Source organism: Herpailurus yagouaroundi, unplaced genomic scaffold, assembly GCF_014898765.1.
Source record: "Herpailurus yagouaroundi ecotype Mexico unplaced genomic scaffold, PumYag 181, whole genome shotgun sequence".
In the NCBI taxonomy this organism is placed as follows: domain Eukaryota; kingdom Metazoa; phylum Chordata; class Mammalia; order Carnivora; family Felidae; genus Herpailurus; species Herpailurus yagouaroundi.
This window is the reverse complement of record NW_024412412.1, coordinates 4,019,480-4,091,568: the sequence shown is the minus strand read 5'-3', so window position 1 is coordinate 4,091,568 and position 72,089 is coordinate 4,019,480. Positions and strand designations below refer to the sequence as shown.

The 72,089-nt window shown below is 40.8% G+C and overlaps 1 long non-coding RNA gene across 1 annotated transcript; it reads left to right on the top strand.

Moving 5' to 3' along the window:
• The first annotated feature begins 44,236 nt into the window (after nt 1–44,236).
• Nucleotides 44,237–68,574, top strand: LOC121039600 (uncharacterized). Its single transcript, XR_005794873.1, has 3 exons — nt 44,237–44,444; nt 66,081–66,087; nt 68,563–68,574. It is a non-coding gene; the product is annotated as an uncharacterized LOC121039600 (long non-coding RNA).
• The last annotated feature ends 3,515 nt before the right edge of the window (nt 68,575–72,089 follow it).

Sequence of the window (72,089 nt, the reverse complement as noted above, 5' to 3'; positions counted from 1 at the left end):
TTGAAACATCGGGAAAAATGAGAAGTAGACAAAATGATGCTCATTATATCCACGTTGTCTATAAGATAATATTTTGGTAGGTTTACTGTCAGTTCTCTTTTTCCATGTTTTCATATGCATGATTAGTGTAGATATAAGAAGAGCACCCCTGTTTATCAATGATAATAATACATAGCTACATAAAAGGGGGTGGGAGGAAACCTTGGGAGGTGATCAATATGTATTTGGCCTTGGTGGTGATAGTTTTGATGATAAATATATACTTATCCCCATACTCATTGAATTACATGCATTAAATATGCACATTTTTTATATGTCAATCATACCTCAATGAAGTAGTTTAAATATATATATCTATACACAAACATATATAATACATGTTATACATATACATAATAGGTACATATATAATATAGCTAAAACACATTGAAATTTAAAACATGTTTATTTAGTGGGAAATAAATGAGTTTTGATTCTTACAGAGCTTTATTTACTGCTGAGTAACAAACCAGCCATTCAGGAAATATCATGGGCTCTTATGGCCACAGAGCTATCATAAGCTAAGCTGAAAACCTCAATCTCACTTTTCTCCCAGACTGTGTCCTCATTCACCTTCACTGGGAGTTTACTAGGAAACCAGCCCAGAAGCTTGGAAAGGAAGGATTATCACGTGTCAAAAACAATTATGTTTGCCATTCATTAACCGATGAAGAAAACCACCCTGAGTGTAATCAATGTAACACTAGATCATAATTACCTATTTAAAGTAGTTTATGGTTTACCCAGGGTGCTCTCCTCCATCATTGCATTTGGTCCCCCCCAACGGTTGCGCACGTGAGCCATCAAGATTAGCAGATACAGGTTGCACTCCATGGATCCCGTGGTTCCCGTCCACATTGCCCTTGAGTTGGCATTGCTGTTTCTAGAGTCTCTGGAGGAGATGCGTTTCCAGTGGTTGTCAGAGCCCGAGAGAGCTGCCTCCCTTCCTAGGCGGGCTCCCTCCTGAAGGCAGGTGGCATCCGAGGACTGGGAAATGGTGGGTGTACAGAGGCCTCTACTTCTTGCCTCCTGTCAAGACAACTCTGAAGGGTTGATCTCAGCTCCGAAGGGCCAAGGCTCATGGGTCATCTCTGCCCTCAGCCTGACTCCACTTCCCTCACTCTTACAGATATGCTGCCAAGAGCTCATCTGGGTGACTGGCCTGCATTCCATCTACATCAGCTTCCCAGGGAAGCTGATCTCAGACATCATTTACAAAACCATGTCTTAAAGTTAACACCACTAAAGAGTTATACCCTCCCCCCCACCCCCCGCCATGGGAATCTCCCTCATCGCTGATGGTCTTGCTTTCTCATGACTTCCTTCTAGAAGCCCGCCCTGACCAGCACGGTCTCACCCGATGCCTTCCTTCTCAGAAATCCCTATTGGCTTAGGTATCTCCTAAAGCCCCTCGATGCCACCTGCTGTTCTCAAAAGTCTACATCTTTGCCCACTGTCTGAGGAGTTGAAGCAAGCTTAAATGAAAACTCATAATACAGGAAAATTATTTTCAAAAAAGATATAAATAGCATAATGGATCAGGGCCAGGGAAATATAAATAAGACTCAAAAGGCAAAGCTAAGTGGACAAAAGATATAAACTTCCAGCTATAAATACGTTCTGAGGATGTAAAATACGGCATGGCAAGTGTAGTTAACGATGCCGTATTGTATATTTGATCATTGCTAATGAGCAGATCTTAAAAATTCTCATTACAAGAGAAAAAGGCAAAGCAAAGGAAGGCTTACAAATACGTCTTTCATTAAGGAAGAAGAGATCAACAAAGGAGCCAGTCAGCTCGTATTATGGGGACCAAAAAAAAAAGCAAACAAAAAGCAAACATCTCCATTTCTCAGCTCCTCAGTGTTGACAAATATTTCCTTTGCTTGGTTGTGACATAAATTTCTCACCTGAGAGGCTACATAAGTAGCGCTAAGAGAGGGAAAGAAAAACATCCTCAAGAACATTTGTATAGTAAATCTTGTGCCAAGCTTCATATTGCTTTTTATTAAAAAATGTTGTGATGCGTTCTTAATAAAACCTCAAGAGAGACATGAAGTCAACTCCATGGAGACACTGTCAACTGGGTGGTCTATCAAACTTAGCCTCTGTGGAACAGTGTGGACTATAGATGGAATGGGTGCATACAATCTTCTGCCTTCTACCATATGCTTGGTTGTGATACTCCTCATGGCTTTGACCCTGAATAAGCTTTTTAAACTTCTTGTCCCTCGGGTGTCGTCTCCCATTCTTTGTGATAATCATACATGTTAAACAGTTTTCATGGCTTTGGAATGGTCTGAAAGGCTAAGTTAGTGCCTAGGTAATCCACAGGAGGAATATAACACACGAGAGTTATTATGATAAAGAATCATGGTTTTTGCTTTCACCTGTCATTCTGAAAAGACCCAGATGGTAGACAACTACAATAGTTTCTCAGAACCTGAATTTCAAAAGTTAAACTAATATTAATAAACAGTTCAGCCACCGGGCATCCGGGTGGCTCAGCTGGTTGAGCCTCTGACTTCTGCCAAGGTCATGATCTTAGGGTTTGTGAGCTTGAGCTCCACATCAGGCTCTGCATTGACAGCAAAGCCCAGTTGGGATTCTTTCTCCCTCTCTCTCTGCCCCTCCCCCACTTGTACTCTCTCTTCAAAATAAATAAACAAACATTAAAAAAAAAATCCAGCCATATGTATGGAAGAGACTGTTCACATCTGTTCTCACTACTGATGTAATTTGTGTTTGACTCTACTCTTTGCCCTACATGTCCCCCTTTCTTGTTTTAGTTTGTTATACAATATACCTTCACGCATATGGTGTATGAATAGGCCACTAGCAAAACATAAATATATTCTATATTTTCGCTTTCCTGGGCACCAGCTCATGTGTTTGAAGAGGTCTGTTGTTGTTGTTTAAATTCAGCCTTTTAAGCTGTTTCTGTACATAAGATGGTTCAGATGATCAAGTCTGCATTAAAGCTGAAAAGAGATATCTACCACTTCCTTAATGGCCATGTTCGGTCTGGTCCAAGCTCGGCCATTATCGAACAGGCATTGGTAATATAGACCTAAAAGGTCCAAGGTGATTCTCAGGAAGTGGCCACATTTCTTTGGCCTGTTTCCTCAAATTCTGAAAGAAATGTGAAGCCATAAAGTGAAAATAAGAAATAGACTCTCTAGCCTCTCCTGAGCTAACTCAAAATTGGAGGAAAACTCTTTGTGATGACGAGAGAAGTTGTGTATGCAAAAGGAAGTTTACAGCATCTGCTAAATCTCCAACGGTACTATATATGGCTCACCATAGTATACTGGAATGATAATAGGCATGAGTGGATAAGAGATAGTATTTACATGTATGTATATGCGGTTAGTTTTCTCCACAAATAATGTTTTAGATCTAGAAGACTAAAACTTCACAGTTACTCACTATTATTTGCCAGCTTGGCGTGGAAAGGCAAGAGCCTGTGGATACTTCTAAAAATATGGCTACTATGCCTGGATTGATGAGTTTGGGTTTCTTTGGAAATCTTCCGTCTTGGAAATTTTCTCAACTTTACACCATGAAGATATGGTTCTATATTTAGCTATTTTTTATATGACCCAATACCTAGTTATATTGTTCAAATATATCCTAGGTGCTATTTATATTAACAACTTTCAAGAACTGTGCTAGAAGTTATTAGATTATATAGTGAAGTTGAACTGATAGTTAAGGAAATCTGTATACTGTCCGTGTCAGTTAAGAAAAACTATTATGCTTTTTCTAAACATATGTAGGGGGCAGATTCTTAATTTACAATAAATGAGCGATTTAGCATTTGGATTTATTAATTCATCAATTAACTCAACAATAGTGATTGAATCCTCTTAAGTAGGAATAACAGTGATTGAATCCTCTTAAGTAGGAGGACTTTTTTTTTTTCTATCAAAAAGTTCAATGAGATTGATAACGTATGAGAACAGTGTTTTAGGTAATGTTGTGTAGAGTATACTGGAAAGGATAATGCTGAAGACTGCAGGGTCAATCATGAGTTAGCCACCCTGGTTCAGGTTGGCATGGCTTAACCTAAGATTGACTTAATCTTAGTGGTAAGAAGACATTAAGAATGGGAAGAACCAAATAGGTGCCAAAGACATTTTGAAGGAAGATCCAAATGAACATAATATATCATTTTAGATTTTTTAAAAAAGCAGAAAAAAGTCAAAATGGTGTGAAGTTTTACCTGCAGACAATCAGAAAAATAAAAATGCATTTGATAGACTTGGATGGGAGGTATTCGAGACTTTCAGAGATGTGAAAATACAAGTGAGAATAGAACATCCAGAGGCCCTATCCAATAGGAAATGAGGATAGATATATAAAACAGGGAGAAGGATAACATCAATTTGGATGTTAATCAAATAAACATAAGAGCTGAAGTCATCATAACCAAATGTTCTAGGAGAATGCGGGACCTTGGGAGTTGTCCCTGATTACAGCATAGGGAAAGAAATAATATCCACAAAGGAAAAGTCAACATGATAGAGTGTCATGTGACATAAAGAAGAAAGTGTTTAAAGGCACCTGGATGGCTCAGTCGGTTAAGCGTCTGACTTCGGCTCAGGTCATGATCTCGTGGTTTGTGAGTTTGAGCCCCATGTCAGGCTCTGGGCTGACAGCTCAGAGCCTGGAGGCTGCTTTGGATCCTCTGTCTCCCTCTCTCTGCCCTTCCCCCTCTCATGCTCTGTCTCTGTCTCTCAAAAAATAAATAGTTAAAAAATTAAAAAAAAAAAAGAAGAAAGTGTTTATAAATTGAAGGCAAGGCCACAAATATTATTCTGTAGGTGTATGAACAATGAGGACTGAAAGAATGGATGCTAATTCTGTGTGTGCATTTGCGTGACTACTTATCTGCATTTGTCCAGTTGAAATATGACACTAAAGGTGAATACATGGACAACTTGGGTGGGGTAGTGTTTTAGCAAGAACATAGATTTCAGGTTGAACCTTAATCAGTTTCTGCTTTGTCCGTTATGTGGACACTTCCATGTGGCGGTGTAATCTCCAGCCATTCTCTTCTCCGTGCTAAGCTTCCTTTCGTTTCCCTGAAAGATGGAATTCTGGACCCCGTGTGCCAGAATCTCAGCGATGAGCGATGTGCACAGCGATGCATTGGGTCATGATTTGGACTCCGTCAAAAATGGCCACTTTATCCCTACCCGCGGGCAAAATCTTTTAATGCCAAATAATGTTCATACTCCACATTTCTAAATATGGTTACCTAGATACATTTTTCTCCTCTCATGGCAAAGTTACCAGCCTTCAAAGAAAACCTGCAGCCTAACAGATTAATTTTACTCCCCTTGTGACTGAATGTATTCACCTGCTTTCTCTAATTAAAACAACAACAACAGCAACAACAAACAACACATTTTTTAAATTGAAAACATGTGAAGCATGCCTCATGTGCTAGGAGCTTCCTAGCATAGAAGAGGTAAAGAAATGTGATCGGTTGTTGAAACAGGAAATGCTAATAGAGTGACCAAGTACCGCAATGTGTTTGAAGATGTAGTGTGTGTGGGGTAGAATTTCCGCCCCAAACGGGAAGTTACTGTTGCACGTCAGCTACAGCTTAAAGGTGGAGTTAGCTGTGAGAGGAGCAAGAAGATCCACGGAGATTCTGGAAAGGCACAGGTGGTGGTGTGGCCTGGGAGGCGTGCTATGCGTGGAAGACAAGGAGAGTTTTCATGGTTAGGATGTAAGGTTCAGTGATGGCAAGTTGAGCGACAAAAGGCGTTCCAGACCGTAGAAAACGGGCCTCGTATGGCTGGCAAAAAGTGTGGGCTTGGAGGGAGTGGGGATGATGGGCCGAGCGCGTCTCTAAGTGTCAAGAGCAACATGGCCCTGGATGGGTTTTGCAAGCTACCTACAGGCTGCCTGGGGACGCGAGTGCTGTAGACTGGATGTCTGCACCCAGCAACGTTCCCTGGTTGGAATTTGATCTGCAAGGTGATAGTGTCAGAAGGTGGGGCCTTTGGAGGTGATGGGGTCATGAAGGTGGAACCTCATGATGGGATCCGTGTCCTCGGTGGTGTGTTTATTTCATGCCCCCTCACCCCTTCCTCCATGAGAGGACACAGCGAGAGGATGCCGCCCATGAACCAGGAAAGGGCCCACACAGGACTGGAATCTGCCAGTGCCTTGATCTTGGGCTTCCGGCCTCTGGAGCTATGAGAAGTCATTGTTTGTTCAGAAGCTGGTCAATCAGTGCTACTTGGTCACAGCAAAAGGAGCTAAGACATCAGAAAAACTAAAGATGAGGGGGAGAAGGGGTGAAAGAGAAAGACATACAAGAGTGTGTATATGTAGGGGCACCTGGGCAGCTCAGTTGCTTAAGAGTCAGACTTTGGCTCAGGCCAAAGAAGGCTGGAGGCTCAAGTCCCTTGTTGGGCTCTCTGTTGGCAGCATGGAAGCCACTTCGGATCCCCTGTCCCCCTCTCTCTGCCCCCCCACCCCTGCTCGTTCACACTCTGTCTCTCAAAAATAAATAAGAAACAAGAAAAGAGAGAGAGGGTATGTGTGTGTGTGTGTGTGTGTGTGTGTGTGTGTGTGTGTGAGAGAGAGAGAGAGAGAGAGAGAGAGAGACAGAGAGACAGAGAGGGAGGGAGAGAGACACCCTGCAGGAGCAGTGCAGTGAGAGCACAGGGAGGAAGCCTTGCTTCCTTGCTCACCCCTTCTACCCTTGCCCTCTTGATGCAAGTTAAAAGTCCTCAGAGTCCTCCATACTGAGGCCCCGGGCCTGGGCGCTACTCCTCTGTCCTTCCCCTGCTAGCTACATGGTCCTGGGCAAGTTCTTTTACCTCCTTAAGCTTCCACTTTGCTGATCCATGAAGTGAATACAAAAATGGCACCCATCTTTTATGGCTGTGTGAGGATTCAAAAAGGTAAAGTGGCTCTTACTGCCTCTCGTTACACATTGGATGGATATTAACTATCACTCCATCCCGAAACATCCGTCCCTGTATTTGGAGACAAATTTTCACTTTGGCTTCATTGCCCACTGGTGTTCCCTCTGCCATTTCAGCCCCAACGTGTGGCTCCGGGTGTCAGGAGAAGCGTCAGGCCCGGTGATCCACACGTATTCCCTCAAGCCGTGTTTCCAGGACGTCACCGCACCCACCCTTTCTCTGCACCCTGACACTCTCGTAGCTGGCCCGCAACACCTTGCTTTTATTTTTGCCAAGAGGAAATGCAAGAAACACGCGGCTCCTGGCTGTGTGGGTGAAACTTATCCCTGTGGACAGAAATGCTGTTTTGCCTTCAGAGTTGATCTTTCTCAGAGAAAATACAGGACAGAAATTTTTCCCTCTCTTTTGCTCTATTTCTTGTATCTAGAACTTCACACATGCATTTACACACGGTGTGCATCAGGACACAGGGTTTTTAACTTTGAGTTGTAAATTGGTATTCCCCTTGGAAGGTAGTCCAAGTTTACCTTCATTACCTTAGGTAGTACATAACGTTTTATGAAACGGTCAGTCACATGCTCAGCCAATGCCTGTGAACTTACAGAAGCTCAAAGCTTTTGTTTGGGCCTATGTTTCAAGAGAATACAAAAGGCCATGCAGAGAGATGCTTAAAGCAGAAGTAAGCGAGGTGAATGGCCATAAATGGAATTGTACAGTCAAGACAAATGCAGAGAATTTAATGGAGAAAAGAACATATGGGAGGACTGGTTATGGCAGAATAAATAGTACAAGGAGCTGAGCCCCTGAAGACACAAGTTTATTCCCTCACCTTGACAAATGGCCCAAAATGAGAATTTCTACGTTTGTTTTAAATAGTAAAATGTGCACATATACAGGTGCAGATTCACAGATTTTAATACATCTAGATGGTTTGTATAATTTACAGAGTAGCTATTTTTAAAAATCATTAAAATGAGGGACGCCTGGGTGGTTCAGCCAGTAAAGCATCTCTTAGCTTCAGCTCAGGTCACTATCTCACAGTTCGTGAGCTTGAGCCCCGCGTGGGGCTCTGCACTGACAGTGTGGGACCCGCTTGGGATTCTCTTTCTCTCCTGCTCTCTCTGTTCCTCCTCCACTCATGCTGTCTCTGTATCTCTCAAAATAAGTAAGTAAACTTAAAAAAATCATTAAAATGAAATATTTAAAGGGAAATGGTGGGCTCCAGAAATTAGTTAGTTGGAAATTACTACATTGGAATTATAAACCCGTAAGACTAATAAATTCTACGAACACATCACTTTTTCCTGTGTGTGAGGTTGTTGGCACGTTCCTGGATAAACAACCATGGTTTTAGAGGTCTAGAGAAAAATAAAACTTTAATTATCTAGGCTGCCATCCACAAGTTGGCACGATTCTTGGATTTCCTTTCCCAAAAGAGTTTTAAGCTTCTTTCCATGGCCCGGTGCTAAATGTGCTTCTAAACACCTTGTGAATGTATGAATCATTGACTCTATCAAGGACTATTTGGTAACTTTGCTGAGCAAATTTAAGAGGCTTTTATGTTTAATCCCAGATTTTATTGAATTTAAGTGTTGAACTAAGACCAACATTGGCATAATTCCATATTGAAATTTATAAAATGTTCCAGCACTTTCCCCCCAAAGACAGAAGATATTTAACCACTTACTTTATGTAATGGAAATGTTTGCAGATTTAAGATTCTCCCAATCCATACCCATCCATAGATTTTCCTTTCTACTCTGACCTATGGCGGGTGATAATATGCGGTGGTGAGTGTAGGACTAAAAGGAAGTTGAAAATGTGCACGCACAGGCACACACACACAGCTGTAGGGTCAGACCGGTGACCTGTGGCAAAGGCAAAATAATAATTAATGTCAGTAGCTTATTACTTAGCAGAACTGTGCTGAGCTGAAGAAACCGAATTATCCCCAGTGTCAGCAGGGGACATCTTCAGAGCAATAGGATCAGAACTTTCTCAAATATCTACCCAAAAGGGACAAATGCTTATGTATACATTCACATGGTGAAGATAAGATGTGGGCCTTAGTCTTTTCATAATTAAATAAAAATGAAATTCGAAGGGTTCCTGGATGGCTCCGTTGCTTAGGCATCAGACTCTTGATTTCAACTCAGGTCATGATCTCACAGACCATGGGGTCAAGCCCCACGTCAGGCTCCATGCTGACAGCACAGAGCCTGCTTGGGAGTCACTTTCTCTCTCCCTATCTCTCTGCCCCTCCCCCAGCTTGCATGCCCTCTGTCTCTCTCTCTCTCAAGACAAAAACATTTAAAAAAAATAAAATTAGATCACATAAACGATCCATTTATTCTTATTAACATTCTTTTGGCATACCTCCAATGCAGGAATGGAACACGCAACATACAGCTACACCACTGCATATTGAACCAAGCAGAACTTTAAATTCCTGACATATTGCAGCTAACAAATAATTGAGGGTGAAAACACCGTGATCTCCCCCACTGAACCCTCTTGGATTTCTGAGCTAAGAATACTGAGGTCTTTTCCTTGATAAAAACATCATCATTAGCAATAACAAAGGTAATCAGAAGTGACACTGAGATGAGGCCAGTCATTTGTCTCCATACTTTGATTCTTACTTGCATCATGACTCTTATATCGCAGCAGGAAATAGAACACTACTTCCTTGGTTGTAGATTCTCAAACGATGGGAATGAACAGAAAACCAGGGACATTCCTACTAAGTGGTTCCACCACACCTGGTATTTGCTGTCTCTGCGGCTAACTGTACTGGGGTGACGTGTTTCTGCTCCTCATGTTTAGGGATGTACCTAATGTGCTTGTCCATGCACATCCCTAAACTCACCTAGAGATTATTCATAAATTCTGGGAAGGCCACTTTGGTGTACTAATACAAAGAAAACAAATTTCCATCTAAGATGAGCTCTACATTCTTGTAGAAGGAGAGCTTTTTAAAATTGTTTTGTTGATTGCTTGAGTTATGTGTTTCTTGTTTCCATTAAAAAGAACGCAATTTGAGTATCTTGTCCATGTGCAGAGGTGACTCAGTAGAAGAGTACGGTGGTGATGATGTTGTCTAACTGCAGCTCCATTTCCCGGGTACCATGATGAAGGGCTTTCATCAATACTCTGTCACCAGAGGGGCAGAGGCACAGCTGAATCCCTTGTTTTAACTCACACTCCTACGTCAAGGTTGCAAGATGGATAACTTGACTCCGTGAAAAAAATATATCAGCAGAGCCAGGATAGGTCGTGGAGAGTAGAAAGCAGAGCATATGGTAGGTTCAGCAAGAAATGGCTTATTTGTCATTGATTATTCTTTTCTCAGAGCAACACCAACTATCCCGGTGTGTGTTATGACAGAATAAACCTGAGCACTCAATGAATGGAGACGTTTACAAATGATGCCCTGGGTGAGTTCGGATGCTCTTTATTAGCCTTTGTGTCAGTCTTTTAAACAGCACCGAATGTGCTTGGACCAGAGCACTTTGGTGTCTCCTTCATCAGAGACCAGGATGATGGTTGGTGGAAAAGCATTGTGTCACAACACACGCAAAATAAATAGTTGAGTGTGGTGTAAAAGAACGGTAATGAGGCTAACTTTGGAAGAAATATATTTAAAACAAACAAACAATTATTTAGATTATTTAGTAGATGACAAATAATCTAATCACCACCGTGGACTCATAAGTTAAAACGTATGTAAATATAGAGTGACTGTTTGGAATCCTAAGACCTATGTCCACGTAGGAGGGCATTCTCTCGCCTTCCTTGCATAATTTTTCTCCAATGTCCACAGCACCATCTAACATACTATGTATTTTTTCTGTTTCTCTTGGGAGCTGTCTCTCCCAGAGAGACTTTATCCTAGAACTTTCACTGGCACGTGAAAGGCGTTGAGTAAATATTCGTGAAATGAAGGGATGAATCGTGGCTTGTTTTCCATGGTTTCTAGCACGGGTCATGAAGAAGGCATGTCCTAATGGAACACTTGGTTAAGGTAGACATCATCTAAGAGGCAAGGATACAAAGACTTGGAGAAAGCACAACCCTTCAAGTTCCCTGGAGCCGCACCTGGAAGCACGTGCCACCCCAGAACTGGGCTCTGCCTTGCGTGATGAAGGCAGCTGTCACCCCAGACATAGTGGTGACCCGTTCTGAGGTGGGGCGTCAGCCTCGGCCACTTCTAAGTGCTGGCCTCTTGCTAGGTCCCTCCTTCAGAAGTCTCCATGGCTTCTTCCTCCCTCCCATCTGGAACTTCTTTTGAATCATCAGCTTCGGTGTGCTGAACTTCCCACACTACTTTTCTAATCTAAGACAGCTTTATTTGTTTTTATTTTTAATTTGTTTTTAGGGTATGTCACAGCCACATATCCCTTTTTTATTCAAAAAAAATTAAAAAGGGGCACCTGGGTGGCTCAGTTGGTTGAGGACCCACTTTAGCTCAGGTCATGATCTCACGGTCTGTGAGTTTGAGCCCCGCGTCAGGCTCTGTGCTGACAGCTCAGAGCCTGGAGCCTGCTTCGGATTCTGTGTCTCCCTCTCTCTCTTCCCCTCCCCCTCTCATGCTCTGTCTCTCTCTGTCTCAGAAATAAATAAACATTTAAAAAACAGGGGCGCCTGGGTGGCGCAGTCGGTTAAGCGTCCGACTTCAGCCAGGTCACGATCTCGCAGTCCGTGAGTTCGAGCCCCGCGTCAGGCTCTGGGTTGATGGCTCAGAGCCTGGAGCCTGTTTCCGATTCTGTGTCTCCCTCTCTCTCTGCCCCTCCCCCGTTCATGCTCTGTCTCTCTCTATCCCAAAAATAAATAAACGTTGAAAAACAAATTAAAAAATAAATAAATAAAAAACAGTAAAAAAAATTTTAAATTTTTACTTATTTTTCAGAGGCGGGGGCAGAGAGGGAGGGAGACACACAATCCAAAGCAGGCTCCAGGCTCCGAGCTGTCAGCATAGAGCCCAACGCGGGGCTCGAACTCACAAGCCGTGAGATCATGACCTGAGCTGAAGTCGGATGCTTAACCGGCTGAGCCACCTAGGGGCCCCTATATATCCCTTCTTCTTTATTATGTTTTCCTGTTAGATACCCATCCTTTCTGATAGACAGTCATCCTTGGATGATGTTGTTCCTTGATGAATTCTGTCAACTCGCAGAATGTGCTCAACAACAGTTCAATGAACTGCATGGAGTAAACTCTGAAAATGGCTCTGTGTTGCTCTGGTTGGATTTTAGAATTATTCAAGCAACTGTAATGGACAAATGGCTTTCGCTTTAAAATAGATCACATTACTTCATTGTCACGTGACCAAGTCTTCTACCTTCCTTGATAAGAAAATTAGGCCTTGTAAATGGTCTTGTCTCTGATGAAGAAGACACAGATCAGTCATTCTTGCAAGAGCCTGACATTGTGGTGAATAAGTCTTTTCTTGTCCGTAAGAGGAAATGCAGCCGTTGCCATAAAATGTGACTTGAAGATAATGAAAAACATCATCACTTACAAATATAACCCTTGAGTGCATTCCAGAGTCCCTGTAGCTTCTTACCTTAGTGAATTCTGCCTACAAAGCCGTCAGTGCCCAAGACTATAAACGTGACACTGGAGCATGGCAGTCATAGCTTTTAGATGATTCAGTTGAGAAGGTGTTTGGAGGATGGAATCCGGACAAAGAACTTTGGGTAAGAAGGTGCATACATTCAGAACTTGGACACAAAGAGGGTTAAGGTGAGGGTAGGACAAGGGGCTTGGGAGTCACTGGTTTCGGATGGGAAGGGGGGAAAAATAGAATTCTCTTAATAAAAATAACTATTTTTTTTACAATATCTTATAACCTGTCAATCTATTTTCCATACAGTGTATCCTGGTTCTTAGTCAAATATGCAAGACGGACAGTGGAGATGTCAGTGGTACTCATTATTGTTTGCATTTACATTTGAGGTGGTTGTTGGTCGAGGATGCTAGACTGACTCGGTCGTATAAAAGGAAGGGTCTGAACGTTGGTCTGGCTGGAAGCAGCTCTAAAGGCCCACATCCTCACTGAAGGAGATGTTTTTGTTTATTTTTTATGTAATTTATTTTGAGGGGGAGAGAGAAAGCATGAATGAGAGAGGGGCAGAGAGAGACGGAGAGAGAGAGAATCCCAAGCAGACTCCAAGCTGTCAGCTCAGAGACTGACGTGGGGCTTCATCTCAGGAATCATGAGATCATGACCTGAGTTGAAACCACGAGTCGGGCACTCAACTGACTGAGCCACCCAGGTGCCCCAGGAGAATTTTAATTGTCTCTGTACCTTCCTGAGCACTCATCTTGCCTCATATCTTAGTCTACATATGGTAGGAGTTCAGTAATTCATTTTTCTATACATTTAAGTGTGTCTGAGAATGTTAATTTCTTTGAAGTGCTGTAAAATAATATTAGTCCCCAGTAGCTAACAATTATAAACATATAAATTGTGTTTCCATTCTTCCTTCCTTTCTTTCTTCCTTCCTTTCTTTCTTCCTTTCTTTCTTCCTTCCTTCCTTCCTTCCTTCCTTCCTTCCTTCCTTCCTTCCTCCCTTCCTTTCTTTCTTTCCTTCCTTCTTTCCTTCTTTCTTTCTCTCTTTCTTTCTCTTTCTTTCTTTCTTTCTTTCTTTCTTTCTTTCTTTCTTATAGTCCCAGCATCTAAGTAATGCATACTTATTTAAATATTTATTTTATTTATTTTGAGACAGAGAGAGAGAGAGCACATGTGCACAGTGGGCATGGGGGAGAGGCATAGAGAGGGTGAGAGAGAATCTGAAGCCAGACTCTATGCTCTCGGTGCAGTGCTCGATGTGGGGCTCGAACTCATGAACTCTGAGATCATGACCTGAGCTGAGATCAAGAGTCAGACACTTAACCAACTGAGCTACCCACATACCCCATAAATGCATGCTTTATTTAAGTAAGTGAATAGATACTCAAATAAGCAAGTAAAAGCATGAATGCACTCTTAAATAACATGCAGACCATCAAGAAGGAATATATACCATAGGAGTAAATACTATCTAATAGCTTTTAAGAAATACTATAAATATTGACGCTGTGAATGCTATATGTTCATATTTAATATTTATGAAAGCTTTCATACTGCTTACTAATTCATTCATTTAAAAAAAAATTTAACATTTATTTGTTATTGACAGATGCAAAGAGACACAGAGAGACAGAGCATGAGCATGGGAGGGGCAGAGAGAGGGGGAGACACAGAATCTGAAACAGGCTCCAGGCTCTGAGCTGTCAACACAGAGCCCAATGCGGGCCAGACCTCACAAACCGCGAGATTATGACCTGAGCTAAAGTCAGAAGCTCAACTGACTGAGCCACCCAGGCGCCCCACTAATTCATTCTTAATAAAATTACATTGCCTTCCTACCTTTTACAAATAAAATGAGAATAAAATCCATTAGGCTACAATGGTGCTATTAAAGACTGAAGGAAAAAAGCATTTATTTTTCTTCTTAGACAAAAGAAAAAAGTTCTGTCTAGGAGCCTAAAATTGCTAACAAAATTAAATATCTGTGACATTTGTATGCTTATTAAATTAAAACTTCATTGATTAGACATTATCTATACAGTGAAATCTAATTTTTGGTATGGATTTTTTATGACTTTCTCAAGATCTTACTTACAAAAATATGTTGTTTACATGAAAGAGAAAGTTATTGGTAGATTAGCTCACTTTAATAATATTTTATTCTGGAAGTCTGATTTCTAACCCTACTCTTTAAATATACGATTTGAAATGGTTGAAGGACAACCAACCAAATTCAAACTTGAATTTGAAATTTTATAGACATTAAACCATTAAGTTTATATTCAATAAATTTGCTTCAACTTTCATGCCTAAGAATATTAAATTAAGAAAATGCCTTTTCCTAAAGATGTGCTGTACTCCTTTTTTTTTTTTTAATTCATGGGAGTTTATCAAAGAAGATATTCTACAAGATTTCAGTGAGCAGGCTTAGTTGGTTGAGCTTCTGACTTTGGCTCAGGTCATGATCTCATGGTTTGTGAGTTGGAGCCCCGGATCGGGCTCTGTGCTGACAGCTCAGAGCCTGGAGCCTGCTTCGGGTTCTGTGTCTCCCCCTCTCTCTTGCCCCTCCCTACACATGGCCGAGTAAAGTATTACATGAAATGACGTTTGTCAACGTTGTCTATTGGTTTTCCAAACAGGATAATACTATTGTTAGAAGTTCTCTTGTCAAAAGTAGAGTATTTTTGCGATTGCCAACTATGGGTGTTAATGTTTCTGTTCTCTTGCAAATCGTTGAGCTAGCCATTCTGAACACTGGTAGAAAATTTTTATATTATTCTCCTAAAAGAGTCTGTGCAAAGGAAATACAGCCCCTCGCTCCTAAAGAGCGTCTCTCGTGCTAGAGAGGAGGCACAGATCTGACATGCTGTGCTCGGTGCAGTTTGGACCTGAACTGTAACATCGGAGAAGTGACAGCCTGCGATACCCTGACTCAGGAGCGAGTTCTCTGTGAGTCAGTTGATAGGAGCAAACACATCCACAAAAACAAAGGGAGCAGTGGAAGAAGGAACATCGTAGCATAGAGGCGAACGGATAGCCCTCTGCGAATGGGGTGCTGGCTGGGCTCCCCTCAGTCGCCTCCCAGGGTGACCCTCAGGCACCCAGTCTGAAATACTAGCGTAGAAACCAAGGAAACTACCCTCACTGAGTGGCTTCTGTCTATCAGGCATTGAGTTGCCATGACTCATCCCTTTTTCACTGAAATGCCAAAAAAGCCCCATTGCAAACAAAGTGAGGCTTTCATGTTGCATGCAGGTGGATGTCTGCTCCAAAATCTCACTTCAGGACGTGTGTTTCCCAACATGTCTTACTGTGGGCTCTGTCTGTGGGCATGGCAGGAGGGTAAAGGCTGTGATTTATGAATTTCTGTCTTAATCCACCCTACTAGAGATAGAAAATGTGGGATGGCCGGAGAGAGGTTCACAGCTCTGTCACTTTTTCTTTGAGATAAGTGGTTATGTTACTTGAGGGCATCAGAGGCCACCTACTGTGTTTATCTATGTGTAACATGTAAACTTTCAAGGTCAGTGCCAAACATTCAGTGTCCAGAGAAAAATTCATTCATACATCACAAGGTGGTTAGATCAGAGGAAAGGGAAAGCTTCAACTCCTATTAACTAAGCTCACAAGTGATTAATGCATAAACCAGAAAGGAAATATATAAAATTCTAATAACATATGAGTGTCCCTGGGAAGGGGCCAATGATTAATCTTTGTAGTTGATCGTGATGGAGTCTGACAGGTGGGTTATGAGTTCCTGGTACTTCTGTCCAGAATGAGTCAGGTGGAAGAATTTTCTACTCTGTACCTTCTTCAGACACACCACACCACACACACACACATACATATTCTTGCCTTGGGGATACCATTTCCTGGTTTCATGGTGAGAATTTCCATTTCTGTGTTCTTATTTTTGGTTGCCTGCTCATTTCTCGTCTGGTTCATTGTCAGCATTAAATAGAAACATAGTGACCTGAGGATTTTCCATGACTGGAATTTGGGCCTTTGTCAAATTCTTCACATATATTTTAAAATACATTACTTCTAGAAGAATGTGATCTCTTCAGTTACAAGTTTGACTATTTCTCTTGGTGTATTTATTTTTCTTGGTATATTCTCAGGGAGTAATTACTTCTTCAGGTTTTAGAAGTGCATCTATTGACTCAGAATGGTGATAAGGTAATTAATGTAATAAAAGACTAAACAACCCCCCTCAGAAAATAGATGTAAATCTTTAAACATGGGGAAGTATGTGCTTGATTAAACGAATCTACCTCTCTCCTTTAGTTCTGGAGAATTCAATTTCTAGTATAACTTATACATTTTGTGATTTATTTTCAGACTTCCTTAAGTGGTTCTGAGAGATACATATCCTTTTTAAAAATAAACACCATATGGGTGCCTGGATGGCTCAGTCGCTTAAGCGTCCGGCTTCAGCTGAGGTCATGATCTCACAGTTTGTGAGTTCGAGCCCCGCGTTGGGCTTTGTGCTGACAACTCAGAGCCTGGAGCCTGCTTTGGATTCTGTGTCTCCCTCTCTCTCTGCCCCTCCCCTGCTCATGCTCTGTCTCTGTCTGTCTCAAAAATAAACAAAACATTAAGAAAAATTAAAAATAAACACCATTGAATTTATTTTTAATTGATAATTGAAATTTGCTATATAGAAATGTTTTACAGGAAAACGAGTGACTTACATAATTCAGCATTTGTGGGATGTCATTTAATGGATCTTATGTTTTTCTTTTTGCCATAGGCCCCACCTTCTAAAACTATTACTTTGGAGATTTGGTTTCAACATACAAATTGGGCAGGGGGGGGAAGGGGGGATAAACATTCAGACCCTGGAAGAATCCTCCATTGATTACAATAGAAGTGGGGACATACAGCTATGCTATTCAAAACTTCGTGTGTATGAGGATTACCTGTGGATTTTTAAGAAGCAGATAGAATCCTGTAGGTCTACCGTGGGGCCTGAGATTCCAAAATTCTAACAGGTTTCCAGTTGATGAATAAGGATGTGGAATCCCACTGAGTAGTGACAAAGTAGAAGATGTAATTTACTAAATGGATCTTATTTTCCTAAATAAACTAGTATATGTTCTTGTCATCATTCTTTTCCTTGAAAGTCCTATAATACAGTCCCTGAGACAAGTGTCAAGATCTAAACCTGGTTGGCTCAGTTGGTTACATGTCGGAGTCTTGATTTGGCTTTGGTCATGATCTCATGGTTCTTGAGAATGAGCGCCAAGTTGGGCTTTGCCCTCAGTCAGGAGCCTTCTTGGGATTCTCTCTCTCTGTCTCTCTGCCCCTCCCCTGCTTGTGCGTGCTCTCTCTCTCTCTCTCTCTCTCTTTCTCTCTCTCAAAATAAATCAACTTTAAATGCCTTCTTGTTCTTATTTAGAGGATGCATTCATCATACTACTTGTAAACCCTTCTACCACAATTTTTGTGTATCTTAATATGGAAATAAAAGATTAAGTACATTTTTCAACATTTCATCATGAAGAGTAACAAGGTTTTATCTCCCCATCATTATTATTTAAGGAGTCTTGTGGCGTGAACAACCATTTGTTTACAACCCATCAAAGTAGAATAGCCCAGTAATAGTATGGTCTGAGAGAGACGTTCCAAATTTTTGAGTTACAATAATGATGCTCATTATGATACAATTATTTAATGGAATCCAACAATGATTCTTATGTCTAAGCCTAATTAATGGGAGAATAGTGAATTGTGTGTATATCACTATGGTCTTTTGTTAGGAGATGCCTTTTGATTCTATACATGTCTAGTGAACTTGAAGAGGAATAATATAAAAAGAGAGGTACTGAGTTATTTTTGGAAAAAGAGTAAAATATGGATAGAGTTTGTGAGGAATGTAATATTTTTATTCTTTCAGTCTTAAACTGAAGGACATCAATGACAAACCTGTTTAAGCTGAATAATAGATTATTGGGTTCTACTAAATTAATGTCTGCATGTTTATTTATATTTAATTTTTATTATAGGAAATTCTAAGTGGAGGTGTGATTAATTCATACTAATAAGATTTTTATTATATTTTTTCAAGACTTCATATTTATTTATTTATTTTAATTTTTTCAAGTTAGTTAACATACAGTGTAGTCTTGGCCTCAGGTGCAGTGCCCAGTGATTTATCATTTACATATGGCATCCAGTGCTCATCACAAAATGTGCCCTCCTTAATGCCTGTCACCCAGTTAGCCCATGCCCCACCTACCCCTATCAACCCCCAGCTTGATCTCTGTATTTAAGAGTTTCTTATGGTTTGCCACCCTCTCTGTTTTTATCTTATTTTTCTTTCCCTTTCCCTATGTTTGTCTGTTGAGTTTCTCAAATTCCACATATGAGCGAAATCATAAGATATCTGTCTTTCTCCGACTGACTTATTTTGCTTAGCATATACCCTCCAGGAATACTATTCAGCAATGAAAAAGAATGAAATCTTGCCATTTGCAAAACTTTATACTTAAAATGCGGAGCTTTAGTTATTGTGAAAAGATTGAAAAAGCATGAAGTCTTTAGGTAGGAAGTTCAGTAAAGCTCATCTAGTGCAGTGACCCATCTTGTGGCCTCCAGGAGAGGACTCTACACCTGTCTTGAGCACGGAACCAAAAGAAGATGTATGGTTCTTGAAGAGGCCATAGATACATGTTCATGTTCACCATAGATACAGCTCCTGTACCTTTCATCATTTGGTGCTTTCTCTGCTATCTGAAACCACAATGGGGATGACTCAGAATCTATATATTTTTCAACCATGATAATATTGCACATATGTGGAAACAGAAAGTTTATTTCTGTCCTTTGCTGTCCTCCTTTTCTCTGACCACACCCCTCTGGGTCTGTATCCTGATTCCAATCATTGCTTCAGAAACAGGGTATCCAATATGTGGTGGGGAGGGTTGCTACTTTTCCATTCTAAATAGTATTTCTAACAATAAGGCCTTGCATTTGCATGAAAATAGCTTCTTGTGATTACTACATCCTAACATTAGTTCATATTGAGGTTTCTGTGCTTCGTTTTTAATTATACCAACTTATGCTCAAGTCAGATCTTTCCCATCTTGTACTTGCAAAATGGTGTAGTCGTTACCACGTCACTTTTTTCTTTGAGTGCATAGGTGTAAACTTGACTGCAGAAGTACTTACTTTTCTGTGAACTGTAGCTTACTGCGTTGACCTAATAAAAAAATTCAGGGGGGTTCAGACATTTCCTTCCAAAGAGATTCATAGTCCTTCCTTCCCTGCCATGTGTGAGAGAGATCTCTTTCTGGTATGGCCTAGGGTGGATGATGAATGAATATTTTAAATAAAAATGAGTCTTCCGCCCATGAATCATTATATCCAGCATTTCTATCTTCCACATCTCACCGAACTATCTTAAGGCATTATATCTTAGAGAACTCCAGGTACACATATCAATGTTCCTAGACCAGAGGCAGTAAAGAAGTCACAGCAGGGAAGAGATGACTGGGTGACAAGTGGACAGAAGATGGGGAGAGGTGATAAATCAGGAACCCAGTTAATATTTTCATATCTAAGTATATTATATATGTTGCTTGGTTCATTACATTTTATAAAGGGGGGGAGTCAAAATAGGTCTTAAGTCCCAACAGACCCACAGACACTAACACAATATAATGTTCAGACCATTTTCAAACCATTTATTTATCGAGTACATCATGCTTATATTTCAATAACACAACATATTAAATAATTTAAGACTAAAATTGCACTGCGATTTTCCCTCACATAAAATAAATCAGTAGCCTGTATTTTAGGATATGCAGTAAGATCCAAAGATCAACATTTCAATTATTGACAGGTTTCTTTCATTTTGATGCGTGAATTTCATAATTTTTTTCTCATGATAATATTTAAGAACAATAAAGTAGTATGAGACCTGTCACTCTAAGAACACCAATTAAATTCCTCCCTTAAGTTTTGGATAAAAAGGGAAAATGGCAGAGTTGATACATAATTTTCCAACACTCTGAAAGATAAATAGAATTAATTTCCACTTCTGAATATTTTAAATAGACTGGGGTGCTTTATTGTAAATGTACCAGAAAGTTGAATGATGGCAGTATTAAAAAAGTCAGCTACCTTCCCTCTGAACTTCAACTGTAGAATAACATGATCAATACCCTTTTGGTCCCAGTAGAGGAAATAATTGGTTAGTATTCTCAGAGGTGGATTTACCCCACCTACAGTACTGGGCAAGCCTCCAGCAGTCTGTTCACATGATCATCTGTTTTTCTAAAATGTGAGATATTAAGATATTAAAACTGCAAATGGTTAAGACCACCATCTTCTTTTTTAAAATTTTTTTTTAATGTTTATTTCTGAGACAGAGACAGAACATGAGTGGGGGAGGGGCAGAGAGAGAGGGAGACACGGCATCCAAAGCAGGCTCCCGACGCGGGGCTTGAACTCACAAACGGTGAGATCATGACCTGAGCCGAAGTGGGTGGCTCAACCAACTGAGCCACCCAGGCGCCCCAAGACCACCGTCTCTTTCAACTTGACTTGTCCATTGCTCGCCCCCTCATGCTGAGCAGCCAAGGGCATTTTGAGGACACAGATAAGACGTTCAGCCACTGATATATTCTCTTGTCCCTAGTGAGAATGATTTATGGGGTTCTCAGTTGTATCATGCATAATTAAGGTTCTGTTAGCCATGCTGTTTAGAAGTGGCTCCTGGAAATCCTCATACCTGGTGCTGTAACATTAACGCGCAAAGCCTAAGATGGTGTCATGTGTGAATGTGTCCTCAGGGGCCTGGTGCCTCAAGTACATGAGTATAGAAGAAATAAAGACTGACGTGTATGGGGCCAGTAGCTAGGCTGCGGGAAAGGTTTCCGATCATCAGACTTGGGTATGATAAATGGGGGGTGAAGTCCTTGTTGAAACCCAGTCAGGCTGTCAGAACTACACTTGGTTATGCCTCATGTATTACTATAGATGTCATGTAACTTTTGCTTTTTTGTTTATAGTGGCATATTTGATAACTCAGATATGAATAATGATGCACGTGATAAACCTCAACTGTGCCATTTGATTTGCAATTGGGGAAGACGATTTAGAACGTTTCAGTAGAACACATACGAAATTACCATCTTGTGGGTGTTGTGGGTGTTTTGGAGAGGCACCAACGCCTTTCTCCTCTGTCTACTTAAGTACATTTATCAAATAATGGGAGAGTTGAACACAATCAAGTGTGACAACGATGAGTGTTGAAATCATTGGAAATTATTCTGCCATAGAGAAGCAAATAATAAAAAAGCCAAGTCACACAAAATAAACTATTCCTTCAGAGGAAGAGATATATTTTGAATAGAAATAATTAGTAGGCTTTTGTCTTGGTTGGTAAGCCAATTAATGATGAACAGTGAATTACATAGTTGAAAAACGATTTAAATCTCTTGCTGATTTAACTCAAAATACTCCCATCGATATTAACATAAGTCTTAGCCTACACCACTGCAGTAAAGACATCAGCCACAACGTAATTTATAGGTGTCAAGCCAAAGAGTATTTATTATCGATAATTCCATAGACAAGTTTGAAAAAACCTGGAGACTTATTGATCATGCATGAAAGTAACCTGTTAGAAATCTTCCCAAATTGGATAATACAAAAAATCCTATGACATTAACAATAACTAGCTGTGAAGATAGACAAAGCTTTCTATTAATGATTTTTTTTAAAATGTACCCTGATGGGGAGGAAAAACTAGATGGTCTGTTTTTCCCATAAAAAATAAGAGTTGTCCTATGAAGGCCTGATGAAAGAATATGCACACAAAAGGTAGAGGAAAAAGAATTATAAATGTGCATCAGGCAGTTAAGTAATCGAAATAAAGTTTTTTCTAAAATTTGCCATGTTTTTGGAATTTACTTCTTTAAAAAAAAGTTGAAATATGTTCTCATGAATTCCATCATTCTGCATTATGACTTTTGTACCTATTTTTTTGGAAAGTCACTACAAAATTTATTGCCATGTATTTAGAATCATGACTTTAAAACTGGATAGCCATTATGTACACACATACATATATGCACATATATAATATATACATTCTATTATGTAACTATATTTTATAAACTGGCATACCTTTCACACACACATTCTGTACACACAGACACACACGTGCACATGTGCATGCATGTGCACTCACGTATACAAATAAAAGTTTCACAAAATAATACTTGCCATTGATATGTGACGTGGACTTCAATAGTTTCTATCCTGTTTGATCCTTGTTTGTACCTTTAAAATTTTTTTAATGTTTATTTTTTAGAGAGAGAGAGAGAGAGAGAGAGAGAGAGATAGAGCATGAGCAGGAGAGAGCCACAAAGAGAGGGAGACACAGAATCTGAAGCAGGCTCCAGGCTCCGAGCTGTCAGCACAGAGCCCCACGCAGGCTCATGAACTGCGGGATCATGATCTGAGCCAAAGTCAGATGCTTAACTGACTGAACCACTCAGGCACCCCTACTTGATACTTTTTAAAAAAAACATTGCTGCTGAGTCCTTCTTAAAATGATTTCAAGTCGGGGTGCCTGGGTGGCTCAGTCGGTTAAGTGGCCGACTTCGGCTCACGTCATGATCTCATGGTCCGTGAGTTCGAGCCCCGCGTCGGGCTCTGTGCCGACAGCTCAGAGCCTGGAGCCTGTTTCAGATTCTGTGTCTCCCTCTCTCTGACCCTCCCCCGTTCATGCTTTGTCTCTCTCTGTCTCAAAAATAAATAAACGTTAAAAAAAATTAATATATATATATATATATATATATATATATATATATAAATGATTTCAAGTCTGCATTAGCTAAGGTAAAATTTCAAACCCTGTAATATAGCCCTTTAAAAATATAGATTTTAAAGAAAGAAAACAGTGCCTTAAGGGGCTCGAGATTCTACTGGCTCCTGGGGGTGGAAGTGATCAGACAGCGTCCCTGCTTCAGGGTGCTCACGCTTGAGTCATATGATTGTGTCCCCAAATGAGAATGGTTTTGAGGCAGGTGTGCATAAGGCACAGTGGGGACAGAATGTAAGATCAGCTCGTCCTGCTTGGGGACCTGCCAGAGAATGTTCTGGGAGATGTGGTGTTTCACCTGTAGGATGTGGCAGCTCGCAGTGGGGAAGGGAGGTACCCGGAAGGGAGGCTGGCCACTCAGACATTGCCATGGGTCTGGAATTTAAACTTGAGATGCTGCAGGGAACTTCCAAAGAACAGACGGCCAGGAGGCACCTGCTCGGTGCCGGTGCCGGGAAGGATCCCTCCAGGAAGGTGGAGATGACGTGCGGGACAGGGACAGAGGGACTACAGAGGAAGCCCTTGCGGGAGGTAGGGCAGGACTTGAAGGCCACGGCCAGGGAGTCAGGCTGGGAGGGACTGGACGAGATGTAGCAGTACGGGCTTCTCTGAGGCTAGACACGAACCCCCTCTACGGATCCACTGCTCTCCCGTGACCCCGCCGGCTTAGTGCTCTAATGAAGCCTGAAGTCTTGGATGGATCGGTCCCAAGAAGACCTATTCTCCTTTAGAAATGAAAACTCTCTGAGGGCTGATTTTGACTTTTTCAAATTGTTGGAACCAAGCACAGAAGGATTTTGTTGTGTATTTCATCTATAAAAACCAGTTTGGGTCTTTTTGTTTGTTTTGTTTTGTTTTGTTGTTTATTTCAGTGAGGTCACATTCATGTGTCCTTACTTCCATCCATGTTCTAGACAGTGAGCATGTTTCAGATGTAGATGCGCTAAATAGGGAACCCGACCGGAGCTAAACATTTGTGAAGCTCACATTAGGTGAAATTTCCCCATTGGATACTCAGCCTTTCCATCCACGTCTACCCCACGTCTATCCTGCGCCAGCTCCGCGTTCAATTCTGCTTCCTCTATCACTAAAAACCTGAATGTGACAGTCTCAAAAACATAGACTTACTTCACGAGACATACGTATTGAACAGATACAAGGAATCTGGATGAGATATATTAGGTAAAGTGCACATGCCTCTGTGTGCCTGTGTATGTGTGTTCAGAAAGAACAGTATGTCAGTTATTAAATCGCATTCCTGTGACTGTTAGTTTAACTTGGAAGACTCCAAGTTATTTCTGCAAGAGGAAATGTATTTTTCAAACTTGTTAGGTCCTTGAGTAGGACCCCCAGATACGCACAGTTTTAAGCAGAATAGATTATCGCCTGAGTGAATATATTGTGTGTGGTCCCTAAGCCCGGAATAAAACAGCACATTTTTCCGATTCTAGATCATGACCTGTAGTTTTCCTGAGACAGGAACGTGCATCTTATGTATTTATCATAAAGATCTGGATCCTATGATCAGAATGGCACGCCATTAGTCATTATAATAAAGCCAATTTAGTTATATAACACATCAGTAAATAAAAATTTCGTGTCATGCGCCTAAATTGTCCCTTGTCCAGAAGTGACAATAAAAAATCTTTTGGAAAGATACAACTTTATTGTTAAAAATACAGGTCTGGGTTTTAGGGAAGCATCTTTCTGTAACGAACAGACTCCTTTGAAGTCTATCAAACACAAAGGTTTACACCTACCTTTGTTTGTCCTAAGCCTGTGTTTGAGACCCCGGCTAGCCAAGCATCCCTTTACTGTCGTCCTAAAGACCTGACCTCCCCTGGGTCTGTGACCCGAGCTCTCTTTACCGTTATCACCTTCTTTACCCTCACTCGTCCTCCACATTACATGATTGAGAAAGTATATGCTATCATTAGATCATTTCAGTGTCAGACTGTCAATTTCAAAGCCAAGTGTCAAAATTTAATTTCTCACCTTTCCCCCAAACCAGTTTTGCTGTCAGTCTCCTAGTCTTACAGAATTAGCATCTTTGGGGGGGGGTGTGGGGTTAATGTTTGACTCTTCCTTACTCATCTACCACCTGCAGCCAGCCCATCAACGGATAATTCCCAAAAGACTGTTGTTTCCACTTCTTTCCTGGCTGAGTTCGGTCCAGTCCTTTACTTACTCTTTAAGGGTCAGCACAATTAATCCAGTTTATTGATTTATGCCTTCTAGCCTTTTTTTCTTTTGTTTTAAATACCTTTTCTGTGAAATCATTTATATATATGCTATATATATGATTTCATCATATATACATGATATATATATCTGATATATATATCTGATATATATCATATATATATATATATTATATATAAAATACTCTGAATGTGTGAAGTCTAGCACCAGTGGAAAACGGAGGTGAGGAAGTTGGGTAAGGGCTGAGAAAGTACACAGTGTCTATAAAGGACCTGGTCACTAGTCTGTGTGGCCGCCACGCTCTCTGTTAAATGCAAAACTCAGGATGCACACAAGCCGTGAAGGGCACGGTGGTTGGCTGGGACTCGGGACCGGAATGGTTGCAGACGGGAGCCTGGTAACCACAGCTAATGTTTGCTGAGCACTTAGGCGCCAGCTCTGTGTGAAGCATCGCTTATGCGTGAGGGAGGAACAGCTTTCCGTAATCCACACACCAGTTGACTGAGGCTCTTATCCCAACCTCCTGTGGGTAAAAGTGTGAGGGCGGGCGCGGCATACCAGGCTGGCTCCCAGCATCTGCACGATCCTATTTAAGGCAGAATCAGGTTTTTTTTCCCCTAACATTCTTTGATTTTGCCTCGTGTCCCCTCAAAGTTTCCTCATTCACTGTTTCCTCTGGGAATTAGGTCTCACCTCCTCACTCCGACCTACACTACACTGCACAATGTTTGCAAAGCCACTTTCTGAAGCTTTGAGTTGGCTCTTCACCTTTCCAACGCCCTCCCCCGCCTTCCACCCAGCCCCTGTGGCCTCTTCTGTGGCACATGATTTTGAGCACCTGACTTCTGACTTCTCCCGTTTGCTCAGATTTTCCCATCGGAGGGTGTTTCCAGTTCTTTCTGGTCAGGCGGATTCCTTCCCCAATTTCCAAATGAATGCCATTTTCATCCTGGAACTGTTTCCGGGTCCCTCTAACCATTCATTGTGAGTTCTCGATTATCTGAGTGTCTCCGAGAATCATCAGTTATTCCTTCCTGGATCCAAAACGTGGTGTGCTTTGATCTGAAGAGAAGGTAAAGTGGGAGAGCTTTTTCTCTTCCCTTTGTTGCTCGCCGCCTTGTAAAATCGGATATTGCTGCGTTCTGTCAGCACAGAGAACTAAGCATAAGGTCAGGAATCCAGGACTGTAAGCATCAGGCCGGCAGGATGAGCTCACACAGTAGAATAACACAGCTCACGAGAAGCAAGGCTTTCCAGCAAACATTAGGCATCCCCAAGAAAGCTGACGTGGGCTAAACACAATGTCTAAAGATAACCTGAGTTCCTCAAGCAGCTCTACAGTAATATTAGCAAGTCATGTATGAAATCCATTGAGAAAAACATGCGACGGGACAGCCCCTGTGTGTCTGGGAATGGGCCCACTTATCACCTGCTCATCATGAAATCCTTAACAAGGCAGGGATGCTTCATGACGTACAGTGGGAGCCCTGGAAGCAGAAAGTCCTGCTTCTGTTTCCCGCACCACCGCTTGGGAGCGGTGTGACCTTGGACCAATAACTCTGAACTTCACATCCTGAGACGAGGACTAGGAGACTGACCGTGCCGTGCCTGTCTCCTGGGGACACCGTGGGGGACTGAGGTGAGGGGAAGCCCCAGGAGTGTGTGACACAGCGCCCGCACACGGTGGCAGGCACCTGCTGCTCACCCCGTCCTCCCCATTCTTACCGTTGCCCCCGACATTAGATGTAGTAAACCTCCTTCGCTTCTTCTCTCGGCAGGATGTGGAGTCTTAGGGAAGAGACCTATAAAGGAGAAAGAGAGAGGCAACATTTTCCTGACCTTTAATCTAGGTTGGATTGAAATGCAGTAGAAAGTTCGACATTACAAAGAAAAGCTGTCTCCCTGCAAAACTTCCGGGTCTGCCTAATATGTACTCTCACTCGCGGACAGAGAGTTGATTTGGACCTGATAAATTGACGGTAGGAAGACAATTGCCCTGGCAACAGAGAATCTAGGACTGCGTCCCGGCTTGCTAACTCGGTGGCTGCCATTTGAGAAGCAATTTAAAAAGTCAATTGAATGAGAATGTTAGACCTTAGCATTTTTCAGTGCTAAGATGACTGAGGTGTCCTCTGTCACTCAGTGGTAGTAACGAATGTTCTGAAAGAGAAGGAGGTGTCTCACGCTGTGCAGGGGACATTCACCTGTCATGTGTACAGACGGCCTGAACACCAGCACCCCCCACCCCAAATCCCTTTGCTCATGCCTGTGGAGGCTTGCCTCGTCTTCTTTTCGAAATTTTAATGAGGAACAATTCTCTACTACTGAGGCAACTTGTGTTCCGTCAATTTTGATGTGCTTTCAAACACCCCAGCCCTCCCCGACAGCATCTTACAATCATCCAAATGGAAGTTTCCACAGAATCCCAGGGTATAACAAGTAGTTTGCTAAAGCCAGACCTCTGAAGGGAAGCAAAATGCTGGGGCCCTTGTTAGCTGGGGTAAACAAACAAATGCAGAATCGCTCACTGTGGTAGAGTTTAGCCTACGGATCCAATACTGGAAATAACCAAGTCCTCGAAACGAGGCTGGAGATGGCCCTAGTCAGTTTCACTACATGAGCAAACATTTTCTTTGCCCTTAAAAACAATGGATGTCTCTTTGCTTTGCATGATCTACTCACCTCAGGTCAAAGCATCATTTTATTAAAAAAGAAAAAGAGAAAAAAAATGCCACCAGAGCATAAAAGGTATTTTTCTGTATAATATAGTTGTAATTTGTTAGACAAATGTATTTTCACGCTCAGCCTTAATTTTGCTTCTCTTTCGGGGCGCCTGGTGGCTTAGTCGGTTGGGCGACCGACTTCGGCCCAGGTCACGATCTCACGGTTCGTGAGTTCGAGCCCCGCGTCGGGCTCTGTGCTGACAGCTCAGAGCCTGGAGCCTGCTTCGGATTCTGTGTCTCCACCTCTCTCTGCTCATCCCATGCTCATGCTCTGTCTCTCTCTGTCTCTCAATAATAAGTAAAACGTTAAAAAAAAATTATACTTCTCTTTCAAACCCCTTCCCCAATCATTTAACAGTTCTTGATTTCTAGAAGTTGGTGTGACAACTTCTAACCACACCAAGTAACTTTAGAGCCAGAGAACCTGAATCTTTGAAACTTTAGTCTTCATCTCCTTTTGGGGCCAAAACAAAAACAAAGAAAAGAAAAATTACATGCCTAAAAGACTCAGAGTAAAATGCAAATTACTGTTCAGTAAGCTTATACTGTGAAATTCATATCCATAAATAATACTTTGGTTTTGTTAATGCTACTCAATTTACCACATTTTTGAAAACGATTTAACAAATTCCTTGAAAGAAACATAATTGAAGCATATCCTTGCAAGATGCAGAGGAATTTATCAGGTGAATATATTTAAAAGTTCCAATATAAGCATTCACATATATTTTAACATAGCTTGTGAATGTAAGTGGAAAATGAATTTTTTTTTACAAGTCCATTTGAGGTCAGGTCTCATTTCTGAAACAGAAATAAACAGACATGTCAGACATGGTCAGAGATCACCATAATATAAGACAATTTATCATACTATATTAGCAAGTTTTAAGGTTATTTCTGTTTTCTTGTGTTTTGTTTTTTATAGTTTTCCTCTCAAGGATTTTTCCATACTACTTTTGTTTGGTCATAATTAGGGGAAAACTAAAAAAATAGATGATATCCAATGAACAAATGAATTTCCCATTGCATTAAAACTGCAACCTAGAGTACTGGCTAAAAATACTATCAAGGCTTGTGCTTGAATTATAGGTAAGTTTTCTGACGTCTTAACCCGTGAATCTCCATCCGTCTAAATGGGCCACACACTTTATATATTTTTGCTACATACCCTCCGGACATATGAAGGTCCCGGTTACCTAATAGATTCTAGTTCCTGTCTGGCTAACTTGTGCTTGATTTCAGAGAGATATCTCTAGTCATTTATTTTCCTTCTGCATCATCTTTATGATTTGCAGGCACTAAGGTTCATTATGTGAACTTTTTACGTTATTGCTTCCTGGAATGCAATCTTTGAATCTTTGCTTTTTTCTTTTCTTCTCTTTTCTTTTCTTTCTTCCTTCCTTTTCTCTTTCTTCCCCTCACTTCCTTCATTTCTTTCTTTCTTTCTCTTTCTTTCCTTTTCTCTTTCTTTCTTTCTTTCTTTCTTTCTTTCTTTCTTTCTTTCATTCTTTTTCTTTCTTAAGGAAATGAATAAATGTCTTCTATTCTAGCTTGCCTCAAATTTACACTTTAAATACCAACCTCCCCCTCTCTCAAAATACTCTGGGGGGGGGGGGCTTGATTTATTATGTTTTTATTCTCTTCAAAGAAACACAGTGGAGATTGGAAGTAGATGACTAGAAAACCTAGAGACTGGAGAACAGATGTGTCTCTGCTAGGTTGGTCTCCATACTGACTTCTGCCCCCCAGTTTTCCGCTGTTTTAGAGCCCCTGTAAACATTCGCACAATAGATGAATGTGGACATCCACCAGCCTGCAAGGAAGTTGCAAGCTTATTTACTGCCTGAAGTTACTAAATCCTGGAGGATTTGGACACAATTAGAGCTGTAAAATGGCTGCTCAGTTTTTATCAGGCCAACGGCTGAAAACGACATAAACGACCAGGGGAGTCGCTCAGCGAGAGCAAGGACATGGCCTGCGATGCTGCCCGGACGTGATGGCAATTCCCTGGGGGCTTGATTTACTGTCTTCTGTTTCCCAGGGTGATCAGAAAGCCGTGCAGTTCTGACAGGTCACTTTCCATTAGTACAAATAAAACCCAGCAGCATTGCGAGACTGATTTGGCAAAGTTATTCAAAACTTAATAGACTGTAGAAAGGAAGTGTTTGCAGGCTCTCGCTGTTGGACATTTGCACAGCAGAATGGGAGCTGGGGGCCTACCTGCCCAGACTGGGGGGGCCAGGCAATTTCAATATGTTAGCTCTTAAGGTGTTTTCACTTAGCATTGACGCTTCTAGCATCTAGAAAGGAGCCTTTCAATCATCTTGCACTGTTTGCTGGAGGAGAGCGATCCCTGCCTACGGAGTCTGATAAATCTGTTGTTACCTGTGTTCTGGTGCTTATCGCTTTTGGGCAGTATTACTGGGAGTCTGTGAATCTGAGACTCTTCCTGCCTAGAATGAGGTAAGCAGGTGGCATTGTTGTAAGGATTCGTACGAGAGACGGACACTTCGTAGGCATGCTGGCAAATTCCCTGCTCCTCCTTCTTCTCGCCTAGTCTCTGATATTGTGAGTGTCATTATTAATATCCGTGTTTTTGTGGTTCTCGCAGTTGGTGTCTTTGGGGCCATTTACGAATCTAACTTAGAAAAAAAGTTTAGAAAACAATGCAGTACTCAAGTCCCATGTGTTAAGATGATGCATACACCTCATAGTCAGGGGAACCCCTCTGGAGTTTGCTTCACCCCCAAATAGAGGGAACCTGCAGAGCCCCCCCCCTTCCAGATAGTACAATTGTCACAGACCACCTGTTGACGAGGCTGCTGTCCCCCAGGAGCTGGGAAGCTTCTTGAGGGCAGGGATGGGTTGATGTGCATTCCCTTTTATCCCCCATGCTTATCAAAACATTCAACTAAAAACATACTGAATGGGGGCGTCTGGGTGGCTCAGTCGGTTAAGCGTCCGACTTCGGCTCAGGTCATGAACTCGCGGTTCATGAGTTCAAGCGCTGCATCGGCCACTGTGCTGACAGCTCAGAGCCTGGAGCCGCTTCAGATTCTGTGTCTCCCTCTCTCTCTGCCCTCCCCTGCTCCTGCTCTGTTTCTCTCTCTCTCTCTCTCTCTCTCTCTCTCTCTCTCTCTCTCTCAAAAATAAAGATTAAAAACAGAAACCAAAAAACGTACTGAATGAATTAATGAATAACTAGACATATGTTATAATGACTTATCTGAATGGATATTTGTCCCTTTCAAAGGCAAAATACCTCAAGTGAATTTGTAAATTTTAAAAATGGTTAAAAATACTATTTGCTATGGTAAAAAAAATGGAAAATACAATGTCCAGAATGTTTGGGAAAGCGAGTATCTAAAGCTCATTCCAATTCATGATCAGAGGGTATATCTGTCATTTAGAAAAGAACATGGATTCCACAGAGTTGGGGCATGAAGAGGGTGACTCCAAGCCAAACAAGGGCAGGATGACCCGGGCATGGCCTTGTGGGGCGACCAACTGGGAAGGACTAATTGTAACTTCAAAACTTAAAGCAGAAATTGCCTTTAATTTTGTAGTAATATTTTGGAATGTGAAGCCTTGTTCTGGGACAACGCATTCTCATATAAGTAAACCCAAAGCCTGAGTACCCAAGAGCAACTTATAACAGGTACAGATCCCATATTGGTCACCAGAATATGCAGCCTTCATATTCTTCCATGAGAGTCTTGGGCCTATGATGGTAAACTAGGAAATAAAACTCCAGAGCTTCCTGAATGAGTAACATCACAACAAGCAGGAACCTGATCCTAGCTTCACTGCGAGATGCATGGAAAACCTGAGTCAGCTCAGGAGGGCTTTGTTTAAGGTGCACATTGGCCATCACTGCCTTTATTTTTTGAGATGTGCACAGAATCTAGGAAAATCAGCAATAGCCCCCATCAACACACTTCCTTTACACTTAATTCTGCTGTTCTTTGAACTGCCCCACCTACCTCAACTACTTTTTATTCTCAAATTTAGACACTGACTTTCAGTGCGTTTTCATCTTCCAAGGCCTGTCTATAGAGCTCAGACATTTCTATCAGACCTAATTTGTCTTTGGGTTAATGAAACGTCTCCAGGATTGTTCTGAGTCTCCTCTGGAGAAAAATTCCTTCTTCTGCCTCTCTATTTTCTATCTCTTGCTTGTTCCGCATGATGACCACACTCCGTGGCCTGGGAATGTATCCAAGTACATTCAAGTGCTTTGCAAAGAGGAAAGAAAGAGTGAGAACGATGGCATCCGGCTTCTGCTCTCTGGTCATGATGAGGGCGGTGAAAACGCGAACGAGGTAGCATCTTGCTTGCTGACACACGTCGTTCACGATCTGAGTATCACAAGTGACTTTTCAAGACTTTCCCCTTGATGCATGCCTAGAATGCAGCATATGAAAATACAGAATGTCAAAACTGCTGTATAGGTTTCGGACGATGAGGGTGAGACCAGGGTGATACCACCTTAGGACTTCAGAAAATAGCTTAGTACTGAAGAACATTCTGTCTTCGCTGGGACTTCTTGGGAACAGTTTACTTCCATTAGCTCTTATACATAAAGCCCACATATGAGGTTCTCATTCATGAAACTCCTCCCTATAATCACATAGGAGGCACAGGTTTTAAAAAGCTACTGACACTTTGGAAAAAGTTGTCGATACTTGCTTCTCTCTTATTTTATTTTATTTTATTTTATTTTATTTGTTTTGTTTTGTTTTGTTTTGTTTTGTTTTAATTTATTTTTATTTTATTTTATTTTTATTTTTATTTTGTTCTATGTTATTTTATTTTATTATTTTATTTTATTTTATTCTCTCCTATTTTATTTTATTCTCTTCTATTTTATTTTTATTCTATTTTATTTTATTTTCATTTTCATTTTCTGATTTTCCGTCTCCCGCCTACTCCAGTCAGGTGCTATCTCCGACATTTCCAGGAGAACCACCTTGATGTGGATCGCTGATGGCTGCAGACCCACATGTAATGATTGGTTGTGCCTCCTATGTTCTTCCCTCTCAGCATCATTTGATAGGGTTCTAACTTCCTCTTCCTTTTAACAATTCCTTTCTCTGGAAACCCTTGTTTCTTACCCTACCTCATGAGCCACTTATCGTTTCCTGTGCTGGACTTCCTCCCTGCCCTGCTTGCAAATATTCACCTCTTCTGAATGGATATTCATTTCATAGGTGATGTCTACATAGTTCCATCCGTACACAAATCCAAATGTCTGTCTCCCTGATTTGCTTCCCCCTTGCAATCCAGCTGTCCATCTGAACGTCCACATGGAGGTCTGACAGGTCCAGTGGTTTCTTCCAACTCGACGTGCCCAAATCCAAGTCCCTCTCTTCTACCTGCAATCACCACCCCTCCTTCCTCTTTTAATCTCAGTCAATGCCAGCTCTTTGTATCTAGGTGATTTGAAGTATTTTTTTTTAGTAGCTAACAAACATCCAGTTATTTTTGTCCAGAAGAAATTCAGAAATCTTAATTGAGCACCTATTTAAATCTTGTCACAAATAGAACTACGTACAGCATCAGTGTGGAAGTGTCTTCTTCCCAGGGAATATTAACCAGCTTAGATTTTCTAAAACCGGCAGGTATATATGCCAGAAACATATACTTACCCAATTTTGGTACCTGGAACCAAATAGCGAGCAATGACCGAGGTTATGAAAAGGGGAGGGGGTGGGTTGATGCAGGTAGAACACAGGGATCTGGTGTGAGCAGGTCAGGTGTGCCTGCCAGACCGTCATGTGGTGGTTCAGATGGGCAGCTCGATTGCAAGGGGGAGGTAGACCATGGAGATGAAGTTGTTAGTGTGTCCATGGTCTTAGGCAAAAACTGGGTATGCATATCAGAATTCTGTACTGTTTTTCTTGCCAAAACCACCACAACCAAAATGAGGTATTTGATTTCTTCTTTAGTAGGCCAAGTCCTTCTGCATGTTTTTTTTATTTCCCCCCAATCTTTTAGAATTATCTTACACCTAATTTATACATAGATTGTACTTATGTACAAAGCTTTCATTGTAGAAAATTGTTCTTCTCTGAAAATTTTCTCTCCCATTCTTAGTCCAGAGGTCGCTACAACATTCAGTGACGTTGCTTAATTACAGTCACAAACTGGGCTGACATACACTGGCGTACTTTGGGAACAGAAGTGTTTAGGTGTTCCATTGAGTGATCATTTTATGGAGAGAAGGGTCAACATCGGTAAATCCAGCCTGTGGGCCAAGGGTGGATTAATAAAGGAGATTCCTGGTGGAGGAGTCCCTTGGCTGTGGTGGCTTCTTTGCCTTACTCAGCAAATAGAAAGCTCTGGTGTTACCTCGAATGACTCTTCTTACAACTTAGGTTACTAACTTTCTGTTGTTATTCCAGAATGCCTCATAGGGGTCTTATTTTCCATCTCAATTATTTCATCATCGTGTGTCTTCTAAATGCATCTGTACAGTTCCCAGGAGAAACTATAAAAACCTATTTGTTCCAGGTCTTTATACTCCCTTAATGGCTTGACAGTCCATGATACTTCAGAGTCTCTTATTTACTGGCATTTCCAGGTCAGTTGTGTTCTTGTGATTCTTACTACACAGCAGGACTTGGAGAAGGGAATGTGCTCCCAGCAGGACTGGAAGTTCCAGAAGAGTTGAAATGCAATGGCAGCAGAACAATGGGGCAGAGAAGACGCCTAGACGCGCACCCCAGAGTTTCAGTCGTAGGCAGCCACTGATGAGAAGCCCCAGAAGTCTCACCTGTCAGCGATGGAAATAGTACTGTCCTTCTGGTTGGCATTGTTTAGGTGCTCATTAAAGCTCTGTCCTTGGGGGTATCACTTGTAAAAGGAAGTGGGCAATGTCAAGAGCTTAAGGAACAGAAGGCTCTGGAGAATGAAAACCAGCTCTGTGAGCTAAAGGGTGGAGTCTATTTTTAGTTGTTTGAAGAGAAAGCTTTTGGTTGTAATGACCATCTTTGAGGAGTATGAAAAGCTTTTTTTTCTTTTTTAAAGAACACACTACCCACTTAGTCTCTATCTCTACAAAGGATCAAAGAAAGAAAAAAAAAGTAGTAGAAACACAAAAGAGCTCTTCCTGAATCTAATAACAGTGATGAAGCTACAACTGAAATTCTCTACCTGTAATAGAGAACAACTTTCTGTCTTGATCCACATGCATGCAAATGGCCAGCCTAAATGCCGTCTCAGTTATCTACAGTGCTTTCTCATCTCTGTTTTGCGTGTCTACTATATATGTATCCTGCGTATTATGAATCCTTTGTCAGTATCTTGAACTGGTGTGAACAAACACAGCAACCAAAAAAAAAAAAAAAAAAAGTGTTACAAGGAAGCTCCTATGACTTGCTTACAATGTCCAAGTTCAACCCTCAGTCATTACTTCTCTTGAAGCTGCAGGCTGTAGTGTATGAATGAGTGTTAAAAGAACTCTCCCAGAACATGGATCCAGAACCACAGCCAGAAGTAAAGACTGTAGAGAAAGTTGTAGGTCTAAAATTCTCTTTGCAACATCTTGAAAATTACATGGTTCTAATCAATGTCTCTACGATCCCTCAACTTTTTTTTTGTTTACTTTTGAGAGAGAGAGAGAGAGAGAGCAAGTGGGGAAGGGGCAGAGAGAGAGGAAGACACAGAATCCGAAGCAGGCTCCAGGCTCTGAGCTGTCAGCACAGAGCCCGGCGCGGGGCTTGAACCCACGAACCATGAGATCATGACCTGAGCCGAAGTTGGACCCTTAACCGAGTGAGCCCCCCCAGGTGCCCCTAATTTATCGTAAGAATTAAGTAATCCAGGGCAAATTGTGGCCCTATTATTTTGGGTAATTGGAGATTTTCTTCTCGGGTGCCAATAGCGAGGTTGGAATTTCTATGAGAATACCAAACATAAAAGGTTCAGCTGTGTCCACTTCAGGCGGCTCCTTTAGAGGAATAGAAATCTGAGATATACACCAGGTTGCTTCTGAACCAAGGTACTTGGTTCATTAGTGATTGCTAGAAACCTACTGAAAAGGAGGACCGTAAAATAGAAATCCCTTGTACAGTGCGCTCTTGTACAAGCTAGCAAAGCTACGTATATTCTGACCTATGTAGAAAAAATAACAAAGAATCCCAACAACAAATGCCACACTGAGCTTATGTCCCTGTGGTTTCATAGGTAAAGACATCATCACCACCATCATCATCAGTACTGATTTAGCTTGGACTTCATAGAAGAGAAAGATCCTGACAGCGGCAGTGGTCAGGGAGAAATGACAGAAGACAGTTAAATAAATAAATCTGGCTCAGTCACGGAACTATGCGGCAGGAATATTTATTCATGACCCTACACCACTTGTACCAGTTCTCAAAACTAACAATTTTTAGCTTCATTCTCTGGTTTTACTTGCATCCTTTACACTTTTGATGGTACCTTCATAAAATGGAGAACACTTTTCCGATACACAATTGATTTGAAGTGTCATAATTGCAAATAGCGAAAAGCACAGATTCTCTGTTCTGGCTGTAGAATAGGTAGCACAGATCTTCACGCGTGCTCTTTCATTCTGAATGTTTGGGCTTAAGTTGTAGACTCTTATAATTTCTATAGTGCTAATCATCTGACTTTTTGTTTTTTTAATATGGAGAGTTGTTTTTCCATTCATATTATATTTGGAGTTTTAACAGTGAAATATACTGTTGTCAGATTTCAAAAATACATAGGCTACCTTGAGCTACCAGATGTAAGCCTGAGACAATACAAGGCTGTGCTTTGTGTATACGCTATATGTTAACTTCGAAAATGTGCTAAGAATGTAAAACTCTGGCCATGGATTAATTTTATGCAGATAACTTGTTTTAGAAGAGGTTTCCATAATGTTAATTTTTTTTTCATAATGTTAATTTAAAAATACAGCTCATTAGGTCTCTGGGTGACACACATTTACTTTTATTTTTTGCAATTATATCACACGATATAGTATGTTGATTCTAGCTTCTGTAATAAAATTTCGCATATATGTATAACTGCACAGATATAAAAACCCAGTGTAATGATATTTATTTGTCATGCAGAAGGACTCTCAGCTGGAAGCATGTCAAATGAATATTATTTCTGAATCTATTATTTATATACGCCAGTCCCATTTTACTTTAAAGTATACCTAATGTGGTGTAAGAAAAATAGAATACATCCTTATACTTTAATGAACCGTATTGGCTTTTCACGTAATCAGCAGTGATCTTGATCTTGATGATAAATATGCCAGCACATAATTTGGACATAGCTTCTTAAGAGTTGGTCACACGTCGATATTGATTTTCTGACCTGAAATACCTATTCTTACAACTTCAAGGTCAAATGTTTTGCTGTGAGATGGTGGTAATCACCAGAGAAATCATGGAACTATTTCTGAAGCATGCATGTTTTCTCTTGTTTTATTTTTCTGAAGAGATAATGTTGCCAAATTGTGGAGTCTCACTTAAGTGCAAATAGATTATTCTTTTTTTGCCATCTTCAAAAGCACCCTAAAAATGATTCACTGATTGCCGTTAATACCCCCAACTCAATTAAGTATCTGGTGTAAACAGTGTGGCCTTCAGATTCCTCAGCCTGACGGTTCAGTGTTATTCCCCTGGCCATTAGACATCTGTATAAATAGGAATAATCACATTTCCCATGAAGATTTGTTCCTGGCAAGCTAGGAGAACACGTCTCAACACCTTACAGGGTCAGCAGTAAGGCAGACACTGCTTTTTCTAAACTCTCAACTCAGGTTTCTGATTCTTACAAGCATTGTCAAAATTCTTTGATGATTACAAACTGTACGTGCCTTTTGGGCATTCTCATCAGAATTACACAAAGACATGGTAAAAATGGACACAGACATGTGACTATTAGCTAAGCAAAACTGCTAAGTCAAGTATTATTTGCTTTAAAATTTCTTCTCTTTTTTGATAAAATGTATACTACTAAGAGTTTATTTTATTTAAAAAAAATTTTTTTAATGTTTATTTATTTTTGAGACAGAGAGAGACAGAGCATGAACAGGGGAGGGTCAGAGAGAGAGGGAGACACAGAATCCGAAACAGGCTCCGGGCTCCGAGCTGTCAGTACAGAGCCCGACGCGGGGCTCGAACTCACGGAACGCGAGATCGTGACCTGGGCTGAAGTCGGACGCTCAACCGACTGAGCCACCCAGGCGCCCCCTAAGAGTTTATTTTAGACTAAAGAAAATTCATCCCACCCCATGGGGCAGAGATCCTGTAAAATAACACAGAATGTAAGTAATCACCTTTTGTGACTTGAATCAGAGGATAAAGTGTATTTTACGTACTCCCCTGCTCTACAACACTAAACTCTGTGTTTCTGGAAATGATGACAGGCTTTCATGAATTTAGCCATTCTCCCTCTTGGGAAGAGATCCATCCCTACTGTGACTCTCAATCTTGGGAATCATAGATGTCGTAATTGGATTATCCCCAGTTAGCCAGTGAGAATGAGGTTAAGGCCTGGCATGAAAATTGCCTAAAATGTCTTTAAAAGTAGCCATCTACATAAAACTATATTACTTCCTTAGTGGGTTTCCCATGAGACCATATAATAGATTCCATTTCCACTAATGTACTCAAATAGGTTTTAATGGTGTTGGGTGTACGAGTCATGCGTATAAGTCTCCAGAGAGAAAGCTGACCTCTGCCCTTCGCTGAAAGGAGATCAATAATGTTGTGCAAGATAGGGCACTACTGTATCTCCCTGACTCTCTCAGAATGCCAAAAGTAAAGAGAAACGATCCCTTACCACTCTACTAAAACCCTGCTGACCTTGAATCTGAAAAGATCAGCTGGGTATACATACAAAATAGGGTAGATTAGGTCACGGTGTCTAATACGGGATGAATCTTTTTTTTTTTTTTTTTTTTTTCTTTTGCTGAGATTTCTAAAGTAGTACCACACTAGTAGTATTTACGAGTTAAATGCCTCAAAAGAGGTTGAAGAAAATAAATATTTCCAAAATATTCAAGTAGAAGTTCATTCATGTTGTTTTCGTGACTAAAGGCTGCCAGTGTTTTCCTTTGAAAATGAGCTAATTGATTGCATTCAAACTAGGAAGGTTTTCTTTGTTCTTTTTTTCATTGAAGAGTGCAGTGAGATATTGCGACTATTATTCCTATTCTCTTTGGGTTTGTACACCCTGGAGTCTAGCGTTCCTCCAAGGAAGGAAGATAAACGTTTGTAAGTATTAGATCTGGTTTGGAAAATTCTGCCCCATTCAGAGTATAATACAGAAGAGTCAGCAATCCTAGCAAGTTGTAATGGAAGCAGAATATAGTGACTCTAAACAGTAGTCCAAAATGCATTTTCATTGAATTTGAAAAAGCTGATATAATTTTTAACTTAGTCTGCAAGTGTATGTGATCAGGAGGAATTGCTACTTTGCTTTGGATCAAATTAAAAGTAGTATGCGTATTAAATACACCACACCATATTTTATCTGCAAATAATTTATATATTTCAAAATGGATCAAAGTCTATGTGAATCACGATAGTCAGGGATATATTTGTTTCCGTTGGATAATAGTTGATTTGTTAGTATCCTTGCCCCTCATGAACCAGTAGAATAAAAAGAGTATGTTTCTATTAATCAAATACCAAAACTTATTATGTAATGAAGAGATCAAATTTATCTATTTCTTCATTTAATATGTTGAACATGACTTTAATCGTGGAGATACATGGGTAAGGAAAACACTATTATGCTTAATTTGTTCACATGTTTGTGATAGATTACCTTGATTTCAATAGTATCACTTGATAAGATTTGTGCTTCAAGGACTTTTTATTGTTGAATTGCATTGGTGAGTTTCCATCATCTTCCTCATGCTCCCTATTTAGCTCTCATGTTAATCTTGAGAGGTTTATTATATCATGGTTTTATAAATGAACCCATAAACCCAAGAATAGCTATATACTTAAATTCAGTTCAAGTAAAAATACAGTTAACCTTGAACAACATAGGTTTGAATTGCACAAGGCCACTTACAGGTGGATTTTTTTTTATAAATATACTTCAGTACTGTAAATGTTTTCCTCTTTATTATTTTTAAATATTTTTTCTAGTTTACCTTATTGTAACAATCAGTATGTATTACATCTAATGTACAGAATATGTTTAATTGACTATTATCAGTAAGGATTCTGGTCAATTGTAGGCTGTTAGTAGTTAAGTTTTGGAGGAACCAAATTATATGAGGATTCCAATTGCACCCACATCAGAGGCCCTCAATGCATATTGCTCAGGGATCAGCTGTCATCTCTCTGTTAAGTAGCCAGGGGAGGGGGGACCTAAAAGACGGTGAGTCACAGGTTTATGGAAGTTAAGACGTTTGATCACTGTGAGTAGGTATGTCAGTGTCATAGATGACACTAGAATCTTGGTGTTCTGTTTGGGTCTAAGGATTCTTTCTACTATTTCATAATGGCCCTTATTAACTTTTTGTTTCATGTTTATTTATTTTGAGAGAGAGAGAGAGAGAGAGAGAGAGAGAGAGAGAGAGAGAATCCCAAGCTGACAGCACAGAGCCTGATGCAAGGCTCGATCCCATGAACCATGAGATCATGACCCAAGCTGAAATCAAGAATCAGACACTTAACTGACTGAGCCACCTGGGTGTCCCATACTTTACTTATTTTTTTAAAACAATTATTTATTTTAGAAAGAGCATGAGAGTGAGAGAGAGGGGAGAGGGAGAGAGAGAGAATACCAAGAAGGTTCCATTTTCAGTGCGGAGCGCAACACAGGGCCCCATCCCACAACCCTGGGATTATTACCTGAGCCAAAACCAAGAGTCAGATGCTCAGGGTGCCTGGGTGGCTCACTTGGGTATGTGACCAACTGGTGATTTCAGCCCAGGGCATGATCACACTATTCATGAGTTCAAGCCCTGTGTCGGGCTCTGCACTGACAGTGTAGAGCCTGCTTGGGATTCTCTGCCTCTTTATCTCTCTCTCTCTCTCTCTCTCTCTCTCTCTCTCTCTCTCAAAAAAAAATTTTTTTTTTTTAATATTAAACAACAAAAAAGCGTCAGACGCTCAACCGACAGAGCCGCCCAGGCGCCCCGGTTCCCTATACCTTTTAATGGAATTCTAAATCATAAAATATTGGCCAAGGTGATCTTACAAAACTTCAATTTTTTAAACATTAAGAAGATATTTTAATATTACACTTCGAATGAGAAGTAATAGCTGTTAGCTTTGCATTGTGTCTCATTCCTCACACTTTCTTTAAGGCAATATATTACACTGTATTATTCTGGTGAAATAGACTTTGTTTAGAGAAGAAGCAATCTTACAGAATTTCTTTCTATGATGTTTGTGAAAGCTCTCCAGATTTGCTAAGACCATTATGCTAATATATATTCATTACCAAAACACAGCAAAAGATCAAATTTCCCTTTGCAAATTTTTTAACACTTATTTATTCTTGAAAGACAGAGTCAGAGCATGAGCAGGGGAGGGGCAGAGGGAGAGGGAGACACAGAATCCCAAGCAGGCTCCAGGCTCCGAGCTGTCAGCACAGAGCCCGACACGGGGCTCGATCTCACAGACCGTGAGATCATGAGCTGAGCGGAAGTCGGACGCCCAACCGACTGAGCCACCCAGGCACCCCTCAAACTTCCCCTTTAAATATGTCTATGTACCCACTGACTTTGAGAACCCAAAATACAAAAGTCTCAAACCATAAACGAAGAGGTGGTGTTTCATGTTGTAAAGGAATTTTTATTTTATAAAGCTCACCACAGGAATCCTTCCCTTAAAAGGTTTAATGATCTGTAAGTAAGCATTTAAATTCAATAAGAACAGCTTATTATTTTGCAGGTAAAATATAGAAGAGAGAAATCTTAAGTGGAGGCGTTGGTAGCTATCAACAATTGGTAAAATCAGTCAAATCGGAGTTGAATGTATATACACGAGACTTCTATAAGGCGTCCTTGTCAGTGCTGTCTACCACTTTAATGAGATAAAATTTTATTTATGAAAGTGAAAGGCAACAGTTCACGGTCTCAAAGGGAAATAGTAATTTACCCTTTCAAAATCACAAATGCATATTGCGAATGCTGTAAGCAATTTAAAACACCCTAGCTTTTACTAAAATTCATAAATCAAATTACTCCCATCTGGGAGTACAGAGGAAATGGACATGTAGCTTTTGAGTAAAGTGGGAAAGGGAGCCAAGTTTGTATTTACCTTGCCCGTCGGGAGGCTTCTCCTCTCTGAATTCTGTAAGATGTTGGACATCCTTCCATAATTCTTGAAAATTTTTAAGGAAGTCGGTCATTAAAGTAGATTTTTTTAAGAACAATTTAGTTATAAAACATTTGAAGGAAATGAAAGGCCCGGTTTCAGGAGAAATGAACCAATAAATGCCGGAGTCTGTTAAGAACATTTCTAGTACAGTGAAAATCATGAGGAGGGGAGGGAGGGGGAGAGAGAGAGAGAGGGAAAGAGAAAGGGAGAGAAACAGAGAGGGAGAGAGAGAAGGGGGAGGGAGTGAGACATGGGGGAGAGGGAGAAGGAGAATAGTGTCAGGACACCATTATTTCTTACTAAAATGTATTTATTTAGTCGTGGAGGTCACAGGCACAACATAGGAAATCTATAATTTGAAAATGTGTGCTGCGTAAAGTCTCCCTCGTCTGCCTCTGCTGTCTCTCCCACACCCTTCTCTGGGATATTAATGTCATCAGTTTCTTGTTCATCCACCACCGATTCTTTTTGCATAAAAACAAGCCCCTTGTTTTTTCAGTATTCTAGCTCTTCCTCTGCTTTCACAAATGAGAACATAGTATGAACTTCCTCTTTATTGTGTTGTTTTCTTACAACACCACATCTTAAAGTTATTTTAAATATCAATATGTGGTGAACATCTTTCTTTTATAAAATCATGTATGGGGCACCTGGGTGGCTCAGTCGGTTAAGCGTCCAATTTTGGCTCAGGTCGTGATTTCACGGTTTGTGGGTTCGAGCCCCGCGTCGGGCTCTGTGCTGACAGCTCGGAGCCTGGAGCCTGCTTTGGATTCTGTGTCTCCCTCTCTCTCTCTGCCCCTCCCCTGCTCTCACTCTGTCTCTCTCTCAGAAATAAATAACATTAAAAAAATATAAAAAGTATATACATATAGCTTCTAAACATACGGCTTTTCATTCACTTAATGTTGCAGTGTCTTTCAGGACTGTTTTAAAAAGTTTTCTTAAATTTCTTCTTGAGTATTTGTTGTTAAGTTTATCCCCTCCCATTTTAAGTTTTTGTTGGTGTAGTAAATGGAATCTCTTCTTCCCTGAAAATCTTCTACCGGTTGTGGCTTTTTTTTTACATGAAAGTTAATAATTATTTTGTAGTTAGTTTCTGTTGTCTTACTGAATTTTTTCCTTAGTTTGTAGCAACTTTTTTTTTTAAATTGATTTCGTTTGACTTTCTGGTATGCAGTCATATCATAAGCAACTAGTGACACCTCTTTATCTCCTCTTTTTCGTGGTTTATACGTTTTATTTATTTATATTTTAATGTAGCCATTAATTCCTGTAAAATATTAAGTGGTACGAGAAGTATTAGCAATCTTTGCCTTGTTCCTTTTTTTTTTTAATTTTTTAACATACGATTTGTTGTCACACGGACGAACATACAGTGTGTAAAGCGTGCTCTTGGTTTTTGGGGTAGATTCTCGTGGTTCATCACTTCCATACAACACCCGGTGCTCATCCCAACAGGTGCCCTCCTCAGTGTCCAACACCCACTTCCTTCTCTCCCTCACCCCCCATCAACCCTCAATTTGTTCTCTGTATTTAAGAGACTCTTATGGTTTGCCTCCCTCCCTCTCTGTTTGAAACTACTTTTCCCCCTCCCCCTCCCCCGTGGTCTTCTGTTAAGTTTCTCAAGATCCACATATGAGTGAAAACATATGGCACCTGTCGTTCTCTGACTGACTTATTTCACTCGGCATCATACCTTCCAGTTCAATCCACGTTGCTGCAACTGGCAGGATTTCATTCTTTCTCATTGCCATGTAGTGTTCCGTTGTGTATATAAACCACATCTTCTTTGTCCGTTCTGTTTCTGTTCCTCCGTAAAAATAACTGTGGAGTTTTCATAATACGAGACATAATCGTATACACTTTTCCTTAATGCAGTCAAGTTTATACACTTTACTGCTCTTTCCTACCCTTTTAATTATACTACGGCATGATTCTCTTATTGGCAGCGTATATGTTCCGAGAGCCCCAGGGCACGTCGGAATCTGTGGGTTGTACTGAAGCCTGTGTATACTGTGTTTGTTTTTCCTGTACAACGTATGTGTAATAAAGTTTAATTCCTGCATTGGGCACAGTAAGAGATTAGCAACAAGTAACAATACAATGCAGTGATTATAACAGGGACTGTAATAAAAGCTATGTGGATGTGGTCCCTCCCTGTCAAAATACCTTGTTGTCCCTCGCTCCCCCTTCTTCTTCTTGTGCTGATGTGAGGTGACAAGCCGTCTGCGTGATGAGGTGACGTGGGGTGAGTGACTCGTGGCCTCCTGACTGTACTCAGGAGGAGGTGCACCTGATTCTGGACCGTGGGTGACCGCGACACCTGAGGCTGTGGAAAGTCACACCCTGGGGAAGGGGGGACTACCGCACTGAGTGCCAGTACCTATTTATTACTGATGACCAAGTAAGAAAGTGCTGAATATTCTTGGACTTATGAACGCCAGGTGATTCCTGGTGTGAGAGGAGACATGGAGTGGTCAGGCTTCCGGGCGTTAGGATTTTCCGCGGAGAGAAGACTTTTTTCTCTCACTACATGGGCTGATTCTTCCAGGCTTCCAGGCTTCTCGGTGTCATTGTTTGGGTCACTCAGCCTCTTCTGAAGCAAAGGAAATTCCCTAACCAACCTCTCCCTCCACCGAAACTTCACCGTTACTGAAATACACATAATTTGCTTCCCGGATGCGCCGTGTGTGTGTGTGTGTGTGTGTGTGTGTGTGTGTACATTCTTAGACTTGCCACTTCGGGACACTTCTCTTCATTTCTGTATGCATGACTTGAAATTATCTCATTCTTCAGTGTATTTTCCCATTTTGAGGGCAAGAGAAGAAAGGGTGAGAATATTTTGTCTTTTTTTTTTTTCTTTTTTTTCCTTAAATTTTACTTAATATACAGTGCAATGTTGGTTTCAGGAGAAGAAGAGGACATTTTTTCTCATTGATTTTATATGATATTCAGGAATAAAGAGAAAAGGAAAATCTGTCTCCAGCAACTGTTTTCACCAGAAGTCACAGTTGTCACTGAGTCATAATTAAACTAAGTTTATTTTTTGACTTATTAAATCCTATTTTAAACATCTAGGGGCTCCTGGGTGGCTCCTTCAATTAAGCAAACTATTCTTGATATCGGGTCAGGTCATGACCTCATGGTCCGTGAGTTCAAGGCCTGACTCAGGCTCTGGGCTGACAACGTGGAGCCTGCTTGGGATTCTCTCCCTCTCTCTTTACTCTCTCTGCCCCTCCCCTGCTCATGCACGCTCTCTCTCTCTCTCTCTCAAAGTAAATAAATAAATTTAAAAAATTTTTTAAAAATAAAAATCTAAATGCCAATTTTATCCCACTTTCCTAGAGACTTAATTCCAATCTATGTATACACAAGATTTGGTTCTTTCTAGTTCATTAGTTGCTGAAAGAAGTCTGAAAATGGCACAAGAAAAGCAAAACCCTGACTTTTTCGTTCCATCCTTACTTACTTGGGCCTTAGTTTTAGTTAATTTTCCGAAAACCACATGGGGAGGAAAAAAAAGGTCTATAGTAAAAAGTAATACTTAGAGCTCAACCCAGTGGAGTTGATTGTGTGTGTCATCTGTGAAATACACAGCCTTCTAAAGTAGAAAAAGCACAAGAGACAACCTTATTTATCAAACTGTCTACATTATAGCGATTAAGAACAGAAATACATCTACGTAAAGCTTTTAGCTATATTGCAATACTTTTATGTGATTCACTAGGGCAGCAACCCCTAGTGGTAATCGGCATTTCACTGAATATGGCTACGCTGCATCGTGCGTGAAATATCTGGAGATTTTTTTTTTCTCAAAACCACAGAATTAAATCATGGTGAGTAAGGCTGTAATTTGCAAACTGATTTGGAACTTTAAGCAAATACTTTCTTCAAATTCTGAATAGACCGTAGATTCAGGAGACCTCTACTACGCATTTGCTACAAGAATATAGTCAATTGACTTAATGCCTGTGATTGAAATGTATTAGTCAAATGAAAATGAATAAATGTAGGTAATGTTGAAGTATTGTGAAAATCTAAAAACCTTGTAGTAATAACAGCAAAATTGCCTTCAAGGTTGTAAGTTTTACTTTCCAAGTGTAAATTTAAGAAAGAGTACCAGGGATGACTGAGTGGCTCAGTCGGTTAAGCGTCTGACTCTTGATTTCAGCTCAGGTCATGATCTTATGCTTGTGGGATTGAGCCCCACGTTGGGCTCCACACTGGGTGGGGACCCTGCTTAAGATTCTCTCTCTCTCTCTCTCTCTCTCTCTCTCTCTCTCTCTCTCTCTCTCTCTTTCCACCTCTCTCCTCTGCTGTCTCTCTCTCTCTCTCTCTCTCTCTCTCTCTCTCTCTCTAATAAATTAAAAATGAGAGAAAAGAAAAAGTCCCACTCAATATATTGGTTCTCCTACATTTTAAAATAGTGTATATTTTATTGTATAAGTGTTGAAGTTTTATTTCTGTGATTGGCACAGATAAAACACATGTGTCAAACAGACAGGAAAAGTATCCTGTATTTATGATAAACTATTTGAAAGTTGGGGTAAGTGGGAAGAAGGGGCATCACCAGACCTTGAAAGGGAAGCTCTTTCGTGACTTTTCTATCCCATTTTATGATTATTCCGCATAGTTCCTTCCACAGGCTCTGTTCCAATTCAACATAAATGAATCTATTTTGTCATTGGCTGAGGTATTTGACAATCCAAAATTGTCTTAAAGAAAGGAGAAAATACATTTGGAAAGACATGTGGAAATGGGGCCATTGTATGGGGGTAGGTGACAGCAGCCATGCTAATAGTACAGTTAATACTCTTGATTATTATGTGCCGAGGACTTTATATTCATGGTTCCTTCAAGGACTTGCTGAAGTTGATTTTGAAGAAATTAAGGAAATAATTAGGTGGGGGAGAAGAACCCCCAAATAGATAGATGAGTAAGTGAAATAAATCTGTACGTGCGTGTCAGAACTCATGTTCTTTCATTATATTTCTCATTTTTCATTCAAAGAAAACTTAATCAAGTGAAAATTATTTACTATAGAGATTTATAACTGGAAATATAATCATTTAAATGATCATTTAATATGTCTTTGTGTATACGGGGTAATTTTTCTCTCAAATACTGCTAATTTTAAATATTCTTCTTTAATTTCCTAGTCTTTGCCAACCCGACCAAAGCCATCAGAATTTTTTAACATAATAATGAGCATAAAATAAAAAATCATATATATTCATATAAAACACACATATATGTCACATGTATCATACCATATATACATTTCAAATATACATTTTCTAAACTTTTGCTTTTAATATTCAACTGGCATTTATTTTAATGCCATTTTTTGCATCACACTTATTCTTGACATCATTGAATCATAAAGACAAAATAAAAAAGTAACTCATTAATCAACGAGACATTATGTCAGGTATTTAACGATGTTTCACCTTTTAACACAGATAAGCATGAGAAAAATAATGTGTTTATTCTTTTATATAGCTTATATTGTCTTCCTCCTAAATATATAACCTCTTACCCAAGAGTTAATGGTAACAAGAATGATAAGTAATAGAAATATATTTAAAATGTCAAACATAGTTGAAATATGATTTATTCCAGATTAGTCACTTGAGAAATGCTTATCTTCTCTTAAAAAAAAGAAAATCAATGCTCATCAGTCAGAAGATCTTCCCTCCTAGTGCCCTCTCTGGGTACACAGGCAGGTGGATGGCTGACATGGTCTTATGGCAAAAGGGAGGGAGAAGGGTGAATCTCCTTAGCTGCTGGCAAACACTCAGCCAACATGAGACCTGAGTGTGACCCGTCAGGTAGCTCTCTGTTGAGGCACATTCAGCCGACTCCCATGCCCAGAATAGGCCCATTTCTTTGCTACTTGTTGGCTTTTAATCGACCCCAGTCTCTTCTCAGGAGCACTCATGAGTTTAAGCAGAAGTACCACATGATCTGATTTACATTCTGCAAGAATGATTTACAACATGGTTTTAGCTGTTGTGTCAAGAATGGACTCTCCAGGAACCAAGGCAGAAACAAGGATGCCCCTTGAGAAGCTCCCACCATAATCTAAGGAATATTTCTGATGACTTGGCTGGAGCAGGTTAGATGCGTTCCTTTGGAGGGTAGTTCTTGACAATTTGGATTTGTGGGAGAGAAAGAGAGGGGCTAAGGAAGGCCCCAGGGTGGATGAATTAGGCACCCAGAAGGATAAAATTGCCCTAATTAAGAATGATTCTGAAAAAGAAAAAAATCAAGAGCTCCTTTTGGTACATGTTAAGCTTTAGAGGCCTGTGACACATCCTCATGAAACTGTAAGGGAGATGCTTGGATGTGGAAGGGGAACTCTGGGTTGGAGATGTGAATTTGGGGATCGTCAGTTGATACATGGTATGTAAAGCTGTGAAGACGCTGAGATGGTTAGGCGAATGGGAGTAAATAGAAAAGAGAGGAGAACAAAGGTATTTGTTTTAAGTTTTTTCTATATTCAGTGTTCAACATCGCTTTCCAATTTCCTTTGTGAATTTGTGATATTCTTTGTAAACACCATCCAGGAGTGATACCAAGTTGGCTCTGATGAACTCTTAGCCTTTTTCACGACTAACCCGGTTTAGCTTATGAACGCAAATCCACGAAAACACTTAGACGTATATCGCATTTCCTCTTTCTTTCCCTGTAAAAGAGCAAAATCACTAAGGCATAGTTAGCGTTATATTCATTGTATTAGCTTTTGGAACTGAGCTGTACGTGGTGTGAAGATTGGATCATTTTGCTGGACTTTTTCAAATAAGAGTTCCCGGGATGACATAAGAATTACACTGGAAATATTTAAATTATATGAAAGCAAACTACAAGAAGATGTATATAAAAGCACCCACCCTAGTACTTTGACTTAGAATTGCTATTTCTTTCTTTCTGTTCTTTTTTTTATTCCTTTTCTTGTCTTTCACTCTATACACATTTCTTAACGTGCACATGTTATGTATGTTCGTATGATATGCGCTAATTTGCCTAATCCTTCACCACCAGACTTTGGTGGCAATGCACGAATGATCTAGATTTCCTTCCTGAGGATACTTTGAATTCAGAAATTGATCAAGTACTGGCCGGCTACCTAGTTTATGGTAGGATCATTCTGCTTGATTCTGAAGATCACAGCCTCCACTGTCCAAGGATCTGCATTTCTTATGAGTTCACGGAGGAGTGTAGACTTTAGCAAGATGCCAAGGTAGGTCAAGGGTGGCCTGATCCAGTAACCACGGGGGTTCTTTTCCACCTGTTCTTTCTTCTTGAAACTGTTTCTCAGCTATTCTGGGGACAAAGATGCTCCTACGGAGATTTGAAGCTTTTTTTTGAAGCAACACCTTCACCATTTGGTTAGGCTTGAAATGAACATCAAGGATGGCCTTGAAGAGAAAACAGGGTATAGATACTCATTTAGGTTGTGTCTATATGTTTTCCTGACTGGCGGGGATGTAGCAGAGTGATAGGAGAGCCAGTCGTTGTACTGGACTCGTGGAGTTGGGTGTTTGCCACCCAGGGGAGCTGGTTTTCCAAGTGCCTCCCTCCAGCTCCACCTCTGGTTTCCACTGTACTTCTGTACATAGGGAAAAGAGGGCAGGAGAAAGCATGGAGGCTAGAATACATGTCCAAAATCTGGGTCTCAGAAATGCAGGATTTTGGAGCTGTGTCAGGAACCGCACTGGAGGTACAGCGTGGCAGGAGTGTGGAGGACAAGGTCACTTACTTCTCTGGGTCCTGAAACTATGTTCTCTTGGGAGCAGTTCTACTTTTTGATATTTTTAAAAAAGATTTTATTTTTAAGTAATCTCTACACCCAATGTGGCGCTCAAACCCACCATCCCGAGGTCAAGAGTCGCAGCTCTACCGGCTGAGCCAGCCAGCTGCCCCTCTACTTTTTGATATTTTGATGTGAGAATGTTACATATCATTTCATTTTTTCAAAGACTCCTGAATAATGAAAAGACTGAAATCCCTTGCAAGACCTCGCTGGATGGTTCTTCTCCCAGTCCTCTCCAAACCAACTTAAACTAACCTCTCCTGCATGGCGTTCCCCCTGTACTTTGAGTAATTGGCTAATAAATCTGAAACTAATTTGGTCTAAAGTGTTAATGGCTGATAATGATTTAATGTGTTTCCCCACCCAGGGAACACATTTGCATTTTAATAGAGGTCTTACTAGCAATTTTCTTAACTCAAATGAATGACTTTAATGGTGGGCATTTGAGGTGCAGGAGGGACCAATTTTAGCAGAAGAACTTTCTCAGTATCCCTAAAATCACACCATGTAGTCAAGGCAGCCTGATATGACTGCCGCTAATGCCTGCAGAATCATCCTTGCAGGAAATTTTACTCTGTTTCTGCGAGCCTCACATGTAGATCGAGCACAGTTTGGGGGAATTGTGTTCTCTCGTACACCCATACTGGTATCTGTTAATATCTATCCAGATTAGGGTCTCTGAAATAAAACTTCAGCTGTATGGTCATGTACCCAACTTAGCCCTGGAACAAAGCTTAACAGTCCCGAAAGAAAGGGAGAAATAAAGCACATTTCACATTACAAGTTAAAATAGAGAAAAAAAGTAGACGGTCATTATTATCCAACTGTGAAATTTTTACTAACTGCCTAGTTAAAGACAATCTGCATATCTTCTCGTAAAAAATAGATGATTACCAGTTCCAAATATCTTAGTGTCTCAAAGCCTTTCTTTCTGTTCACTTCTGCCTCACTCTTTTCACTCTGTTCGGGCAGATGGCAAATCTCTCTGCACTGACATGGAAGAAAAGAAATTGGCAGTCCGCAGTGAGAGATGCCAGTCTTGTAATCCTCCCTTTGTGTTTCTAACTTAGAGATTTTTAGGCCATTTCTCTTGTGCCGTATACTCGCCAAAGGCTTTTTTTTTTTTTTTTTTAATTTTTTTTTCAACGTTTATTTATTTTTGGGACAGAGAGAGACAGAGCATGAACAGGGGAGGGGCAGAGAGAGAGGGAGACACAGAATCGGAAACAGGCTCCAGGCTCTGAGCCATCAGCCCAGAGCCCGACGCGGGGCTCGAACTCACGGACCGCGAGATCGTGACCTGGCTGAAGTCGGACGCTTAACCGACTGCACCACCCAGGCGCCCCTCGCCAAAGGCTTTTAAATATCAGAAAAGAGTGGTTGGAACAGACCAACATAAAATGATGTTCCTACACTCAAGAGCACTTCCGCTTAGTGGCGTCCTCAGCCCATTTTGAATAATAATGCTGTACTGCAAATCGTGAGTGGACGTCAAGGACTAATGCATTCATAGACAGTGGAGCCCAAGGAAATGAAACAGAAGAGACTCAGTGGTCTGTGACACCAACTTCCATAATGGCCAGTCCCATTCAGTGACCTGCAAGGGGGTTAGTAATTTCTTCTTCATGGCTCTTAACATGTCTTGTATAGAATTTCTCGTGACAAAATGCCCTTTGTAGCATTTTTAGTAAATCACATATTTTAAATCACTGACTTGAGCTGCCAGTTTTACCTCCAGTGAGATGAATATGTAAAACACCAAGCCTGGTGCCTTTTCCCACATTAGGCACCTAACAAACCAGCTATCGGTCCTTGTAGAAGCACCATCTTGTTGACATAATAATTACCAATATGGAACAAAACTCCTCCAGTCAAGGTGCTTCCTTCGATGTTTGAATACTGTCCTCTGAGAGGGTGTTGAAAACACAATTTAATCAAGTAAATGTGAAGGTCTAATTGGCTTTATTAAGCTATGCATAAATTGGGCAAGCATCACATCTGGCCAGTGGAGAGATGCTCTGAGCAGTCTACAAAGTGAAAGTTTTTTTCAAAGAAAGAGGGTGAGATAAGAATTTATTAGCAAAAGAAAAGGAAGGATTGCTTCAGGAAAGGTCACCTTCCCTTAGGAGGGAGGGCAGGGGGTCTTATCCTGACTAAGACCTCATCTTCTTTCTTTTGGTGGATGGAGAGAGCCCATGTGATAGCTTACCTCACTGATGCTGACAGTTCCATTAATACTACATTCCTGGGGAAAGTCGAAACTGCAGTTAGGTTCGGGATTAGCCTGTGTTTGGTGACTTGGGCTAAGTGACGCCATTTTGGACCTGTGATTTTCTTTTAATGGAGCGAGGATCTTTTGAAGAAAATTCCAGGGGAATTCTTTTGAAATTGTTCCTAGGCTCAGAGTCTACTGGAATTAAAAGAGAAAAAGAAAAAAAAATAAAACACGCTACCTACAGCAGTCATAGATGTATTAATGGCCCTTCCTATTGTGAAAATATTTTCTAAAGGGGTGTTTCAAATTTAGTACCAACATTTTTTTTTTCCGCTCTTTTCTGTCCTTTGTTGAAAAACTATCAAATTTTTCTATTATACCTTTTTCAGGATGGTTGTCCCAAAAATAGTTTCTCTGGAAGGCAATTTTGCTTTACAGAAATAAAAAGTACTATTCATACCTTTTTTTTGAAAAAATGCAGCTAATACTGAGCATCCTTTTATCTAAGAATAAGTGATACTAGAACAAAGCCACTTACCTTTAATCTCCTGAAAATTTGTGCTACAAGTTCTCAGTAATAGTGAAAACAAAAGTTTTCTTTGGCCTTCCACTTGTAGGATTAACAGAAAATGTGTTCAGCGAGCATTGTTTGATAAATACAATTATTTTGGCCATCTCATTTGGTAGCAGGACGTGCGTCTTTTACTTTGTTTGACTTTTGAACCATAATTAATTAACAGGGCCATTTTTACAAAGATTGTTCAGAATTTCATCTATTTCCCAAAGATTTATCTTACAATACCATGTTATTTAAATGAGCTTGTTTTCTGAAATGGAATTCCATCCTTTTCCTCAGTTTTCTTTCCTTGTGGTCCACTGGCCCATACACCTAAGTCACATTTGCCCATCACCTTAAATGCTATTCATGTTTCCATCCAAAGACATGGCCAATGGCACCAGGATCTGAGCGAGTCCTCCAATATAAGAGCAGGGGCCACTTTGTAGTTACACACATTCTTTTTTAGCCATTTTGTCTTTAAAGATTTCCTCCCCTCAATTTTCCCCTGGCCCTTTTATTACATATATTTTGAAATTCCTCATTTTATTCTCCATGACTCCTAACATATTTAACATACATATGTATTTTCATTCTCATGGTCTTCCCATGCTGTATTTTTGTGGGCTTTCCTCAAATTTTCCAGATCACAATTTTTCAAGTTGGCTTAGATGCCTATTCAAGCTATCCAATGATACTTTTTTGTAATGAACCATTTTTTTATTACTAGAATCTCTAAACCAATCTGTTATTTTCTTAGAAGACTCTATCCATTCTTGGGATTTCTAGTTTTTCAAGGCTTTGGCAATTTCAAGTATATATGTTTTAAACTTTTACTTAGGGCTATGTTTTAAACTTTTACTTAGGGCTTTCTGTTATTTTTATTTTTATTACTTATTTTTAAATGTTCATTTATTTTTGAGAGAGAGAACGTGAGCAGAGAAGGGGCAGAGAGAGAGAGGGAAGGAGGGAGAGAGAGAAAATCCCAAGCAGGCTCTGCACTGTCAGCACAGGGACTGATGTGGGGCTTGAACCCACAAACCATGAGATCATGACCTGAGCCGAGACCAAGAATTGGACGCTCAACTGACTGAGCCACCCAGACACCCTGCTCTTTCTGTTACTTTTAATTTGTGTTTTTGTTTGTGGCCTGAGTGGACATTATCTTTATGTCCCCATCTCCTGTCTCGCCGCCTGGCCATTTCTTTTCTCCTGTGGTCAGATAGTGACTGGGGGTTCACCTGCAGCAGGGTATTTGCTGTACTTTCCACCTGTAACTTAAACAGTGGAATATCTCTTGCCTGGCTAAAATATTTCTCTTTGCTGGGTATTCACATATCCGTGGGTTCCTGGCAAGTTTCCTAATTTACTTCTCGCTTTTGGGTCTCTGCTTCAAGAAACGCCTTTGAATTTGGACGTCACGGTCCTAACCAGCACTGGCATAGGCCTCTCTGTGAGGAGTGTTTGTTTTCTACCTGCAGCCGAGGAACTTCCTTGCTGCCACTACCCACATCTATGGAAAGAGTTCTTCTAGGTCCTGTCTAGAGACCAGGGCTGCTTTAAGTGACTGGAGACCATCGCTCCACATTATGGTACCTTGACACCTACAGCTCCCTTCCGCAGCCCCCAACTCTGCCATTCTGAGTTGCCTCTCCATTTTTACCAGCTAAGACTTCCTCTGTCTTGATTGTGAACTCAGCTGGTAACAAATACGATATTATTTTATTTTATCCAGAATGTCCAAGTGATGAGAGTGAGAAGAAATTCTGTGTGGTCAATTCATCTCCCGCGGTGGGCGTATTAGTTTGCGTAGGCGGCCAGCACAAGGCACCACAGCCTAGAGGGTTGACACAACAGACATTTATTTTCTCAAAGTGCTGAAGACAAGAAGTCCCAAGGGAAGGTGTTGACAGGGTTGATGTCTTTGAGGCCTCTCTTCTTGGCTTGTAGGTGGCCGTCTTCCCTCTGTCCATATCTATATTCCTTCTCCTCTTTTTAAAAGGACACCAGTTACATTGGGTTAGGGCCCACCCTAATAATCTAATTTTAACTTAATTACATCTTTAAAAGCCCTATCTCCAAATACAGTCACAATCTGATGTACTGGGGTTTAGGACATCAACATAGGAGTATTAGAGGAGCACCATTCATCCCATGAGAGTGGAGAAGTCCTTTTTTTATACTTAACAAAAATCTGTCTGGGATGATATCTATAATAACAATACATTTAAACACTAGGAATTGAATAATTCAATGAACTCTTTCTGATGGCCTAACTCAAAGATAAATTATCATGTGGTAATCAGTGTTATTTAATGTAACTTTGTTTTAAAGAAGACTGATGAAGATATATAGATATATGATACATTGTGACTTACCAAGATGGTAGCTATAACCTCCTCCTTGCTCCCATAGTTGGTCCTTTACATAAGTCAATGTCTGCTATATGCCAGATACTGTCCAAGTACCAAATAATGTGATAAACCAGTTACAGTCAGGTTTCACTGTTCGTGAAGATTGTTGTCCACTGGGAGAGAGAAAGTACCTACCTATTTAAATGGCACTAATTTATACTCTGAAAGGAATGGAGAATTGCATCGAAATTCCTCCTTTTCCATCTGGCTACTCATTTACAGTGGAGACCTGGGGATTGGGTTAGAATCTGCGTTATAGGCTACCCTCCATATAACCGCTAAGTCCTGTATTGATCTGTTTTCCTAAATTCTAGACAATCTATGCTCTTCTGTCAATCCCCACTTCTGATGTCATCATTACTGCACTATATGATTGATCCTTTTCTTCTGTTTTTAACATGAAGAAACATGCTTATGTTTTTGGCAGCCAGATATTTTTTGAATCATGCCTTTGTTCTGGTTTCTAGTCTTGGATAAATTGATTTTTAACCTCTTGGAGTCTCACTTTCTTTATATTTAAGGTAAGGACCTAAGTTCCTTGCCTCCATGGATTGTTGTAAGAATTAAGACAATGTATGCAAAGCTTGAACAATGATGTCTCGTGCACAACACATATTAGATAAGCAGGAGTTATTTTTATTGATATTTTCCACAGGGTTGCTAGTATGATCTTTCTAAATCTCCAATCTGATCATATTAAGTCCCTAAATAAGATCTGTTCCTCAAACATCAAGATAAAGGTCCTTTGTAATGTGGTCTCTATTACTCTAACCCCAAACTTTGCCAAGCTTCAGTTGAATGAATTACTCATCGCTTTATGAAATTAGAAGCTTTTACTACTTTCCTTTCCTGTTATAATTCCACTGGGCTGCCCTTTCTAAGACTTTACTCCCTTTACTTAATCTGGTTAACCGTGTCTGTCTTCGAAGTCCAAACTCAGGCATTATCTTTCCCGAATACTTTCCGTGATGCCTCTGAAGAAAGTCCTCTGTGTCTCTGTTTCCCTCTGCACATCTCTGTTCTGTACTTTTTGAAATCTGTCACCCCTGTTTGCTTCCATCAGTGCAGTGATTAGGAGTTGTTCGTCTTCATTTCTTCCCTCCTCACATACTGTTTTGTACTGGTTAGGCACTTACTAAAATTCTGGAATCATGTAAATGTGGCATAAGGTGACTTAAATGTATTTGTTTGCGGTTCAGACCAGTTCAATATGGGATACAGTTCCTTGAAAGGTTCCCAGATGGAGAAAGGATTTATTTCTTATTTTTCCATAGATAGATATAAAGTAAATGGATAGCTAGTAACAAAAGAGAAATTTTAGCATGCTCTGGGAACTTCAAATAATGACTACTATCCAGATATTCAGAAACATACTGGACCCCTCTCTGAAGAAATTAGATTTCATTGAGATCGCACCACATAATCCCTTATTCAGAGGTTTATTATAGAGGTTTTTATAGCACCACCCCTAGGCTGGATCACCAATTTTCTAATGAAGCTGATTTTGCAATAGTGGAACCCAGGAATCTGTATGTCTTAAGTGCATCCAGGAGATTCTGATATAGATGGTTCACCAAACAAAGTTTCTCAGGAGACTAGGCACACGGAAGAGAGGGTATTATCAATACTTATTTTCAATCATATTCTGAAATCATAGTTTTAACAGGTTTATTTATAAATTGTGTAGTTTTCAAAACAAAACACAAATTTGTCGGAAAAGTCGAGCAGAAACATTTTTATGTAACAATTCTAAAGGCAGGTGATTGATACTTAGCATGACATTACATTGATTGATAGCTGGCAGATTTTCCATCTCTCTTAGGGAGATATATTTTTTTTTCTTTTCTTTTTTAATTTTTATCTATTTTTGAGAGAGAGAGAGAGAGAGAGAGAGAGAGAGACAGAATCTGAAGCAGGCTCCAGTCTCCGAGCTGTCAGCACAGACATGGAGCTTGAACCCAAGAAATGTGAGATTGTGACCTGAGCTGAAGTCGGACGCTTAATTGACTGAGCCACCTAGACGCCCCAAAGGAGATGTTTTCTAAGCAGCTAATGAAAAGGTAGATAAAGTTGCCCATTGGTTTTTGGTTTTGTTTTTTTTAAACCAAAGCCTGCTGAAAATCTGTCAGTCTTCCCTGCTGCTATGTCGTTCTAGAGTCTAGCCTGGTCTGTCGTTAGAATGTGGTACCTGGGTGGCTCAGTTGGTTAAGCGCCCGACTCTTGGTTTTGGCTCAGGTCATGATCTCATAGCTTCATGGTTTCCGGCCCCGTGTAGGGTTCTGCCCTGGCAGTGCGGAGCCTGCTTGGGATTCTCTCTCTCCCTCTCTCTCTGCCCCTGTCTTACTCATGCTGTCTCTATCTCTCTCAAAATAAACAGTCATACATGGTGCCCTCCACTTTGTTGTTCATTTTTACGGCTGGGGATATGAGATATGTATGGATGTATCTGTTCAAGACACCATCAAAGATACTAGGAGTCAAAAGAACAGTTATGGTGTGCATAGGTCTTCTGTTGATTTTTAAAGATGGTATCATATCTAGGGGAGTATCTATATTGTATTCATGGTGTCAGAATGGTTCCAGTAACAAACTAGATTAATGTGGAGCATGTTGGAAGGATATTTGGAAAGAATGTGAGATGCATTTGACAAGAGACACAGGGACCAGAGTGTAGAGTCCCCTCTATGCCAGAGTATTAGGAATAAAGAAAAAATAAAAAAAAAAAAATCTGCCCTATAGGTACGCTTGCCAGTCAAAAAAGAAGTAGTGAGATAGTGTACTTCAGGGTCATCAGAGAAGAAGGATATGTTTGTCCTCTAGTCTCAGAGAAGATGATTGGGTTTGTGACTTTGTGACAGAATAGCTGGATGTAAGTGTGTGTCTGTCTGTAGGAGACCCGGGGATGTAAGGCCCTGGCGTATGTGGTATATCTTCGGATGGCATCCCCGCCCCGTCTGGGAGATGCTGCGTTGTCTTACACCGCCGTCTTCAGAAGTATCTTTCTCAGAATGGAATCTGTAGAACATAGGACTATTTATTATTTTTAAGAGACTTGATGCCAGCTAAGTTTATTAAACCCTCATTAAAACAAAAGTGAACAGCTTCTTTACTACAGGACTGCTCAGAGCCTTTTCTGTGCTACAGGATGGCAAGGCTCGTCAACACGGAGATTCATCGTGAGCACCTTCCAAACATAGCCAGCCCCGTGACCTCTCCTTCCACCCCCTCCTTCTCCTCCGGACACATACTTGTCCAGAGCATTCAAAGCACAAACAGAAAACATTGGGGGAAAATGTGTTTTCTTTAAATGACCAGTAGGATATAAAGATGGTTACAGAAGAAGTGTATGGAAACGGAAAATGGAGGGTTGATCAGTGTGCTGTTGTCAAGGAGAAAAGGGTCCTATAATCAACACTGGTCTGAGGCTGTATAGAATGACACCAACATCAGGCTAGAAAGAAAAACAAAAGAATAAAACACTATACAAATGCAACTTTCTGAAGATGAATCTCATCTGACCAAATGTTTCCTGAAATCCGAGTCTGCACCGGATACCGCAGCAAAAATAAGTAAATAAATAAACGTGATTCTTACCGTTTGTAGGAAGTGCTGTAGTGAAGTCCTAGTAAACTGATTTGTGTTAGCCGTGACTAGGTGTGGAACTTTTAGGGTATGTTCAGAAATGTGTTCATTCATTCATTCATTGATAACTGGTCACCTACTGAATACAGTGAGACAGTACATGCTGAATGGACTATATAAGTAAAAATCTCTTTTTTCCAGGTATGCTTTGGAAAAGTACAGGGATTCCAGATGGAAGGTATTTAAATGACAGCTTAAGGCATTGCCAACCCATGAAATGAGATAAGTGGATGGATTACAAATGCTTTCTGGCTTCTGGAAGAGGGTGATGCCGGAGACTAGGGCTTGAATATCTAGGCAAATTGTCCCATCTCTTCTTACCCCGCTACCTTCTCAAATTGGTATTCATTAAATTTGAGGAAAGCCACATTTAGATTTTTTTAAGTTTATTTATTTATTTGGGGGAGGGGGGGGAGGAGAGAGAGAGAGAGAGCAGAGGAGGGGCAAATAGAGAGGCAGAGAGAGAATCCCAAGCAGATTCTGCACTGTCAGCCCAGAGCCCGATGTGGGGCACCATCTCACAAACCGTGAGATCATGACCTGAGCCGATATCAAGAGTCAGATGCTCTATTCACTGAGCCATCCTTGTGCCTCCACGTTGAGAGTTTTTAAAAGAGTATATTGTAGGGGTGCCTGGGTGGCGCAGTAGGTTAAGCATCCGACTTCAGCCAGGTCACGATCTCGCGGTCCGTGAGTTCGAGCCCTGCGTCGGGCTCTGGGCTGATGGCTCGGAGCCTGGAGCCTGTTTCCGATTCTGTGTCTCCCTCTCTCTCTGCCCCTCCCCCGTTCATGCTCTGTCTCTCTCTGTCCCAAAAATAAATAAAAAACGTTGAAAAAAAATTTTTTTTTAATTTTTTTTTTAAATGTTTTTATTTATTTTTGAAGGAGAGAGAGACCGAGCGTGAGCAGGGGAGGAGCAGAGAGAGAGGGAGACATAGAATTTGAAGCAGGCTCCAGGCTCCGAGCTGTCAGCCTGGAGCCCGACGCAGGGCTCGAACTCACGGACCGTGAGATCATGACCTGAGCCGAAGTCGGACGCTTAGCCGACTGAGCCACCCAGGCGCCCCAAAATTTTTTTTTTAAAAATAAAAAAAAATAAAAGAATATTGTAAATGAAGGCCATAGGAAATCTAAATCTACTGTTACTTGATCTTAAGACTTACTTTTCTGGAAATATGTAGAAATTCTTAGTCTGAAATTGCTACTTCTATCAATGGACACATATAGATCCTTCTGGAAGGGGATATGGAGCAAGGTGTATTTGGAAACATGTTTTAGGTGATTCTGATGTACACACTGTTCACTATCTTTTGCACACCCTCTGTGCACCAACACCCTAGGACCACTGGCTTACACTACGTAGGCAAGAGTCTCAAAGGCTAGCTTTTGCAAGGGAGATTTGAGTCTCTTTAAATAGATGTATACCAGATTTTTTTTTTCTGCCAGAGTTTGTATCTAATTGATATATAATAAGCCACATCACTGCAATGCAAATTGTAAATACAATACAAGAGTCAGAGAACCAATAGTCAGATATACAATAAGTCAGAGAATCATAAAATGTGACCAGCAGGAATAAAAACATCACCCTGTTTTTTTTTTTTTTTCCAAAATATCAGATAACCATTCTGAGAGCATGTATTTAAAAATTGTATTTTGAGATCACATGGTAAATTTCTCATTTTAAAATATTTTTAAAACGGCAATCTGTGATCAAAATGCATAATTAACTCCCCAGATCTTTTCAAGTGACAATAATAACCTTGTTTTAATACCACTACCAGTTACTAATGGGAAAGAAGATATGATGAGTCTCTGAATTTTTATTCAGTTTGCTTTTCAGCATTTTTGTGGAAAGGATGTTCTTTCTTTCATTCCTCAGAATAGATAAGAAATTCTACATGAAAGACCTTTCTAGTTACTGGTATAAGAAAGATACCAGTGTTAGTTAGTTAGTGTTTACTAAAAATGTTTCTTGCGACCCTTACTTTTGATTCTAAATTTGTTGTTGACTAGTAATAAGGTTCCTATCGTAACAGGCAGTATATATATCCTCATTCTAAATCTATCATATGGCTCAGAATTCCTAAGTATCTTATCAGTTTTTTAAGCTGGTAAATATTTTTTATTTTTCATGTTATTAAAAAAAAAGTTCTAAGTGAATGAGGCTCTTTGGATTTCTGTAGTTTGATCTGCACAACATCATCTTCCTCAAGGTTGTTTTGGCAAGTTTGTTCATTCAAACCTTTGTTCACAAGTGGTGCTTGGAATGGTTACTTCAAATGGGAGGTCAACTAACACAGATTTATAATCCAATCAGACAGGCCCACGGCCATCCGGAGCTGAGAGATTCTGCAACACGCTGACGCTTGGTGGGGTTTTATGGGGTTCTTCATCCAGAGGAGATTCTGAGATTATATGTTTTTAGTAAATCTTAACCCACGCTTTTCTAAATCTTGTTCAAGAAACTAACGCTAAAAAGTGGTTGGAAAAAAAAGGGAATCTGCTGAATCGTCCGCATGGTGCCCTTTTCTTCTGCCTCTTCCCCTCCCCCTCTTCTCCTTCTTCACCTTCTCCTTCTCCTTCACCTTCTTCTTCTCCCTCCTCTTTCTCTACCTCTTCCCCCTCCTCCTCCTCTTCCTCCTCTCCCTTCGTCTTCTTAAGGGAAAAGGGGGATTTGGAAGGAAAGATTTTTACTCCTGGCTCACCTCATGTTCATGTCTGTCCTCCTTGGTTCCTACACAGAACCTGCCAGTGTTGAGCTCAATACCTATTTCTTGAGTGAGAAATCAGTCCTGTGTTGGTTCTTCGAATGTTCACCATCAGTGCACCAGTGCCTTCTGTGGGGCAGCTTGGTGCTGTGTGCTGGGCACATGGAGACGGGGTGCTGTGGATGTACCTCCCCGCTGGACCCTGAAGGGCTGCCCAGGCATATGATCATGTGTCCCAGAGTCACATGACCGGGTATCTTGGGGCATGGGCAAAAGAGTAGTCAGTTCTTAAGCACAGTTTAAGTAAAAGCACCCAAGAAAAGATCACATTGCGTGGGTGTTTGCCAGCAGACTGGAAGAGGACCTGAGGAGTAGGGGGAACCAACCTCCCCGGCCCCTCAGCCCCCATCCTGGGGAAGGAACCTCCTGAGCTCTTGGGCTCTCTGAGATTTTCAGCCACAGTTCTAATTGCACACTTCCTTGCACCCTCGAGCTCATGCAGCGTGTGTTTGTGTTTTGACACGCAGTTCATACTTACCCTGGCCCCAGCTAAGTCCTGCTTTTACACGTGCTAGTGTCTGACCAGGGATCATTTCATATCCAAAATAACGTTCTGCAACAGTGTTTATCAACCCGCCGAATACTTTCATTCTGTTCTCTGTGTACCTGCAACGTGATTGCTCTATTCTTTCTGAAACCTTTCTCTCATTTTTGCTATTACCCGTTTCCCACTTTTTCTAATCACTTTTATAGAGCTGTCCTTGCCCTTTATTCATTAACTGGTTTTTACTGAGGTATAATTTCTATAAAGTGAAATGTGCCCATCTCAAGGGTATAGTTTGATGAGGTTTTAAACCATGTATATATACATATAGTTGTATTTCCTTTATATTTTCACTATTTTCCTTTTTTTGGAATAGATCTATTACTTCTGTTAATGTCACTCAATTGCTATATTAATTAAAACCTTTGGCAAACCATACTTAGGTTTTTCCTCATTGGAAACATCTTGGCTCTCCTTTAGACATGTTTTTAATTTAGCATGCATATTTTACTGCTTATAAATTTAATAAATATGCAGGTGGTTATCGGGCAATGAGCTGTCATAAAGCAAACCTACACATTTGGTAGGTAGCAAACTAAAGCAAGTGTGCAGGTGAATAAATAATATTTAAATTCTCAAATAAGATTCATTCTGTGTGTTAATAGCATACCAATAAATCTTTCATGCACTTAACCTCAATTTGTAATAACCCACCACATTTGTGGGGTTTCTAAAAATGTTTTGATTCCAGTACAGGTAACGTGCCGTGTAATATTAGTTTCAGGTGTAGAGTGTAGTTTCAGCACTTCCATACGTCATCTGGAGCTCGTCACAATAAGTGCACTCCTTAATCCTCATGACCTGTTTCTACCCCCCCCCCTTCCCCTCTCCTCTGGTCACGTGGTGCTGGCTTCAGCAGCACATAGACTAAAATATTCTCCAAATTTGAATCTCACCTTTTTGGCTAGAAAACCAGAGATCCTCTCTCTAATCCCTCTGTTTGGTTTTATTGCTTTGTCTTCAAGATGTCCTGGTGTTGTGTCATAGTTGCGAGGCTTACTGATCTTAAAAGCTTAGTAGCAATCTCCTCTACTTATCAGGAAGATAACTCCATGGTTAACACGATATTTCCTTTGGGGCTCTCTGTATTCTAACGTAAGCAGGACGGATAGACTGAAGCCATGTATTCTAGTGAGAGAGTTATAGAACCGAAGCTTATCATGTTCTAATCCTACCCTGTGTACCCAAATGTGAATAGCAATCCTCTACAATATCCTGTTATATGTTAAAAATGTCTTTTCTTCTTCTTGCTTTTCCCTCTCTGCATGGCTGAGACCATTTGACTGCCTTTCCCTCTCTTCATGGATCATCCTCCAAAGCTAGAGCAAACACCATATGCTTCCCTGACCAACCCATCCTGAAGTACTCTTTTCATTTCAGTGAATATAGAAATCGACATAATTAGTTCTCTGGGGGTGAAAAATAACGTCCAGGGATAATGACATGGGTCTGAAATGTTCTCTATTTTTATCCTGCATGTTTTCATATTTCAACAAATACATTTTAAGATCTTAAAGGCATTTTTTTTCTTTTTTCTTTTTTCTTTTTTTGTATTTGCTCCCCAGATCTTTGATGTGCTTCACAATTTTACCCTTTATGAAAATAATAAAGTTGAACATAAGAAAAGCCAAGCCGAAGCATAGAGATGTTCAAAGACATCATTTGGTATCTGGCAATTCTGGAATTTCACTCCGCATGTACTGAGCACCTCGTACATGAGGCCAAGAGTGGGCAGGAATAGAAAAGAATTAGAAGGCATGAGTTTATTTCCTTCAGGCACTCAGTTTCCTCTAGCAGGTAAAACAATATGAAAGTAGTGAAACAAGAAGTGTGTGGTGACGTGCCGAAATTATGTTTTCAGCCGTCTGAAGAAATCAAACAGAAAGTTATTATAGAAAAGATGCCTGATCTAGACCTTTGAGGTCTATTCACTTATGTTTTCCAGTCTAAACGTAAAGTAGGAGAATTACAATAGAAGTGGAAAGAACACTATTGGTAGAAGTACATTGGTTTAATTTCTAAGTAATCTGTCATTCCTATGAGCTTTCATATCCTAATTTTTAATATCATTGTGGCAAGGGTTAAACATGCCAGATCACAGTTTGACTTAAATTGATCACCTCTTTCAAGAATGGTATTTCGTACGATTATTGTACCGTGTATTTATTTCTATAACTGCAAACTTAGTGCTATTAGATATTCGTGCGATTTTCTTTACCTTTCTTCAGAAATATGTTCAAGTCCATCATTGAGTAAAACGGTTATATGAAGAGAATCATATGAATTTGATCCTACCTGCTAAAAGAGAGGAAATCAATATGATTTTTGATTGAGATTCTCACAGGATGTGTACTGTGTAAGATTTTAGAAAGTCAGCCAAGAGAGAAATTAAGTATGAATAAAATATGGAGACATCTTGTCTCATTTTTAATAAAGGGATTATTAGAATGTCACAGCACTCATAAACAGCTATGATGAATGGATAAATATTTCTTTATTCTTATTTTTAATAGAGAAAATTATTATCCATATTTCTATTGAAAAATGATTGGAAAACTTAATTTCCTGATTACTGTTTCTCCTTTTCCGGGCTATTGTTTTTCTCATTATGTGTATACGCACCTCACTGATGTGCAAACTTTTGAGGAGACATTCTTTAAGATAGCAAAATGTGTTAGCTAGAAATACATGTTTGTAGCATATATTTATGAGTGGTTTAGGTGTTGTGATTCCCTAAATAATCTGAGGATGTTTACAACATAGAGGTAACTGGATCTCTTATGTTTATATTCTTCCCAGTTAAATTAGAAAGAACGTGTATACACACAAGGATAATCAAGCAGAGAACATGTGTTGGATGGACAGCCCTGACCATGGCGAGGACAAGTGGATTTAGGTAAAACTCTACAGAAGGTGGTATTTAATCTGAGTTGTGACAGGGCTCCAGGGCCACTAAAGGACAGAGTGATCGGTGAGAGGTACGAGCTGTGGCTATTCTCAGATATTAGGGTTTTGCGGCAATTTGATATGAAGCGTGAGGGCCAGAGTAGAGCCTTCTGCTTACAACAGAGATCATACTGGTATAGAAGCAAAAGAGAATGGATGAAATCCAAGATAGACCACTGCGAAGTTACCCTTTAAGAAAAGGGAAGTATTTGAATGCCATACGCACTGAGCGGGCTTTGGGGGGCAGAGTAAATAACAGAATTAGTCTATCCAAATATGGCGTCCTACAAATCCCCGACTGAGTGATGGAAAACCAAAATCCTAGAAATCTGGTAGGATGTCCTCACGAAAGGAACATTTTCCCAGGGTCATGGACAATATTTAGTGGATCAAAGACACACTTGATGACAACCAAAGCACTTCCGTGGGGAGGAAAGGAGTGTGATACCAACTAGTGTTGGTTGGCTGGTACAGTCGGAGTCTGGGGTGTGTATGCACCTGTTTAACGTCAGGATGGCAGAGTCGAGGTAAGCCAGTTGGTTAGGACGTTGCAGGTTCAAAGGACAAGTCACACTATTTCCGGTTACAAGGAGCTATAACTGCTTTTACGTGATGAACTTTTTTTAAGGTTACAAAGCAGAAGTGAGTGGCCCTAACTCCCACGTAGACACATTTTAGAACAATCGGCACCTGGGCCGGCATTCAGAATGTACCAGAGCCATAATGATTCAATAGCAGCACTGGCGGTTAGGTAAAAAGACACACTCATCTCAGCCCCTCACCAGAAGGCGTCTGACGCTCCTGAATCAGGACTTGACCCTTAGGGCAGCACGGACTGTATTTTGTTTGACTTCCCCTGCTTCTCCAGCCAAGTCCCATTAGCCGCTCTCTGCTTCCCTCAGAGACGCATGTACGGTGCCTCCTCTGGACACATGCGGAGTAGCAACTAGCTGTTCGGTCCCCTTTCAGCTCGCCGGCTCCGAATTTCAGAGCAAGGATGCGTCCTTCGCTCGGGAAATGGGAAGAGTGATGTATCAAGGTCTTGCACAAGGAGCGTCTCTCCAAGAAATGCAGTCAGGCGGCTCAAATGAGCGTCAGAAAACCGGAGAATCCATGCAGTACCTCCCACCAAGTCCCAGCCAGCCTGCTGCGAGTTACAGGCATGCCTCTGTGCGGTGCCTCGGTTTGCTAACGGCCCCCTCACACACACACACACACACACACACACACACACACACACGCACACACACACCCCATACATACAACCACCACAACGCAGCGCGCACACACACATCACAACACCACAACCACCGCATACACGACAAACCCCTCGCACCACACCTGTTATACACACCTACAATAATACTCCACGAAAGCAAAATCCTCAAATCATCACCTGCAACTGTTATATACGCGCAAATTCTGTATTTGAGAGAAGGTATAAGAAATGCACAATACGTCCCTGTCTCAAAATCAAAACTTATTAAGAACTTTGGGACAAGCAGAACCTAGGAAAACTATGCCATTTTGCGTTTTACAAACACTCTCATATATGACCTTATGATTCCATCACAGACACCCTTGAAAGATCATTTATACAAGGCTCAACACATCTCCTCAAGCTGACATTGAATTTTTAATACCGATGAAGAATCAGATGTTGTGTTAACTTAAGAAGCATCCAAACTGAGAATGTCCAGAGATTTGGAAAATAGTTTGTATGTATCTCACTTCTGAAACTTTTCTTAGTATTTTGACCAAACCATTCCATAATCTTGTTCCTTCTACATGCGTATTAAATGTTCGGCAACAATTATAGATGGGATTAAATACTTGGACTTCAGCATCACCCTCTGCTTTGACAGGACCGGGATTTTCAATGTGATTGGCTGTCTAAATTGTTCTCAAATGCGGGGTGTTCTTTGACATCTCACATAAGAAGTTGCAAATATTATGCAATTTACTAATTATGGAATTAAGCCTGAGTGTGTTTGCTGCTTGGAGAATGTGTTTGTGTCTCATCACAGTTTGTTATGCCAAATGACTAAGGCTTCCATGCTGTACTGTGAGCTATTAAGTCATTCACATATTTCAGGACTCTTATGTCTGGTCATTAAAACTGCCCAAGGAAATAATGTCACCAGCCACGACTACCTGTCCCTATTAAATTACCTTTGGCCTCATAATCTGAGCTTATTGGCTGATCCCTAGTCAATGGTCACCTGGATACCTTAACTTTTGTGGGAAACATCCCCCGCATGAGTAAACGGTACAGGACATAGAACTGCACCTGTAGCCAAAGGAATACATCATATGTAACAACTGCCACATTTTTCACATCACTGGAGCTGCCTGTGTTAACAAACAAGAGCTGCTAAAACAAACTAATCTGGCATTTCAGCGAGCTGGCCAGCACGGGTTGGAGCAAGAACGGCATCATAAGTACCTGTCGGGGTAGAACCCCGCATGCACCCCTACTCTCACCCAATGCCTGTGTTAGGGCCTTCTCGAAAGTTTCTTTCCTCCATTCGAAGGATAAGGAGGACTCTCTTTCCGAATCTGTAATTCACACTTTCCAGAACCGAGTTTATAGCTCTGTTGATGCCCATGTTTTGTGATTCTTATGGGATGACATTTTATAATTCTGGATGGCCGTAGATTCCCTTGCCCACCACTTAGTCATTCAGCAATGAGGTGAGACTCCAGACATTGTTCTCAGCACTGGTGATAGAACACATGTGGAGTCCTGGTCCGGGTGGGAAGAGACAGCAGTAACAGGGAAACTGAACGAAGCGGGGAGAATGTGCAAAGTGCTACATAATAAATCAGAGTAGTAAAGAGGAATTCGCTTCCATCCATGTGTGATTCTCAATAGCTTCTACAAATATCCCGGACTTCCAGGGATCGATCATTCATTGAGTGATTATCATGTACTAAGAACTATATGTGCATTATCTTTCATTAAGCCTACCACTGATCATGACTTAGATAATATGAAAATCCCCGTCTTTAAGATGGAGATTTATTAACAAGTCAAGATGAAATGTACGTGTGCTTCCTCTAGAACCCCAGTCCCTAACCACTGATTAATGGTTTCTATATAGATCCTGTTATAACTTAAAATATAATTCACTATGACGCATACAAAGGAGTTCTTATACTCAACGAAGTGGGGGCCACCAATCTGGATGATGACTTCCTGGTCATTTTAAAATTAAAATATCCGGGCAAAAATACTGGAGGGGAACCAGGTAAGTAATAAGGATAATAATCAAGTTAGTATAGAATCTGAACAGCTATCACCTGTCATTGATGAGTAGTTGAATTTTCAAGTCAAATAATATGTTTGTGAATACTGTATGTGAATGGAAAATACAGATGAGTGAGGCACTCGTCAGTCTTGAACAATCCAACACAGCAAACATACACTGAAGAAATAGGGCAGAATGAGATGGTCCCAATGACGGTTGTGTAGCCCATCAGTGCGTAAGGAGTCACCACGGACTTCTGTGGTTGGAGAAACCTCCACACAAAAGGCAAGCTGCATACGGGAAAGGAAAAGGCTATGGTAATTCAGAGGAAGAAAGGGAACATGCCTTTGATGTAAAAAGCTCAGCCCTGGACAAGTCATGGTGGTCACAGTGAAAACCCCATATTTGAGCATGATGAGCATGGTGAGACAGGAAAGTTCCATAGAGAGAACGAGTAGGGAAAGGCAAAGTTGGGGAAGTCAGCGAGGCTTGCTCACAGGATATGGTAAAGTGATGGCATGAAGGTTGTGGAGAATTATGAGCACAGAAATGAGGTGAGTGTGGGGCTTTAGGTACGCTTTGTTGACTACAATCTGGAGGACACATCTCAGTGCAAAAACCATGGAAGTTGAAAATTTGACCAAGATGCCACTCATACGCTAGACTTACGAAATGACATGGGCACTTTAGAAATCGTTGGGAATCTTTGAAGATAACCATAATCCCATTTATTAGTGCGGAAAGAAATGTCAGAAATTAGAGGGTTTGAAGAGAATAAGCGCTATTATGGAAGCACTATAAACTCGGACCTTCCCGAGTGCTACAGGGTATTTACCCAAACAATGCAAAGACACTAATCCACAGGGATACGTGCACCCCTATGTTTATTGGAGCATTACTTAAAATAGCCAAGATACGGAAACAACCCAGTATCCATCGATAGATGAATGGATAAAGAGGTGGTTTTTATGTACAATGGAATGTTAATCAGTCATAAGGAAGAATGCAATCTTGCCATTTGCAACGACATGGATGAACCCAGAGGGTATAATGCTGAGCGAATAAATCACTTAGAAAAAGACAAAGACCATATGATCTCGCTCATATGTGGAACTTAAGACACAAGCAAACAAAACGAGTCAAGGAAAAAGAGAGAGACAAATCAAGAAACAGACTCTTAACTCTAGAGAACACACTGATGGTCACCAGAGGGGAAGTGGGTGGTGGTGGGGGGGAAATAGTGGGTGGGGGAAATTACACTGTATACTAGCTCTCTTGGAATTTAAAACATAAAAAAATAGGTTAAAAATGAGAATAAATGCTGATAAAGTGGATACCAATGTGAAGGATCACACATTTGAGAAGATTCAACAGAAAGAGAAAAATCCAGCTTCTTGGCTTCAATCCTACCCGGGATATATTTAAAAATGTTTAAAATACATGTACAAATTCAATAAGATGGAAGGGATGACCAAAAATATTTAAGAAAGGAAAGGAATAGCAGAGATTGATGTTCCTACAGAGTTAGCGGAGAATGGGATCAAAGGGCTGAAAAAGGAGGAGACTTGAGGCCAAACCCCTGGAATCCCCCTACCCCAAATGTTTCTCTCCAATGGGCTCACAGAAGCATCTCACATCGCCATATGGCACTGTGCCAAAGTTCTGCAATGCCTCAGATGAGCCTCTTTTCTCTTCCCTTCCCAGCCACGGCTGGCTGAACGTGCTCTCGTGAGCCAAAGCCTATCTTGCCCATCAGTATGCCCCCAGGACGGAGCAGAGGGCCTCGCATTCTGGAATACTCAAATACTAGCTGAGAAAATGAATGAGAGGGATTTGAGGGCAGCGCAGCACCCCGAGACCCAGAGTTTCCAGTGGGGATCGGGAACTTCTGAGAGGCAGGGTGAGGAAACCCTCGCGGTCATATCGCAACATCTCGCATGAGTTTGTGGCTGGACAGAAGTCTCTACCTCGAGGTGGTCTCTACCACCTGTGGTAGGACAGAAGTCTCTACCTCGAGTGCACCTAGGTGGCTCAGTCAGTTGAGTGTCCGACTCTTAGTTTTGGCTCAGGTCATGATCGCAGGGTAGTGGAATCCAGTCCTGCCTGGGACTCCGTACTGAGCATGGAGCCTGCTTGGGATTCTCTCTCTCCCTCTCTCTCTGCCCCTCCCCACCCCTCTCTGTCTCTCAATAAATACACTTAAAAAAAAAAAAAAACAGTCTCTACATCACTTTGCAGGGATGCTGTCTGTTCCAGGATCACAGGGGACAGAAGACAGATGACCCAGCCTGGATTGGTCCAATGTCAGTGGTACAAAGCTGTGTAATTTGGCTAGCATTTAAGCAATTAACTAAAAAGATTATGGTGGAGTCTTTTCTAGCATAGGTCATTTCGAAGAGGAAGGATTCATGTCTTCTCTGGTAGAAACTTAGAGACTTGCGATTTCTAAGAAGGCCAATTTAAGGATCCATAGGGAATAATATCATGTTTGATAGGAGGTCATTCTGATTTGCTTGGTACTGAGGGCTTTCAGTTTTAAAAGTGGGACAGTCTCTGGCAAACCAGGACAGTTGGTGACATCCTCTGCGGCGGCTTTATTGACCCCATGTGGTTCTTCAGTGTTTCTTGCTCTGCCTTAGGAACTGTGGACATGCTCTTCCCATGGTGGACACACTCTTTCTGGCCTTCCTTCTCCCTGATCTGTTTCCTCTGGCTGATGCCTTTTCTTCAACTCAGCATCACTTCTCTTCCTCCACCTCCTCCCCCTTCCCCTCCACTCCCCTTCCCCCTCTTCCTCTTTCTCCTTCTTCTTCTTCTTCTTCTTCTTCTTCTTCTTCTTCTTCTTCTCCTCCTCCTCCTCCTCCTCCTCCTCCTCCTCCTCCTCCTCCTCCTTCTTCATGAGCTTTCTGTACAGAAATATGTTATATATTTAAACCTTCTTTTATATATATATCACTTATTTATTTTAGAGAGAGAGAGCCGGGGAGGGACCGAGAGAGAGGAGGAAAGAGAGTTTCGAACAGTCTCCACACTGTCAGCTCAGAGCCCGATGCAGGGTTCCGTCTCACACCCTGTGAGATCATGACCTGAGCCAAAACCTGGAGTCAGAGACTTAACTGACCGAGCCACGTAGGCACCACAATTCACCATTTCTTCTTGCGTTTCTTCACTCTTTACTCCCTCAGCCCCAAGGTCCCCAACACAATTGTGAGCCCCGTGGGACAGCTCCACTATTTTGAAATGTAGTGGGAGAAAGCAAGCAGGACTTGTGTTTGGGAAGTAGACCTGAG